At 38.4% G+C, this 72,089-nt stretch overlaps 1 protein-coding gene across 1 annotated transcript; it reads right to left on the bottom strand.

Moving 5' to 3' along the window:
- Nucleotides 1–39,134: 39,134 nt before the first annotated feature.
- Nucleotides 39,135–65,339, bottom strand: RWDD3 (RWD domain containing 3). Its single transcript, XM_070939369.1, has 4 exons — nucleotides 65,255–65,339; nucleotides 44,206–44,693; nucleotides 40,185–40,300; nucleotides 39,135–40,082 (listed from the first exon to the last, which is right to left on the bottom strand). Exons 1-4 carry the CDS (start codon nucleotides 65,337–65,339, stop codon nucleotides 39,962–39,964), a joined length of 810 nt encoding a protein of 269 aa, XP_070795470.1. The 3' UTR covers nucleotides 39,135–39,961.
- Nucleotides 65,340–72,089: the final 6,750 nt, after the last annotated feature.

Here is a 72,089-nt window from a genome sequence, read left to right as displayed (position 1 = left end):
CAAATAATATCAGTTGAGGTGGGGGGGAACCCCTGATCATTACAGGCATCAAAATAATGCATGCAGATGAATATAAGTCTTCAGCCAGATTTGGAAATGTCCTGCAGTTGGGGGGGAAAAAATCAGACTTGGCTTAGATAAAACAGTTGCTCTGCACCCAAAACAAAACCCATTTCAGTTTCTCTTCCATAATATAGCAAGAGAGAAAGAGCTTTGTTTCACCCACAATACCTGGATGCTGATAATTATTAGTGCCCTTTTCCCATTTGCTGATTATATTTGGATCTGTGAAATCCTGTATCCTAAATGCAGTGATGTGTTTAATATTACATCTGATCTAAGCTTGAATGGTTAGGGAAAATCTACACATTTCATGGATTAAATACTATCCCATGATTAGAAGCTAATAACCAGGAAAGCAAAAGACAATGTGAATTTTAATAGTGGGAGGAGAGGGGGGGGGAAATGACGTGATGAATCGTGAAGGAGTCAGAAAAGGAAGAAGCAATGGCTGATAGAGAAGGGTTAAAAAAAGGACCAAATGTTGGGCCACCAGGACTATCCTGTCCACATATGCCAGCTTTCATTGCTGATTCTCTTGCCCATAATTACAGCAATAGCACTAATCTTAACTCCTTTTTTCCTTTGCAGTAAGGAAGGAAGAGTGCTAGAACCAATAATATCATAAGTACTAGTCAGTAGTGTTGGGAAGTTGCCAGCTAGGCTGGAAAGAGGAGTTAAGGAAGGGTCTAGCTTGGAATCCTTGCACAGCCAAAAGTGGCATATGCTTGACCTGCCCCAAGATCCATGAAGCTTTATCTGGTCATTCTCAGCGGAAGGCAAGCAACCTGGGGAGATTCTTGTAATTTAGGTGGTAGACATTAAAGTTATTGACTTTTATTATTCATAGGTGGCTTTGGTTGCTTGCATCTGACAGATAGGCAGACAGAAACCTAGGCCAAGTTGGGGTGACAATGGGGTCAACTATTCTTATCTTCTTCAGATGATTTATTGAAGATGTTTTTCCCCCCACGCTATAAAAAAATCATAATGGTAAAGATCCTATAGATTTTATTCAAGTTATTCTTAGAGCGATATCATTTGCTGACAATTTCTCCAAGGGTAAAGAACAGTATAATCTAAGAAAATGCTCTTCTGGTTTAGTGTTTTTGAAAGTATTACGTAAATTATATGTAAGTCATTGGATAATTATGAACTTTCTTCTCCTTTATATTTATATGGAATATTTATTGAATTGCATGCTGTGCTTTTACAGTAAAATGCCTTTTACCTTGGTTCCTTTGTTCAGCTCCCCCAAAACCTGACAGTTATCCTTTTATAAGCTATTCTAAGAACATTTTCGCTTCTTTGAAACTGATTGATGCACTCCTCTAAATGTTCCCGCAAATATCTTTTGAATTTAAGTTCCTGCATAATGTAGTAAGATAAAAGAATTCTATACCTCAACAAGAGACATTACAAAGCAACTGAAGACATTATCAAGGACATTAACATGTTCCTAATAGCAATAAAACCTTTTAACTGTCTGATGTTGAACATGTTCTTACCAAACCACCACATATTATGGTAATTGGTTCCAATTTCCAAATCTTTCATTGCAAAGTTACAAGATAGGTAGGGGCTGAGAAGTGAAACTAAAAACCCAGCTTGGCTGGTTTATCACTTCTACCTTTTTGAAGCACGCAGCTTTATAACCTTATTACATATGTAGTCGGCATTCATCTATCATGAAACTACAATGGTTTTGCCCTAATAAGAGCTGATGGGAGAAATCTACCTTCCTTTTTTCTGTGTATATTGTTAAAATAGTTCATATTTTTCTCATCAAAATCTAACATTTCTATTCCAATTGGTGTCTATTCCTTCTCTCCATCACAAATTGCATGGAGATAAAAGAGGGGCTTTAGCTTTCTTTCTTTCTTTCTTTTTTTTCTAACCAAATATAGTTCCAAGTTTGAGGCTTTGCTAAATACCCAAATTACAAGATTGAAGTTGCTGTATGAAATATGAAAAATACTTTTCTAGGATACATGTATTCTAATGTGTAAATGGGTATGTGTCTTACAGCAGAACATATTGCATGTTGTATTCGAGTTGGCATGATATTTTGGGTGACTCATTGACACAGGCCCATGCACACACAGAGACACAAACACAAATACATGCATGCACACAGGCTGACAAGTGTTCAGCCCTCAGCAAACTCAAAGACTATGCAAGTGCAAATCAAACATTTGCCAAACTGATGTGTTAAGAAATAGCAAACATTCTATATGGAAGAACTGTTTATATTTGCAGAGCTGCAATCAAGATGCATCCTAATGAAAGTAGACTATATCTTGTTAACATGTTAAAAGCAGGAAACACACATGCTCTTGTAAGGAAATTGATGTTCTACAGACCAGATCATATTCTGTTGCAAGCTCATGTCCAACTTCCATGATTAATGTACAGAATCAACAGGAGAAATGGATTTAGCTACTTCTTTCTTTCTTTCTTTCTTTCTTTCTTTCTTTCTTTCTTTCTTTCTTTCTTTCTTTCTTTCTTTCTTTCTTTCTTTCTTTTGAAACAGACAGTGCGGGACTTATACATTTTCCCTCACCAGGAGCATAGTTTTCTTCTCTTTATTTTGAGGGAAGACTGTCTGCTTCCTGAATTACTTCAAGCTAGAAAATCAGCACTTCAGTCACTTTCTACTTCACGCTAAGATTATAATTTGATCCATGAATGGATGGGGCATTCTGTATGGTACTTGGTATAACAGTTAATCAAATATTATGACAAAGAAAATATAAGGACTTCTTTCTCCAAAAAAAAAAAAATTACATATTTTCAGAATGAAACTCCCAGTTTGCTACAGATCCACCAAACAAAAAGGAATCATAATGAATAATGGGAAAATTTTGTGCGTTTTATGATTCCAAATAACATCAGCATCTTTCTGCAAACTGAAACAAACTTCTAATATGGCTATTTTCAAAGATAACTTGATGACATATTTCATTGTTCTCAGTTTGTTGATTGTGACAGACTCAAATAGTTATGGCTCCATTCCCATTCCCCAAACTTTCCAAAGCAGTTTGAAGCAGGGGTGAAATCTAAAATTTGTTACTACTGGTTCTATGGGCGTGGCTTGGTGGTGGTGGGGGGGTAATGTGACTGGGTGAGCGTGGCCAACAATTTTTTCTTTTTACTTTTAAAAACATTTTTTCTATAACCTCTTCGGCCGAAGAGGTTGCAGAAAAAAATGCTTTTAGAAGCCTCTGACGATCAGGCAACTCAGCTGGGATCACCAGAAACTTTTAAAGGCATTTTTTTTTCTACAGCATCTTCGCCCGAAGAGGTTGTAGAAAAAATGCTTTTAAAAGCCTCTGATGATCCCAGCTGAGCCGCGCAATCATCAGAGGCTTTTTTTTTTACTTTTAATAGCATTTTTTCGGCTGAAAAGGTTGTAGAAAAAACGCTTTTAAAAGTAAAAAAAAAACAGCCTCTGATGATCATGCGGCTCAGCTGGCATGTGGGGGAGTGCACAGGGATTTTTGCTACCGGTTCTCCGAACCACCCACCGCCATCGCTACCAGATCGGATGATCCAGTCCAAACCAGGAGCATTTAACCCCTGGTTTGAAGTGGATTTACTTATTTTCTTAAGTTTTCCCAACCTTGGGGAACTGAGAACATGTTCAATCTGTTGGAGCATCCAAAATCTCCCTCCCTACTTCACACAAAAGGAGGGGAAAAAAGCAAATAAAACCTCAAATAACCTCATGTTTTGCGTATGGGTAGTCCTCAACTTAGAACCATTCATTTAGCAACCATTAAAAGGGCCGCTGAAAAAAGTGACTTATGACCAGTCCTCATACTTACAACCATCATAGCATCCCCACAGTCATATGATCAAAATTCAGGTGCCACAACTGTTTACGATGGTTGCAGTATCTTGAGGTCACCTGATTGCCATTTGCCACCTTCCAAGTCAGCTTCCAACAAGCAAGGTCAACAGGGGAAGACAGATTTGCTTAATGACCACGTGATTCGGTTGACAACTGCAGTGATTCACTTAACGACCATGGCAAAAGAGGTAATAAGATCAGACATGACTTACTTAACAACTGCTTTGCTTGGCAACAGAAATTCCAGTCGTGATGGTGGTCATGAATCAAGGACTATTTAAACTGGCTCTTGCCCTGCCAAAAGACAAGTAAAAAATAGAATTCATGTCAATGTCACTGCTATTAAGTCCAGCCAACATTCATCTAAAACGGGTGTCAAGCTGGTGGCCCATGGGCCTGATCTGTCACGTGCAGGCCACGCCCACCGCAACTTCACAAAGTGAAAAAAGTCATGATACGTCACGTGACGGCAATGTGACGCCTTGAATTTGACACCCGTGATCTAAAAGGTCCTGTAAGAATCCCGAAGCACAGAAGCTTCGAAAGAGATGAAGCAAATCTTAAAGTTAGGAATGAGATAATATCGCCGCTGTTCTTGACATGGGTCTATGACAATTCACCATGGCCAACTTGCCATGGGAAAACTCGCTGTGGGACAGGAGTTACACTAATATTGAAGAAACAGTGGAATAGAATCATGAAAGAAATAATGCCAAAGGAGAGACAAAAATGAAATGTGAATGACAAAAATTAAAATAATTTTTAACTATCTTAAATAATTAAATTGAATTGTTGAATTGTCACACAACGTTGTCCTATGGCAAGTTGACCGTAGTAAGCTGTCCTGTGGTGAGTTGGCTGTGGCGAATTGGCCATGGCGAGTTGACCTTGGCAAGTTGGCGGTGGCGAGTTATCTCATTCCACCTTGAAGTGCATCAGCCCAGTTATTGACCATAGAGGACTGGAAATGTTTTGACATGGCTCTAAATCTTCATGTAGAACACGGGTGTCAAACTCGATTGCATCACGGGCCGGATCGTGACATATCATGACATTTTTTGCCTTTGCGGAACCAGAGTGGGCTTGGCCTGCGCATGACGTATCAGGTTCATGGGCCGCCAGTTTGACAGGCCTGATGTAGAAGGTTCTATTGGAATTCTTTCAACCACTCCTATGTACTCTTCAAGCAGAAGGACATGGCCAGTGGAAGCCGAAATCAAATTGTTTATTATTAGAAAATTTATTTTACACCGCCATATTAGAAAGAGCATTTTTTTTAAAAAAAAATGATAATTATGGCTTTGTCTTCTACTGCATAAAATGCTCCATCGAATTGCTGTAAGTTAATTTTTCAATAATCATTTGATTTAAATATGTGAAATGTCTGCCTTGCTGGTTTCAGTCTTAGCCCAATCAGAAATCAGATTCTTAAAACACCATAGCATAGCAGTTACTAAACAGTAATTATTGGGCTTTAAAGAAACTGAGGCTTCAAACATCATTGCGTTTTATACCAGGTTAATAGCCATTTCGCTTACATATTCAAGCCTTTTTCAATATTATTTTAATTTTCCTTGTGTTATTTTGAAAGCTCGAATTTAAAATTAAAAACCCTCATGCCCATTGCACCAGCAAGGACACAAAAATCCACAAAATAGAAGGCAATCCTTAATATATCCCCAGATTAAATCACACTGAGGTAAAGCTTTGGGAGGAGCGGGGGGGGGGGGGGAAGGAAAATGAAAAAAAAGAAAAAAGACTGATGTTATTTGTCTCCTGTAAACACAATAAGGTACAGATTAAAGATAAATCTGAACACCAGCTAAGCTTTCAAAACAGCTTGTCGGCTTTATCATGCAAGTTTAAATCATGGTATTATTATATTAGACTTTTTAAAAAGACGTCATGGGAGGCACTTTGAAATTAATTAAAATCCTGCATTCATTTGTTTGGGAAAGATACATTTTATCCATGGAGACAATACAACACATCCAAACACCCAGATATAATTTTTAAGCAAAAAAAGACACTGCCAGTAATATTTCAGAATTACTCCTCTTCGGGCATGACACTCAGCCAATTGTGGCATGATTTCTGAAACAATTATTTGTACCTGAGGTGGTTAGAAGAAAAGCTCTGTTGACGCCAGAATGATCTGATCTGTCAATTGTTCCTCCTATTATTGTTATTAGTAGTATTAATATTAGTATTATTATTGCTGCTCGGGCCTTTTTCTTTGGAAGTTCAACAGCAGCCCCTAGTGGACATGGGGGAGCACTGCAGGAGCCAATGGCAACTGTGAATCCAAGCACTTTAGAGAGGTTTCATTAAAAGGGGAAATTCTGCTTATTTTCCCTCCACCCCTACGAACTGCAGCTCCTAACTTGTTACAATCAGAAAGAGACCTGCAGGACACCGAAAGCATCAGCCTTTGTCATGGTAATCAATGGGAAATTCAGTTGCTGTTGCTCTAAGGCGGAAAGAAAGATATGCAGGCGACAATATACATCTCTCTTGTTTTGTCACCTTCGTTTTATGCAGGAAGACTAATAATTACTGCCTGAATAGTATGGCAGGGGGTGCCTTTCTGACTAATATTCAGTATCACTCAAATCAAAGCAAGAGCTTGCATAAGGGAGCAAGCACCTATTATGAACGAGCACCTATTATTAAGATGGGTCGTAGGTTAGAAGTTCTTCAGATATCAAAACACAAAAGAACCTTTGTGCAGGAGGAAAACTCTCCCTCCCCTCAAGGAAAGGAACATCACCTAGTTCAAATGTATTCCGAGGGAATCAAGAAACAAACAAGTAACTTGCAGAGGTTACCGTTATTTTCCTTTGGAGCTTAAGGCTATAGCAATGGGGATGGGAGGGTGTGAGAGACTTCTTCAGATATATGAATAGCCAGACCAGAATTCAGCATTTTTCATGAAGATGTTAAAGAAAATGATACTCACCATTATGTGCAGGTGGAATCTTAAAGGTTGAGACTTTCTGAGCAGAGCAGGAGAAGGGGGGGGCGGTGAAAAATTGCAAATGACTCTATCCAGATTTCCAATAAAAGGGATGCAAAGAGGAAAGAAAGTCTGGAATATTTTTTTTCTTGTCAAAGCCTCATCTACTAGCATTATGTTTCTCCCGAAACCTCAGAAGAGCCATTGAATTTAGCCCGTGGAAAGCCATTTTCTGTCATAAACCAAGCAATGCAGTTCTTAATGAGCAATCTTAGTTTCCAACCCAGGTTATTGTATTTGTGGCAGCAGGGGCTGAATAGTTCAGGGTTTGTTATCAACTCTTCCGGTAAATCTTAAGTTGGAGACTGCTGAGATAAGCTTGCAAAGCTCTCAGAGGATAAAATCACTCACTCTCCATTGCCAGCTTGAAGGCAGCTTTTAGTACAAAATCTGTTGAGGCATCCAATGTACCAAGGGGCCTGATTGTATGGGAATCGGATTTTAAGATTCTGGACTTTAATCAGCTGCTTCTATCTGTGCTTCCTTTGTCTACCACGTATTCTTTCAGTCCTTGCTCATCCCGGCTTATTTACACATTCTGAATGGAGTCAAACAATGTCTCCAGAGAAGTAGCTGGTATGGTCCTAGCTCACACAAACGGTTGTAAGTTGAGGACTACCTGTATTGTTGATTGCAATGCAGGTAGTCCTCGACTTACAATCATTTGTTTAGTTGACTCTTCCAAGTTGAAACGGCACTGAGAAAAAATGACTTATGACTGGTCTTTGCACTTACAACCATCGCAGCCTTCCCACAGTCACATGATCAAAGTCGGGTGCTTGGCAACCAGCATGTATGTATTTACAACAGTTGCAATGTCCCAGGTGTCAGCCTTGGAAGCCATATTAGGCCGGAAGCTCCAATGCTGCCGTCTTCTCGTGTGTGGGAAACTAGGGAAACATTTGATCATCGTTTGCCATTGACTTTCAACAAGCAGATTCAATGGGGGAAGCTGGATTTGATTAACAATCATGTGATTCACTTAACAAATGCGGTGATTTGCTTAACAACCATGGCAAAAAGAAAAGATCATAAAATTGGGGGTGACTCACTTAACAAATGCCTTGCTTAGCAACGGAAATTCTGGTCATAAGTTGTGGAGTACCTGTAGTTTGAAGAAGACGGAGTCAATTCCTCAATTCTTTTAAGAGTGGTCATCCCACTTAGTTATCTCTGTTCATTTCATAGGTCCCATGGAGCCATGACTGTTCTAGAAATACATTTTGGGTTTTCTCCAGTGGCTCAGAAAATTTTGGACAGTCTCTACATCAGAATTGAAAGAATAAAACTGGTAAAAGAATTGTTCTGGTCAACTGATTATTGCTCTGAGCTATTGCTGCTATAAACATACTGTATCTATATCTTAGATGCTAGATCGTCTCTTTGAAGCTAAGCTTGAACTTTCATGAATACTAGTAACAGCTATCCATGGTCAAGCCCACCCTAGTTTGTGCTCTTAATGCACAACTTTGGCACAGTTCCCACTGTTGATATACATTGTCTGCAAAGCCATTGATTGATTGATTGATTGATTGATTGATTGATTGATTGATTGATTTGGCACTTACACTCATTTGGAGGTCTGTCTTTTGATGAGCAGATTTAAATGTCTTAAACATTTCCATTGTGTAATGTTTATACTACATCAATGCTTTAAATATGTTGAATGCTGACTCTGTACTATGCAATGTTGAACTTTTTTTTTGGTTGATTTAGGATTTGATTAAATAAACGCACAAACAGCTACCTTAGTTGTAGCACATTTCATGCTGCGTTCTGGGATGCCATTAAGGCTCCCTGACAGCACGATATTAAAAAGAATGCTCCTTGAAGGAAGTTAACATTGTGTGTTCCCTTGAATACATACATTTGATTGGCATTATCAGCACAGATTTTTGTTCAAAAATGCCTAATTTCCCTATGCATTCAGTATGAAAGAAATACACAAGAAAGCAAAAATGCTATGAAAGATGACTCAATGGAATTCTGTATCAGAAGTTATAAATGTCTGGGTAGAGCTGCTACCTCAGCACCGAGGGAGGGAATGCTAACTAGATTGGGGCACTCCTAATAACGCCTTCTAAAGCTGGTATACCTGGGGATTAGATGAATGAGAGGGGAAAGGGAATTGCTGAACACAAGCTAAATAGATTTGACTAAAAAGACTAAGTTCCGTCCTTAGAATTTCAAACAGCTCTATTTAGCCAACTAAAAAAAAAAATAACATTGTTAAGCCTGACTTGGTATCACAGCATCTAAAATGGACGCTTTGAAGCCAAAGTGTTATTTGTGATCTCCCATTCATTCCTGTTCTTCTTTCTCCTTCTGCTCTTTGAATACTTCTTGCTCTGGCTCAAATACAATAAAACTCCCAGCAGGGAAGCCCCTATCTCAAATCCTGGTTTATCAATTACTGGGATCACCTCACTCGAGCCTCGGCGTAATTTGTCCTACAGAAAGAGAAAGGCTTCATAGGGCCAGAAGCGATAAGTGAAAATCAGGCAGTTTTTTGGGTTTTTTTTATAAAAATATAAATTTAACCTATTTACTACATTTGAATGTTTATTTTAAAATATTGCTCTGCTGTGGTGGGTGATTAGCTCTGCACGTCCAGAGCTAAACACCGACTTCTTGAATGATTGCCCATTATAATCCAAGACAAAATATGGATAAAACAAAAGGAAGTTTCAAAAAAACAAAAGGAAGTTTCAAAACAAAACAAAAGGAAGTTTCAAGAATACAGGTAGTCCTCAAATTATGACAATTAAGTACAAAAAATCTGTTGTTAAGTGAGACATTTGTTTTAAGTGAGTTTTGCCCCATTTGACGACATTTCTTGCCACAGTTGTTAAGTGAATCACTGGAGTTGATAAATTAGTAATCTGGTTGTTATGTGAATCTGACTTCCCCATTGACTTTGCTTGTCAGAAGGGGATCGCATAACACAGCAACAGTTATAAATATGAACATGGGGATGCTGCAAAGGTCGTAACTGTGAAAAATGGTCATAAGTCATATTTTTTAGTCCCGTTGTAACTTTGAACGGTCACTAAACAAATTGTTGTAAGTTGAGGACTACCTGTAATATAATATTTAATGATAAAACTTTCACTGTTGCATCTGATGTAGCTTTCAGGATCTCATCTCATTTAAAGTATTGGACAAAAGAGTTTTTAACCTAGAGTTTCATCTCCACTGTTCTAACTCCAGATCCCAGAAGTGCGTTCTAGCAACTCCCACACACAGAAGTATCAATGCTACCCATAAATACTTGTCACAAAATTTCCTTCTCCTGCAAAGCAATATTTGCACACAGATGGAAGGAACTTTGGAGGGGGGGGGTTAGAAAATGAAACCCTCTGTGCTTTCACTTGTCTTCTTTGATATTATGCCTCATCTTGGTGAATTTGATAGATGTACTGATTTATGACATCACTCTATGACTCATGTCAGTCTTAGTAAATATTATTGTCAAGTTTTAATCTCATCCATTTCCAACAGGCTTGTTATTCTCCATGACAGAAATTTAATACAGGGGAAAAAAATCAGAAATAGATCTTCAGAGAACTACAATTTAGGATTTAGAATTTATCATAGGTATCTGGCAAAACAGCAGCAGAATTTAGTAAAATTTTAGTAATTGCAATACTCTCAATGAACATATTCAATTCATTGTGTAGAATTTACAATATAAATTACAATATCTAGTGAGATCTGCTACTCTGAATGCTGCCAAAGCTAAGCATAAATTAGTTGGCTTCTTAGAAGAAAATTAACTAAGAAGAAAATTAAAGTTATATGATATAATTGCATGGAAATTTTGCACAAGTCATATGAGAGTCAACTGTGACTTTTACCTTGCACTTAAAAAACTCTTGGACTACTGGAAGATAAATGATCAAGCAGATAATTTGCTCATCACAATGGATTTTCTCCAGCAATGTACAGATGCACAAAATGAGTGTCTAAGAAATGAGAAATTAAGTAGCAGTAAATGGAATCTTGATTTAGAATATGAAAAAGAAAGGTGAAAGAAGAATGCAACAAGTTGAAATCATACCAACCGTAGCTATTCCAAGGCTCAGTTTGGGCCACCACATTGTCTTTGTCCCAACCAAATGTCCTCCAGATGTTTTGGACATAACACACCATCTTTATCCCAACTTGTTCTCCAGATGTTTTGGACCATAATTCCCAACACTGTCTTTACCCCAACCAGATGTCCTCCAGATATTTTGGATCATAATTCCACTTCCACCCTGTACATTCTTGCTCCCTTCCTCTCCATCATTGATGATTTTAGTCGATTTTAATGTTAATATTTATTATTTTAATATTTTAGTATTTTATCTTGCTGTTTTTACTTGGTTGTTAGCCGCTTAGAGTCGCTCCTTGGCTAAATAAGCAGCATATGAATTTAATAAATAAATAAATAAAAATAACCCCCAATGGTGTCTTTACAACAAAAAATGACATCCAGATGTTTCGGACCTTAATTACCAATATATTCAAACTGTAAATCAGGAGAAGCATCTCCTAGGTTGTAAATTTTTTGCTTGAAGTTACCCCTTTTATCAGTTGTTCCTGGTCTAAAGACAAGTTGGTGTATCTGTTTCATTCAATGTAATGTAATACACCAACAATGTAATGTAATACACCAATCTGGTGGCTCAGCAGACTAATTAACATCCACTTACATCTGCTGCCTGCAATTACTGCAAGTTCAAATCTCACCAGGCTCAAGGTTGACTCAGCCTTCCATCCTTTCTAAGGTAGGTAAAATGAGGACCCGGATTATGGGGGCAATAAACTGACTTTGTATAAATCTACAAAAGTATGAAGGCTATTGCTTAATGCATTGTAAGCCACCCTGAGTCTCCGGAGAAGGGCGGCATATAAATCAAATTTAAAAAACAAAACAAAACTGCAACTTAACTTTCTTTACATGAAACTCCTGTCCATTTGCAGCCAAAGTGCACCACAGGTCAACCGTCAGTGTTGGAATAAAGATATATTTTATATGTATGTTTCTTTCTTCTCAACTGACAGGCCCTTGTCTCTGGAGCATTTGCATTAATAACTACAAGCACTGATAGAGCCTTTCAGAGTATTAGACCCAACTTATAAATGAACGTATTGGTTCATCACAATTCATTAATCAAGACTGTGCTGAATTTAACAGGCAGCAGATTATTAGACACCAAATTATACAAACTGGAAAAGGGTGGGGGGTAGGAATCATTTCCCTAGGGTCAGAGGCAACACAAATGGTTTTGCACAGAACCATAAACCTCTATTAAATTAAAGGCACACAAAAATTATGTTCACTGCTTATCTAAAGTAATTTTTTAAGGATGTTACACTAATTTACTTCTTAACTGGTCCTGGTTACACAGTAAAAGACTAAAGGTTAAATGCAATGGTTCCTTTGATGCTTGGTTAAGCAACTCATACTAACATATCTTTAGAGAGGTGAAGAAATTAATGAAATTACTACCATAATTCATTGCTAATGGAAAACCGTCAATGCATTCAGCCAAGAGTTCAAAGAAATTCTGAATGGACCCGGAGACCTAACCCTCTGACTCACATGATTAGACTCGCAACTCTTGTTTCAACTTCTCTCAAGAGACGGATTTGTCATGTAACTCCGTAAACTTTGCAAATTGCTGACCTTGACAGCTGAGGTCTTCCTACATGGCACAAATTAAAAAATGATCTTTCTTTTTTTTAATTTCCATTAACTATGAGCTTTTGGTTTGCTTTATTCCTTTAAATTATATTTTAAAAAAGGTAAAAGGTGGACTGTTCCGCTCAGAAAGTAGTCAACACAAAGAATATTTTAATTTGGCAATTAAAATCTTGAAAAGAAATATAATGTAAATCATGAATTGCACAAAATCTGGATCTTCATAATGGAAAGTGTTCCTTTTTATTACTGTCCAAGTGGTGGGGGAGTCCATTTCTGATTGAAGCAGCATGAAAGACTGAGTAATAAAATGAAATTTAAAACGGTTACTTTGTACAGATTATATCTGGATCCTTTAAAAAGTGCTAATATATTATTGTGAATGTGCATCACATAATTCATAACCAATGAAGTTGCTAGAGCCCTGGAAAAAAAGAAATGCAAAACTGGAGTAGTTCACCTGCATATTTAAGATCTTTCTAGACAACAGCATTACTTAACTAAGAACGACATGATGATAACCTAAATCTAAGCCTATTTCACTATACATTTGTTTCATGGTACCACTCAATAATACATTTATTAAAAAAACCTCCACAATGCATAAAACATTCTCTCTCTAAACTTCTTGTATTTTCCCCATGGCCTATAATTAGCAGGGCATTGATGAAGTAGATTGTATTTCAGATATGTTTATGTGTTAGCAAAACATGTTCATCTTTGCAAGTGCTATAAGGTTGTGTAAAAGTACAAGTAATTGAGACTGTAACTATCTAACTCAGAGTTCTTCAAACTTGGCAGCTTTAAGACTTGTGGACTTCAACTCCCAGAATGGCTGATCTAACTATTATAGTTGGGTAATAAAATGTCTGCAAGAGAACAGCCAAGCTCAGAGAGCACCAAGGATCCCACAGGTTTACCCTGAGCTACAAATATTCTTTTCTATTGATACTGAAAGGAAAGGGAAGATCAAAAGTCATTATATTACATAACTGTAGCTTGTTTCTTTTCTTGCATTTTTTCCTTTTTTCTTTCTTTTTGTTTAGATTTCTCTTTTACTTAATGTAAAATCCTTACATAAATAAAAAAGAAAATAACACGTAGTCCTTGATTAACAACAGGAATTGGGACCAGCAACTCTACTAAGTAATGCCGTCATAAAGCGTGGCATCTTATGACCATGCCAACTATGATAATAGTTGTGGAGATTCCAGTTGCAGTCAATGAGCAAATCCCACACAGCTGTTAATACAGTGTCATATGGTTACCATTTGCTTGCTGGAAATGAAAACTGCAAATGGCGATCATGTGACCATGCGATGCTGCAGCCGTTGTAATTGTAAGCTAGTTGTCAAGCACCTGAATTGTGATCATGTGATCACAGGGATGCAGGGATGCTGTGACAATCACAACAGTGAGAACCAGTCATAAGTCCCCTTGCTCAATGTGACTGCATTGCATGTCATTGCAATTTCAAATGGTCATTGAATGAGTGGTCATTAAGCCAGGACTATCTGTAATCTATTTCCCATTTCAAAAGGAGAAGATCCTGAAGAAACTGTAAGAATGCCTTTAAAATACTGAAATGCTCAATGGAAATATGTTGCTTCTTCCAACACTATTTCAGGTGTATACGAGAGTCCAAGAATCTGCATGTTTAAATCCTTACAAATATCAAGTAAAGAAAATTCTAGTTTCTACAGGTAGACTTTGGTTAACAACTGCCAAGTTCACAACAATGTTAAAAAAGTAACCTTACAACCCAGTCCTCACTTTTATGACCTTCACAATGTCCACATAGTCACATGATCAATATTCAGGAGTTCTGCAACTGGCAGGCATTTATGATTACTGCAGTATCCTGTGATCATATGATCAACATTTATGCACTTCACAGCTGGCTTCCAACAAGCAGAATCAATGGAGAAGCCAGCAGAGAAATCACAAATTGGGGATCTTTAATATCTTGCTTAATGATCAGATGGGAAGTGACATTGTGAATGTCTATGGAGATTCTCAGTCATCCAGGTGATGGTTGTCCCAAAAGTGCTTTTTCAAAAGGCAATTGGACTTTCTTGGTTTTTTTCTTGAAGACGTTTCACTTCTCAACCAAGAAGCTTTTTCAGTTCTTCAGTCAGAACTGAAGAAGCTTCTTGGATGAGAAGCAAAATATCTTCAACGAAAAACAAAGAAAGTCCTGTTGCCTTTTGAAGAAGCACCTTTCTCACATCATGAATCCATTGCAGTCACATGATGTTTTGCTAAGCAACCACATAAGTTAGGAATGAAGTTGCCAGTCCCACTTGTGATTACTTATGGAAGCTATTATCATAACTTTGCTATATGCTGATCCCCAAAATCTATCTAATTTCTGGTGATGTCCAGATGGCGAGTGCCATAGAATGCAGTGATGTACAGAACCCTAAACAAGTTACACACTTGGCCAATGGACAACGCAACTCCCATTCTAAATGGATGATTAAAAAGCTAACTGAGACTTATATCAATTCTGGCAATGAAATAATTAGAGATGGAGATGTTTCATCTTACAAAGATATCTTCTCTCACCTACGCTAAGCTTTATGGACTCAGATTTTTCATCTATTATTATTCTCCAAGTCTGAAAAATTACTTCTGTTTAAAGTTAGGACTATTTTAACACTACAATTTAGTTCCCTTCCACTATTAAAATTATTAATGTTAAGGCTTACTTGTCCCTTAATTATATAAAACTCTACAAGGAATAACAACCTGTACATTTACTATGCAAATGCAGTTAATTTATGACAGATTGCTACTTCAAATACAAGTATTAAGTCACTATTAGATTTGTTTAGGTAATGTACTAATATGCCTCACTAAAGTCTTAAATTTCTAAGTAGCAATAGTGTTTGTTAGATGCAAATAAGGATTATCTTAATTAAAACACCATCCCCGACATCTCAGAAGATTTAGTCCAAATCTTTATATAGAGCAGATTCATTATCTTTCTGCAGTTAATAAAAATACAGCCTTCTTTGGTTACATTTTAGAATTTAACATTGATTATATTTTGTTACCAGAAATAAGATACTAATGACTTTTAATGCAAGCCAAAAGCAATTTTGTCAACTCAATTAAAATACTATTTAATAGCCACTCAAAGAACTTTAATTTTTATATAATTATATACTAGATAAATGTTTGGGGAAAAGTTTTGTTTCAAAAAATCGGCAGGCTGTGCAGTAAAAAGCAAAGGCCATTGTACTTCTAATATCGGGCAGCTGTGCCACAACCATTTTCACAGAAAATCACAAGGATGCAAAAATAATGTGTGTATGATGACATCATCACTAATGCCACTATGTACTTGCATCCTGCTAGCTGGTGCAAGCATGTAAGATGGCATTTGTATGATGACGCTATCAGACATACAATCATTTACTCTATCCTTGTGGAGGTACTCTTCACTTAGCGACCACAATCGGGAGCCCACAATTCCACTTGTAAGGGATGCAGTCACTAAGTTGTTGGGCAAGGTACTGTGGTTGTTAAGCAAAATGCAGCGTGTCCACAACTGACAATTTCATTTCTGCTTTCTCCATTAACTTTTATTGTTGCGAAGTACACAAATGGTGTTCATGTGTCAATGGGATGCTGCGACGATTGTAAATGTGCACTGGTTGTGAATCATGTTCACATTAACGTGGCATTCTGCACCAGTTGTAAATGTGAGGTTTGGTCACAAAGGGTTTTTTTTTTACACTGTTGTCATTTCAAAAGGTCATTAACAAGGCAGTTGGTAAGCAAGGAGTGTGTGTGTGTGTGTGTGTGTGTGTGTGTGTGTGTGTGTGTCCGTGTTTATGGGAATTACTGTGGCATGTTCAACAAACTGCACCTAAAAAGTCTTGGCTTGGGATTATTGCAATATACCAAAAGGATGAAACAAGGGCAGGGTGAATTTAGCTGGCTAAGACAAAGAGCCAAGCAAGAACCAAAATCCTGTTTTTTTTAGTAAAGCTATACATGCAGATGGGATTATCACTAATAATACCAGAGCTTCTCTGAACAAGAAACCAGAAATAATTAGGGAAGAATGGTTTCTACCCTTCCTCATGTAAAGTCAAATATGGAATGGTCTTTCTTGCCAACTTCTTCATTCAGTGGTTCTGTTTGTATCACACTGAACTTACAAACTAACCACAGAGACTGCCTTGTGCAATCCACAAAACTAGAGGGGTTCAATATATGACGGAAGTGTAGTTATTGCTGCCAATATCCAGTATGGACATCTCAATGCCTCTGGATTTTGCTGATGTTTTCCAGGGCAACATTAAAGGCTTCTTTCACTGCAGGGAAGCAGGACAGAAAAAGTGAACAGAGGGTGACAAAAATGGTGGAAAATGGGAATCCAGGAAATCTGTGGACACCTCCCCCTTTCCCTTCATCTTATTTTAAGCCCCCTTCCCACCTCAGGACATATTTGGATGAGAACAGATAAGAAAGGTAAGAAACCTTTTATAAGAAAGAAAATATGAGGCACTTCCTATAAATTAAGATGTATGGAAAGCCAGCATTTGTCAAGTAAATTCAGTTATCCCAGAACTGACTGAAGACATAAGCCAACTTTTGTAAAATGTGGGTACAAGTATAAAATCACAGGCTTGAAACAGTGGGAAAATGTTTCCAGGGTAATCTTACAAAAGACAGCAAATAGTCTTGGTGAAATTTATTCATTTTAATTGCAATTGTTTATCTGTCCTGGTTCTTTTTTCCTTTTGGTCTCTGCTTTACTAAGAAATCATGGTGGTGATGGTTATGATTTAAACAGAGACAGGATGCTCATTTTTGAGGGATGCTATAGGAGTCAATTCCCAAAGGATTTCGACAGAAGATATTACAAAGTTATTCCCAATTATTACATCCTGTAATAATTGATACTCTGATTTCTTCAATTTTAGCCATAGCAATAGCACTCATATACCATTTCATAGTGCTTTTACAGCCTTCTCTAAGCAGTTTACAGAGTCAGCATATTGCCCCCAACAATCTGGGTCCTCATTTTACCAACCTCAGAAGGATGGAAGGCTGAGTCAACCTTGAGCCGGTGAAATTGAATTGCTGAACTGCAGCTAGCAGTCAGCTAAAGTAGCCTGCAGTACTGTACTCTAACCACTGCACTACCTTGGCTCTAATTTTAGACAGAAAAACATTACAACCTGGAAACTTTTCCTTTTCCATTACATTAACAGGAAGAAAAGAAGAGGAGTATAATTGTTGGCTATGCTAGCTTCTTTAATACTCAGTATGTCATTCATTGGCATCCTTCAGTCTCAAGAGACTATGGTATCGTGCTCTGGAAAGAGGTCCTAAAACAGCATCTAGTGTGACTAAAAAGGCCAATTCGAGAGTGGCAATCCCTTCCACACTGAGGGCAGATACATTCTGTCCCCTGCCCAGCCACCAGATTTTGCTGGTTCCGGGACTTCCATTTTGCCTCAGCCTGCCGAACAAATGTCTCTTCGAATTGGAGAAGGCCATGCTGCGTCTTTAGCCTCCAAGCTGAATGATCGGAGATCAAGGTTTCCCAGTTGTTAATGTCCATTCCCAGGGCCTTTAGGTCCCTCTTGCAGACATCCTTATATCGCAGCTGTGGTCTCCCTCTGAGGCGCTTTCCCTGCACTAATTCTCCATACAGGAGATCTTTCGGAATCCGACCATCAGCCATTCTTACGACATGCCCCAGCCAGCATAGACATTGCTGTTTCAATAGTGTATACATGCTAGAAATTCCAGCACGTTCCAGGACTGCGCTATTTAATACTCAATATGTACTGATCACTCAATAAAGTTTTGGCCAACTGCAAAGGGTTAAGAGTTGTCTTAAGACATGTAGCCTTCTTCCACTCTGCCTGATAAAAGCTGTTGGAAATATCAGGAATAAACATGGGATTTTCCTTCTCTTTATTACGATGTCAGTTTATTGCAAAACCCAGGATGTTAACTATCATGCCTTTAACTATCAAGGAAGTGTATTTTATACTAGCAACTTTGGTGTTTCCTTCTAAAGAATCCCAACATGTTTGGTATTGTCTCTCCAAGTTGGAATCCCAAAAGTGATAGAACTGAAGCATGTGTTTTGGGGTTCCTTTTTTAATATTTTTGATCCACAGATCAAACATATATTTTAGATAGGAAAGGCTTACATGTCTCCAATCCATAAATACTTTTTTTTAAAAAAAAAATTAAGAATGATAGTACAAAGGACATGCTGCCCAGGCACACATCATAAACAACAGTTGACTTATGTCTGTTTATATATTACAAAAATTCCTCCGCTATCCTCAGTTAAAAGTCTTTCAGCACATGGATAACTGTATGCATAAATAAAAACAACTTCAATGCCCTGGCTCTGGCTTTTCCCCCTGTCTCCCAAGGTTATTTTCACATACCATTACAAGAGGATAGCCAGGCACTTCTGGAGTAAATTGTTGTAAGTTGTGGTTGCTTTAAGATTTTGCCAGTAGGCTAATTTTCAGGATACGGTCAGTGACCACAATGGTATGATCTATCAGATTCTATCTGATCACATATCACATATAAAAAAACCATGCAGAACTTCATTTGCAGGATTATGGTCTCTACCATACCTTTTTTTACCATACCCTGAAACTTTTACTCAGAGTTGGAACTGACTGGTCCCACCACAAGAAGTCCTTTGGCTCAGGGACTACATTCCTGAACCTGAAACCCCTAATTTTCTACAGTAAGACAAAATACTTTACAAGGCTAAAAAAAGCTGCAAAAATCCATCTTGAGCAATCTTTTAGCATTGTCTGGATGCTAAAACGTTTAGCGACTAGGTGATTTTCATAAAACACTGTCTGTGATTAGAAACAGAAGCAGTTATGTAAAACGTGTTTGACAGATAAAAACCACATTAAAACTCTCCCCTTGATCATGTTGGCAAATAGATTTGTCCTCTTTAAATACACAGCAGACATTCAATTAATAATTCACTTTGCAAACATTTTGTAATATTCTGCAAATAAACTAATGAAACTAAAGAATCATACTTTGTGAAAACAATACAGAACCAAACACTTTATTCTGGGCGCACTAATAATGCTTGTTTAGAAAACAACCATTACTGGATTTAATTCAGATACGTCAACTCTAGTTAAAAATTATTACTGTTTTCATTTCTCTGAAAAGAAGCAGGAAGCTCAAGCATCCTGCTGTTTTGAAACACAATATTTATGGCAATCTACTAACAGTTATTTATCCATATATATCACTAGAGTACTCACAGCAAGTGGAAATTCCCAGTTTAATTAAAGACAATGGATATCATCTTCCTATAGATCTTTAGTACTATTAATGATGTCTTCCCAAACTGCAGGGAGCAGACTTCATCAAAGCAACCACCAAATTCCTGGAGATCCACTTGGGAAGCTAGAAACAGGTCCTAGCAAGAGATAAAAGAGATATACATGGAGACATGCCTGTCCCACTATCCCCTTTCAAGGTAAACAATGTTACACAAAGATTAGAGGAAGGGGAAGAAGTGGAGAGAAAGAAAGAAAGAAAGAAAGAAAGAAAGAAAGAAAGAGAGAGAGAGAGAGAGAGAGAGAGAGAGAGAGAGAGAGGGAGGGAGGGAGGGAGGGAGGGAGGGAGGGAGGGAGGGAATCAATAAAATATATACCAAACCTCATTCACTAGTCCTCCTCTCCACAACTCAGAAAAAAAGGTACTTGCCATCTGTGAGATAGCATAAAAACTACAGCGGCATAGACACTTCTGACCCTAATGCAAATCACAATCGCCTCCAGATTGTAGCTGAAGGAGATGTCCTCATTTCCATTGTAAGGCCCCCAGAAGGTGAGCAAACTATCTACCAAACTTAGTACTGTTGTGACCAGTGGTATTTTTGACAAATGACAAGACCCACAGGTTTAGACATCTGTCAGAACTACCCCTCTGCGCCACATCTCTCGGGGATCTACTGCCAGGATTGGGAGTGGGGACAAAGAAAGGGTTGTGAATCACCCAATCTCCAAGGCAATACTAAATAGTAATGCAACTTTCTGCCAAACACAGCACAATAGTCAGCTGTGTTAGAGCCACTTCTGAACCCAGGTTTGGTTCTCTTCAGAACAACAGTGAACTCACATTTGAAAAACACCACGCCGCTCTTCAAAAACAAGCTGAACAACAATTGATGGGCAGGGAGGGGAATACAGAGCTGGTCTCTCTTTGCTGCTTAGCTGCACAATGCCACCTCCTGCCTGCCAACTGTTGTTTGAGCACTTCTTAAACATGATTTTAGTGCATATTTGTACCCTAGATAAATGCAAGTAGGGACAAGCTCTCAATATAGTTCTGCCTTGTAAATCAACTGTGGTAGAATCTAGTCTGTTATCACAAGAGGGAGGGGCTGCTTCAGGGGTAAAATCCTACCAGTTTGGACCGGTTCTCCTGAACTGGTAAATAAAAAATGCTACTGGTTCGGGCAAAGCGGTATTTCCGATGATCAGCTGGGTGACGATCAGCTGTGATGTGCAATTGATATAAGCTAGAATCGTCGGATTTCCTGCTTTCTAGTTAATCTAAATCCTGTGGCACAGCGGATTCCCCCCCACTCGCTGTTCTACTTACCTTTGGAGACTCAGAAGGCTTCAAAATTTTCCTTTTTTAGCACTGCGTGAGCACGCCCCATGTGCACATGTGTGCGCAAAGCACGTGCTCAGTAGCAGACTCACAGAACCGGTAGCAGACTTCAGAGGATTTCACCGCTGGGCTGCTTCCCAGAAGACAAAGGGTCAGCGAAGCTTGGAATGTCTGGTAGGCAAGAAGAGGGCAAAAATGAACCTTCCTTAGCAGTTCACAGAGTATATCTGTACTCATTCAGATAGTTGCTTTAGTCTGGCAAGATTCTGTTTGCAAGCAAACAACAATAAAGAAATTACTCAGAAGTAACTCTATGTGTCATTCTTGGCTCTTGGAGCCTGACATCAACCTTGCTTCTATCATGTCTGTCTGTCTGTCTGTCTGTCTGTCTGTCTGTCTGTCTGTCTGTCTGTCTGTCTATCTATCTTGTTCAAGGTCTAATCTACTCCATCCAATCACATCTTCCCCTTCCTCCTGGTCATTCACTCTTCCTTCATATATTTGTTTTATGCTTAGATTCTTATTCATCTTTTCTATATAATCAAACTTCTGTATTGGTCACCCATTTTGCATTCAATCGACATGGATTCAGTACCAATTCATTTTTAACTTATCTTTTACCACACAGGCTTCTTAAGTATTCCATACAACTTATGCTGACACACTCAGCACTTCCATATAACGAAGTGGGTGAAATCATGCTTTGATATACAATCACTTTCACTTCTTTTGACAAAGAAAATTTCTTTTTTTTTTTTGTAGCAAATCACATAAACCTTTATTCCAAGATTTGCATCTTGTAATATTTCTGCATTTGTTTTCCCATTCATGCTGAACATTGTACCAAAGTACTTCATCTACTTGCTATATTTCATCATCCATACAAAACTTGCAAACACTTAGTTCATTGTCTCTGTCAAACCTGACCATTTTTGTCTTTGATAATTGTTAAATCTATGGTCCTTGTTGCTTTTCATAATATACTGTATCTATAATATAATTTAACAACTGGTTCTTTGCCCTAATGATTTCTTCCAACAACCAGTTTGCCAAACTGCTCAGAAAGTTAACAACCGGTTCTCCCGAAGTGGTGCGAACCGGCTGAATCCCACCACTGCTTATATAGAAAAATATAAACACATTATACTAAATGCAATATTAATATAATAGTAAATTAAAATATGAACTGGAAATACAATTCAAATTATAAGTTGTATAGCTGTATTTTGTATTATGGAAGTACACATTTGCCCACCCGACTACATCCAGGATGTCGTTCTCTTAGGCTAATAATGCAATAAACATAAGCATTTCTTACTATTGTAAAGATCCCAGGATTAAATTGGTTATTTCTAAAAGTCATAAATTTTGGCTTGGGTTTTTTAAAAGTTATATCACATCTGTCAAAGAAGTGCCATTACTCAGATATATCAATGCCACTCATTTATCTCCCTGCAATGCACAAATCCTTACTTTATTTTACAAAGGCATACTACAGATATTTGCTGTAAATGATCTGCAGCTTTAAGGCTATTATTACTCTTGTAAAGATATTTATTTTTCATAAGGAAGTCTGAAAACTAATGTTGGATGACTGATATATTAATGAAAAAAATATCATAGTTGCTTTAAATCTAGACAGATCTTTCTATAATTTAAGCACCCTGTCCCAACAGGATATACTAAATGCTTCTGACATTTCTCTCTCTTCTTCCCGATATTCACAAAAAAGTATGTGAAAAGTCCTTCCATATTATTTCAAGATAGACTGTTTGAATACTTTCAGGGGTTTTTTTATCACATAACTTGCTTTTCATCTTTTATCACTTTTCGGAGAAATATATTTTCTCATAGCTCTTAATGGAATTCTGTATTTGCTACTCACTTTCTCATAAGATAGCATTCCCATCTGAACTTTGATCAAAATAAGGCAATCTTATTTGATATTGCAGCGCAAACTACTTACCTCTTGAGTATGATATTCAATAAATACAACCTAAATGTACTTTATATTTGAATCCTTCACACCTGTCACATCCATTTTGCCAGACTTGAAGTTGTTGTTGTTTGCTTAGCTTTTCGTTTCATTTTCACTTTATCTGGCCCTAATACAAAGATCAATAGTTTTGATCCCAGCTTCCATGAATGGAAGAAAAGTTCATATTTATGGAAAAGGGATTTCTTGCTTCCCCTATGTGTCTTTTTCTGGAATGATTGAGAGAATATAAGAATGGAGATGGAGAGATGGAGCAAGAGAAGTTGGTTTTTTCTCTTGGGGAAAAAAACACCAGAAAGAATGTGGGATGCAAACCAACGCAATTAGTTCCATAGATGAGAGCTTCTGGTTTTAATTATCTTCAATGCTGCTACCATAATGGAAAAAGCTACTTGTGATGTGGCACAGAAAAGAATGGATAGGTTTCCTATTTTGAAAAATTATATAATACATCTGATGAATACTTGCAATATTTAGGCAAACTGAAATTAGGTCTTTTTAGACCTTGCTTTTACTGTACCTCTTACATGTTATAGATTTCACATCTTAACTTCACTCAATTTAAGATAGCACATTTCACACTTCACTCTTCAAGCACTTGGCCCTAAATTTAGCCTGGACAGAATGTAAATCTAAATGACCAATTCTATGATAATATATCACAAGGATTGGGAAATTCCTTGTTAAGTGAAAGCTGGCACTCTCGTTAAAACTTCTGCAGTACAATTTGATTCTCCATCAGCTCTCGTATGTACTTACCGTATACCATTTCTGCATCTATACTATCTTCTGCAATTTCATAAAGCTATAACCTTTATTTGTGTGTGTGTGTGTGTGTGTGTGTGTGTGTGTGTGACGTAGTGGCTCAGTGGCTAAGACGCTGAGCTTGTTGATCAAAAGGTCGGCGGTTCAGCGGTTCGAATCCCTAATGCCACGTAACGGGGTGAGCTCCTGTTACTTGTCCCAGCTTCTGCCAACCTAGCAGTTCGAAAGCACATAAAAAATGCAAGTAGAAAAATAGGAACCACCTTTGGTGGGAAGGTAACAGCGTTCCGTGCACCTTTGGCGTTTAGTCATGCCAGCCACATGACCCCAGAGATGTCTTTGGACAGTGTTGGCTCTTCGGCTTTGAAACGGAGATGAGCACCACCGCTTAGAGTTGGGAACGACTAGCACATATGTGCGAAGGGAACCTTTTACGTTTACTTTATGTCAAGTCAGTGTTGACTCTTGGCAACTGCCTGGGCAAATCATGGTCATTTAGCTGTCTTGTGCCTAAGGCAGAACTAGGAGTTACAGTCTTCTGGTTTGTAACCTGGTGCCTTAACCATTACACCAAGCTCTCCCATTCCCTGCTTATTATCACAGAAAAAAGGTTAATCTCTATAAGACCTTTCTTCAGAGGGTCAGCAAAGTTGAAACTTTGTCTCTTTACACAAAGAAATGACCAAGTCCTCCAGAGGTGGGTTTCAAAACCCGTTGCTACCGGTTTGCTTGTGGGTACGCAACACTTCTGCACATGCGCAGAAGCATCCGGGCAGGTGGGCAGAGCCTCCCGCCGCTACCGGTTCGCCCAATCTGGGGCGAACCGGTAGCAACCCACCACTGAAGTCCTCCCTTCCTATAGTTTAACAAAATAATGACTAGAATGCACCTTGCTCCATAGTTATAATTTATAATAAACAACTTTGGTTGTTTGAGAAAGAAAAACCCTAACATGACCTTCACAGCTGATGGAGGATGACTCATCAAAGAACAATAGAATCAAAGCTGCAGTAGAAACTTTATCCCATTCACAGAGTTTGGGGAAGCTTGCTCTGAAAAGCATTATGAAAAAGATCTGCAGTGGTTCTGCTGCAACCAGTGATTTAATTAAAGAATAAAAAGAGATTCATTGAATCGGAAACCAAAATCACATCTTCCTATCTGACAGAAGGCAAGTTTTTGCTAAAGACAAGGGAATTTGCAAAATTGCAGCAAACTGGAAAGGGGAAATAACTGCTGATTTAAAATATCCTAATGCAGTTTGGTGCTGGTAAAATATGCCCCGGAAGGAAGATATGAAATACAATTGAAAAGAAAGCACAATTTTGTACAGATGGAGATGTGTTACTTATGAAAAGGATCTCTCAAAGACAGGGGCCTATTTGAAGTGAACTCTGCAGATGGAAAATAATACCCACAAAAGAACCATTTCAAATCATAGCTGAATAAGTGACTAGGTCATAGAAACCTGAATGCAATGTCTCAGTTAAAAAAGAGGTATTTAAGAAGAAGTCTGAAGAAAGAATTGTGCAAAGTAAAATCTAAATATATAATACTGTGTAATGACAAAGGGAATCAGACCTATTTTTCTTCAGAGTAAAAGAGAAACGCTAGTCTCTAGAGATAATTCACTGTTATATTTGTGGACTTATGAAGGCTAAAAACCCCATCAGGGAACAAATACCTATTAATATTTATTGATGACTTCTCCAGATATAGATTTTCTTACTTGATTGCTAAGGAAATGCTAGAGGAATTTAAAGAGGTTGTTGAAACACTCAGCAATAAATTCTTGAGAAAAAATGGAATACTTGGTAAGTGATGTAACAAGATACATGAGAAAAGGGAATAGTAAGTACCACAGAAGAATACCTTTGAGCAAAGGGAACTAGCAGTCAAAAGTTAATTTGCTAATGGATCTTATTCATAGGTCTGAGAAATACTCATGACTTACAACTATCCTGGATTACTAAGCAAGGAGATATAAATAATGTCATCCAATATGGGCCAAATTGGAGTGGCTGGATCCAAAGTATGTGTACAGTACCGTATTTTTCGGAGTATAAGACGCACCGGAGTATAAGATGCACCTTAGTTTTTGGGGAGGAAAATAAGAAAAAAGCTGATTGGTAGGTGGATCGGCCTCTGGAATACCCCCAATCAGCTGTTCCCAGTGGTGAATTTTAGCAACAGGTTCGTTGGTTGTGAGCTCTGTGCCTTGCTTTTGTTTCTGCCTCTGAAACTTCTGAAACTCTGTTTCAGAAAACAAAAATCTGCCTCTGAAAGCCTCCAAAACAGAGCTTCAGAAAAAAAGGCTTTTTTTCTGAAGCTTCTTTCAGATGCTTTTATTCTGAAGGACTCTCTGTACTCTGTTCAATCTCCTTTCTTTGGTATTGGTATGTAGATTAACCTCTTCTGATCTGTTGGTTATTGTATCATTCTTCAGATTTGTTAACATAGTTTGGTTAGAACCTTTATTGATTCTTCTTTTGTTGCTTGCCATATTATTTTAGATAAAAGCCTTTCAGAGGCTTTTTTCCTGAAACTTCTTTCAGAGGCTTCTTTCAGCCTCTGAAATCTCAGTTTGGGAGGCTGGGTGGGGCAACATTTGGAGTATAAGACGCACCCAGATTTTCACCCTCTATTTTGTTGGAAAAAGGTACATCTTATACTCTGAAAAATACAGTATATCTACCAAAACATACGAAGGGTCAAAGTGAGCCCCGGAGGTAAAGGACCGCTCGTTAAATACGCACACGGTTGTAAGGATTTAGACTCCTGGAAGTTGCCACAGAAGCAATCAAGATACCTTTTACCTTAAACTGTCTACGGTGGACTTTTCATGTTTCTTAAGAGGTCCCTAAGGGGGCGTGCATAGGTGCACCAGCGTGCCTACCATCCCTGTCCTACTGTCCCCATTTATATGTAATCATTCTGTGTTTATGGCTATGTTTTGCCTATTTATATCCTTTTATTTGTGCCAATTTTTTTTTTTAATTTGATTTATTTGCCGCCCTTCTCCGGAGACTCAGGGCGGCTTACAATGTGTTAAGCAATAGCCTTCATGTGTTCATGTCTATGTCTATACTGTTACTTGTTCCCTTGTACTTGTTGAAAAATAAATAAATAATAAATAAGATATACACTATAATGTGACATACTTTAATATCAAGGATAAAGGAAATGCAAATAAAGTACCTGACAATGGACCAAGCATCCATATACTGCTAAGTATAAGTTAAGGCAGCTGTAGTGGTCAAGGCAGGAATTCATGGTAAGAGTTGTAGAAACCAAAGCTGACATGAAATACTCAACAGAAAAATGTTATTCTAAAGGCTGTCTTACACTGCCCAGTAGAAGACACAGGAGCCTTCCATTTGCCAAGGTGAATTTTTACTGTCGTTTTTATCCCACTGCCTACAAAAGCAATAAATAGCTCCTTCCTTTTTTTCCCTGTTTGCCCACCATTAGCACAGTGGTACTCGCTGGGGCATGTCACTTCCTTCATAAACTTGATTCTTCTACTGAATTTAAGTAGCTGACTCCAGCTATTCTTAATGGGCTTGATTATACTCCTATTTTGCTAAATGTCTTAGCAGTAGATCAAACTCAAGGCCCACAGGCCAGATCTGGCCCGCAGGGTGCTTAGATCTGGCTGTGGGGCCACGCTGGAAACAGCGAAGGACCGGCCTGCAGTGCCTCTGCCAGCAAAAATGGAGCTCGGGAGGGCTGTGCACTCGGGCCACCACAGGCACCCCCAACACGAGTGATGTCGAGCTCACCACACCCATCCTAACAACACCCACCCTGGCCATGCCCCCCCACTTCCCTTCCCGATGGAGTAGATGGAGAATTGAAACCAGAGTTATCTCACCATTTTGCCTGAAGATTGCATGTTGGGAAAGATTATTCATTTTGCGGGGCAGATTCTCAGGCACCTAGTAGGTCCACTTATTTATTTGTTGTTCATTGATTTATATCCCACCTTTCTGTCATTTAAAATGTAGAAGGAAAAACCCCCACTAAAGACAACAAAGAAAATGGAGGCATGTACCAACCCTTTGGATGACTCAGGTGTATCAGATTAGACATTGCACATCATTGTTTCTTCAGACTAGGAAAAGGAAGACTAATTCAGATTTTGATCACAGACATTTGCTACACTCTCACCCATCCCCAGTCCAGTCACACCAACTCTCATGAATATTAATAGTTGGTCTATTCTTAAAGTTCCAATCATTAAGGAAATGATTTTTATACTAATCAGTATAGGAGGCAAGAAAATTTAACTTTGGATTAAAAAAAAAAACAGAGTAATATCTATCTCGGTATTTGATAGGAATGGAATGGATGGAACAACTGCTATTGCAACTTCAGAGCACATTAAACTCAACCCTACAATTTATCTTGATCTTGAGCTCCAAATTAGAAATACTTACAAATCAAGGTTGCAGAACTGATCACTAGAACAGTAATATAACATATGTTTGCATTAAATGATGTTCAAAAATTACAAACAAGACAAAGGCAAAAATGAAAGCTTTATTCTCTTATCTTAAGGTTAAGCTTAATGAATATATAACTATTCCATACCTAAAAGAATGTTATTCTTATGTTATATTATTCAAAGAACATCATAATTTAATATCAACACTGCTTTTAAAAAGAAATAATTTCTTTCTCTTTATTTTTTCTCTCTTCAAAAAGGGGTAACACTAACTGAAATAAAAGTCTTTATTAGAAATATGACCATGAACAAGGCTAGACAAGCAAAATATTGATTCAAAAGCACATAACTCACAAAACAACAATAACTTTAAAATGTAATTACCATATTTTTCATTGAAGCTTCAATTTATGTTTATAAATATTGTAATTAAATTACATAATAGGTATTTCTTGCAGAAGATAACATAGAATTAAGCATAAACTCCAAGAAGGCAAGAATGCTATTCACACAAAACATTAAAAAGACATAAAATCCATTGCAATTCTACCAAATATATGAGATTATTCCAATCATTACAGTTTATTGTCATGAAATCAATTACTGGCCTAAATTCACAAACACAGGCCTTACAACCAATCAGTCTTGGAAACAACATCTTTGTATTATTTTAATTTTGAAAGCAGTATTAATCTTATTAAGTAGTAATTAAGTAGTATGGTTGTATTTTAGATTGGGCCAGATTTTGCTTTTTTGGCCTTTGCACTTTCTTCTTCAATTGTTTTTCCCCTAAACCTGCATATGCATAGCTTCGAAATGTGACTTCTCCAAATATTAGAAAACCCAAGGAATTATTGCCAATTTGTCAGATTTTAATATAGAAAGTAATTTAAGAGCAATTATTTGGTTCTACTAATTTCTTCTACTAGAAATATTTGGGTTGAAATGGCCCACTAAACAATGGATAAGACCTTAGATTCTTATATATTCAATTAAAATTCAACACCGTCATTCCAGACACTCTTCTAACTAAGCTAAACCAGCTAGCGGTACCTGAACACACTTGTAAGGCTTCCTAACATAAGCTTCCTAACAGACAGGAAGCAGCAGGTGAAACTATGCAGAATCACATCAGATACCTGTACAATTAGCACAGGGAGCCCCCAAGGCTGTGTGCTCTCTCCACTTCTCTCTATATACCAATGACTGCATCTCAAACGATCCATCTGTTAAACTACTGAAGTTCGCAGATGACACAACAGTGTTCGGTCTCATTCGAGACAATGATGAATCCACATACAGACAGGAGGTTGAACAACTAGCCTCGTGATGCGACCAGAACAATCTGGAACTGAACACACTCAAAACCATAGAAATGGTGATAGACTTTAGGAGAAACCCTCCCATACTACCACCTCTTACAATACTAGACAACACAGTATCAACAGTAGAAACCTTCAAATTTCTAGGTTCTACCATATCTCAAGACCTAAAATGGACACCTAACATCAAAAACGAAATCAAAAAAGCACAACAAAGAATGTTCTTTCTGCGCCAACTCAGAAAGCTTAAACTGCCCAAGGAGTTGCTGATACAGTTCTACAGAGGAATTATTGAGTCTGTCATCTGCACCTCCATAACTGTCTGGTTTGGTTCTGCAACCCAACAAGACAGACACAGACTTCAGAGGATAATTAGAACTGCAGAAAAAACAATTACTACCAACCTGCCTTACATTGAGGACCTGTATACTGCACAAGTCAAAAAGAGGGCTGTGAAAATATTTAGACCTCTCGCATCCTGGACATAAACTATTTCAACTCCTACCCTCAAAACGATGCTATAGAGCACTGCGCACTCAGAACAACTAGACACAAGAACAGTTTTTTCCCAAACGCCATCACTCTGCTAAACAAATAATTCCCTCAACGCTGTCAAACTATTTACTAAGTCTGCACTACTATTAATCTTGTCATCATTCCTATCACCCATCTCCTCCCACTTAATGACTGTATGACTGTAACCTTGTTGCTGGTATCCTTACGATTTATATTGATTGTTTCCTAATATAATTTGATTGCTTATTTGTACCCTATGACTATCATTAAGTGTTGTACCTTATGATTCTTGATGAATGTATCTTTTCTTTTATGTACACTGAGAGCATATGCACCAAGACAAATTCCTTGTGTGTCCAATCACACTTGGCCAATAAAGAATTCTATTCTATTCTATTCTATTCTAAAAACAAAAACCAGAGCTCTGCCACATTTTTCCTTGGTTTCTGTGTAAAATGGCTTTTCTTCTGCGTGCTTGGTATGGTATAGTAGTTAAGTTGTAACTCTTAAACAGACATCCATAACTTTTCCTCCATATAATGGTCATTTTCTCATGCATTTTTGCTCAAAAATGCCATCCCTTTCTTCTTTGCCAAGGCCAGTTATTTAGCAGCAAGGGCCAGACAATGAGCTGGTACTGATAAGTATTAGGCAAGAAGTATAAATTATACATGTAAATAATTAGGAGAATGAGTAATTTCAACCTAATACGAGCTTTCAGAAACTTATCTGGGGTATGTATTATCTGAAGAACATTGATAGCTACAAAAGACAGGTGCAATTTTGTCCTGTATTTACACTCCTCCATGTAAAATTGCAATGTCTCCTTTTATTGTCTTATCTAAGGATCTGCTTCCCATCTAGATTATGTTTTGCATAAATTCTTTTACTATTGTTTTGCTTTCAGCTTTTATCTGCGTGTTTATTGCTTTCAATTCCACAAAACCTCTGCCCACATTTTAATGTGCTGAATTGGTTTCTGTTGCATTTTTTTTACTGTATGTACTGGTAAAATCACTCTATGTTGGTGATACTATCACTCAGGGCCGGATTTTCCTATAGGCTAACTAGGCTTCAGCCTAGGGCCTCAAGATCAAGAGGGGCCTACATTCAAATTGTTAGCAAAATTAAAATTACACTTTCACTATAGATGAAAGGGCCTTATAAGTGGACTAGCCTAGGGCCTCTTTCCATCTAAATCCGGCCCTGCTATCACTTCAGGACCAGGTTTTAGCACTACATCTGCATTTTTGAGGTCTCTCAAGAAATTTAACAATGCCATGGAGTCATGTTTGACTCTTGATGGCTTCATTCTTTTTGACTTCCCAGACTGTATTTTATAGCCTTAATATCTTTTAATAATCCAAGTACTAACCAGCCCTAAGCTTGGATATAATTTACCAGGTACCACTATTTTCTATCAGTTTTTACTTTGTCTGTATAAAAACTTAAATTGCCCAGTTTGCCTGCCATCTCTTTACCTTCTCCTTTCTGAGCTATTCAGGAAAAAAAAGAGAGACTAACATTCAAGTACTTATTTGTTTTTCATATTGAAGAGATGGGTTTCTTTTTATCTTTTACTTTTTATGATTTTTTAGTGTTACATTTTCAAGAAGTATTGCATTAAAAAAAAAAACCTCAGACTCCCTAAATTCAACATGTAATCTGCATAAATCAAGTGTTAAGAAATGTTATCCCTACTAGGTGGCCTCAGTAATCGAATGGATCAATAGAATAGAATCCAAGAAACATAACTGAGAAAGGAGAGTTGCAATAAAACATTACATGTTCAGATTTGGCCATCCTGGCTACAAAACAGAAAGGGACGCTACCTCTAAGAGTTATTATGGCTTGTGTAAAAACCAGGCATTTACTTTCTTTTTAATGTTGACAGAAGATAAATGGAAAGCAAAGACATTTGCTAGGACAAAACTGGGTTGACCTCTACTTTGATGTTTTCCTACAGATGTCTGAGCAACATCATGTACCCTTAAAGTATTTCAAATTAAGCAGAAAAACTCAAGTCATTTCTTATGCTGAATGGATCTGTCGATTTAGGCTATTTAACAATAGTGAGTAACAAATTAAGCAGGTGATAGAAGATCAATGGACAAAGCATCTGTTATTATCTGTGGGCTTGACAGATAATCAGACTTCTTGCCTAGTAAGTAGAAAGATGCTTTATGGGGGTTGCAACAAGTCCCAGAATTTTTGCATCGTGGATCATTTATAAGTGCCGCATCCCATATACTAACCATCTTTCATTGGTTTTCTGGCTCCAGTCAGGAGACAAGGGCAAGTTGTCACAAATGCCATCCACTTTGGCTACTGCCATTTATACAACAGGATGTGAACAGGAATGAGATTTTAAAGTGATCTGTGTGACTCCCATAAGATTAGTTTTCCAAATGATGGTTGTATTTAAATTTGCAGCCTTAATTCAAAGAAGTTGTCATGACTTGACCACAGTTACCTTTTCAGAGAAGACTGGACTCTTCTGAGGAGCACATCAAACAGTTAGGGCAGGATACAAAGAGTTATTTTCTGTTTAGCATTGTTATTCTGAATATTAGTTAACATGAATTCTTCTTTCTTGTCATAGAATCTCAGTTGGACTAGCGGAAGGTGCTAAGAGAGGGCTGAATTTAGAGTCCTTCCATTGCAGAAAGCAACACAGGTCTGACCGCCCCCAGAATCCCTGAAGCCTAATCTGACCATTCCTGAGGGAACGTAGTCAGTCTGGTGAGATTCTTGTAACATAGGTGATTAACAATAAAGCTTCTGTTTCAGACTATTCATGAGTGGTTCTGGTTGCTTGCACCTGACATTCTTGTTGTCTACAAGATAGATAATTTGTAGTGCAGATGGTTCTGAAACAAAAAAGTACAGCATGCACATGCATGTATCCTCCAATATCAATGTATGTCGAGAAGCTTTTTGCCAGTAAGTAATGAGAGATTGTATTTCAGATGCATACACTACAAAGCTAGAGGTTTACTCATTTTGAGGTTTTCCAAAACTATTCTGAGAAACATAATAGGGCATCTGCCACTCAAGACAACAGTACCATTCTGGGAAAAGCCAAAATATCAATCAGAAGTTGGGCAAATGTATGAGTCAGCCCTATATTTCTTTAAAGTGGTTGACGTGAATAATTGTGCATGACAAAATGAATAGAGAGGTAGTGAAAAACCTGAGAGCACACCTGAGCTCATATGATTAGGTACAAAGTTTTGACACTTTACATCAACAAATCTACCCACAGGAACTGAGGATGTATCCTTCCCCAATCAAAATTACAGATGATCTTACGTTTAAAGGTTGAAATTAGAGAGACTTTCAAATCGGTGGTTTTAATGATCCATACAAAGAATTAAGTAATGGTTACTTTAGTCATAATGAAGAGAGAGAGAAAAATAGCACAAAGTGGAATAATCTACCTAATAACATTTATCATGGAACCAACCAGAAGAGAGATGACTTTGCTCTTAATTCTGAATGATGATCAGGACCTACTGTAACATCTATTGGAGGTTTTAATATATTTGTATGTTAACTTTTCCTGACATGAGCCAACCCTGTCACATTTATCTTTTAACAAAAAAACAAATCTTCAAAGGACAGTACTGTAGGAAAAACAAACTGATCTTAACCATCTGTTAATTGTACCATGCCCTAAAGGTCAATTTATCTATCGGAAGATTATAAAATAGATAATGTACAGGCCAATTGAGAAAAAAAAAAGAATCCAGAGGAATTCAGGATATTATAGGCTAGTTGGTTTAACAGCTATTCCACTCAAATTGGTAGAAAATGTTATTAAAGATTGATTGATAAGCACATATAGGGTGACAAGCCTTGCTGAAGAACCAGCAATATTCCTTTCAAGATAAGGCTTCTTTTTAAGCGTTCTTGAGTATCAACATGGGTGCGGACAGTGGTTTGTTTAGGCTTTTAAGGAGCTTTGATGACATCTCTCTGAAAACAAATTTAGCAGAATGAGATAAAAGGTGAGGCGCTCTTGTATTTTTAATAACTAGTTAAAGATCAGAATCCTATTCTCACGACGGAATACAAACATTGTAATATATCAGCACCACTTGTTTATAAATAAGTTACGAGGGCACCAGTAGTTAGCAGAAAACTTAGCTAGGCGGCTGGCAAACTAAATTATTTTGTATGTTTTATCGTATGGACAAAAAAAACGGCTGAAGGAACATTCCAGGAAGACTGACAAGCAAGCACATAAACACAGGGCAGGAATCTTAATCTCATATGTACGCTGTTGGGATCTGAATTGACAGTAGCTAATCAAGAAAGGAGTCTTGAGGCTAGTGGTAAGCAACCCAGTAAAAAAAAAAAAGGCTATATGTGCCCATTGCTGTTTAAAAGAAGAAAGAAATTCCATGTTGGACATCAGTAGAACATAGATTTCTCAAAAATAAAAAAGAGAAAAATATTTGTTTTTACACAAATCCACAGAGAAGTGGCCATACTTGGAACACCATCCACCACTTCTGAAAAATGAAATAAAATTTGGCAGCATTTAAAAATGGTTCATATCTTGTAAGTCCTCAGCTTTAAAAAAGGCAAATAGAAAACTTCATAGAGATATATAAAGCTATCCATGAAGAGGTGAGCCTTTTTCATGATGCCAAAATCTGGGTATTCCAATAAAATTAAGTGGTGGTGAACTGGGACAGACAAAATCTAGGTAACTTTTTTAAAACAGAAAAATTTAAGAAAGATAGTTAATCATGATATCAGAGACACCTATTGCTGAGTGACAGTAAAAATTCTGTAATGCTCAGGATCTGCTTGAGAACTTTCCCGAAGTATCCAGTTAAGCATATATAAGCATTTGGTGTATTAATATAAGATTATCTTGATGTTCTTATATCCCTTTTTCTAATAGATAATGAAGACACTATATTCATATATTGGATTTCACAATGAGCTGTCAATGTTGAGTATAAACTGACTACTAGTTACTACTCCCAGTAGGTATTAAGAGACAGTAACAACAATATCTGGATAAATCATACTGATCATATTGATTAATTTATAAAATTTTATGATGTCCATCTCCCCTATAATGCAATTCTGGATAGTTACAGATTATAAAAGACAAGTAGGAAAATAATAAAAGGGACGCGGTGGCTCAGTGGCTAAGACGCTGAGCTTGTCGATCAAAAGGTCGGCAGTTCAGCAGTTTGAATCCCTAATGCCGCGTAACGGGGTGAGCTCCTGTTACTTGTCCCAGTTTCTGTCAATCTAGCAGTTCGAAAGCACGTAAAAAATGCAAGTAGAAAAATAGAAAAACCTTTGATGGGAAGGTAACAGCGTTCCGTGTGCCTTTGGCATTTAGTCATGCCAGCCACATGACCATGGAGACGTCTTCGGACAGCGCTGACTCTTCAGCTTTGAAACTGAGATGAGCACCACCCCCTAGAGTTGGGAACAACTAGCACATATGTATGAGGGACCCTTTACCTAAGAAAATAATTAAAATATTAAAACTAATAAATTAGCTGATTATTATTAATAAGGATTCATATCAACACCTATTATCAGAGATTACAGGATTTAGAGACATGTTTCCTTAAAGAGTATATCATGAAAAGCATAGTGTTTTCCATGACAATTTTTCCTTTCTTTTGTTTAAGGGTGTCCATCCACAAGGCAAACAGGGACCCAAAATCCTAACCTAGCAAGCTTGAAGTGAAGCAGTTGCCTAAAGATATAATCTCACGTACCACAGAACACTGTCCATTCTTTTCCCATAGTATTTTTGTACAGAATGAAGACACAGTGTTATTTTTCAGGCATGAAACTATTGGATATGTTCATCTTGTACAGGTTTTGACAATGTGCTCTAGATCAGGTAACAACAATGACATTCTGGGATACCTTCTGAAGTCTAATATGACCATGTCAACTATTTGAAGTGACATAATTTGCCCCATATGGCAAATGTTTTGAAGAAACTATTACACCTTGATTTGACTGATGTATCCTCATTTACGATAGCAAGCACGAACTCTTTCGTTTACAGATATTTTTTTTTACAACTGTTTCTTCTTACATGACATAAAGGCAGATGTTGCCATCCAAAATATACAAGTACAAATTGGATGCAGAAAGTAGTTTTTAAAAAACTCATACACTTCGGTTGACAAAATGCCAAAGCGCACAAAGTTTACTGTCATCTCATGATATTACCAAGTGTGTATTGAAATGACAGCTATGTTGTTTTTAGCGGGAGGGTATAAAAAGGAGCTCATTAAAACTGAATGTACTCCACATAAGTTTGGCTATGCTTTGCACTACAGAGGAGAATGGGTCCTCCAGTTTGGAAATACCCACTAACAAAATGAAAGATTTCAATGCACAAGGTACCAGGGATCATCTCTCCTGTTTGTCCTACTAAGTCACATAGGGTGAGTGTGCTCCAAGTTGCCACCTGATGGGAGTACAGAGGCCTGCCTTCTTGGAGACCAACCCAGTCCTTTGGAACAACCTCCCATCTGAGATCATGAAGACCGGGCTCTTCCCCCAAGCACCGGGCCAAGATGGGGTTGAGCTGCAAGGATGCTTGATCTGGAACCTGCAGGGAAGGATTCTGTTGTTTTTAACCATATTTTTAGGGATTGTTGTGAGCCATCTAGAGTCATTATATGGGACCATATTTATTTATTTTATTTTTATTTATTTTATTTCGAATTTATATACCGCACCTTCTCCCGAGGGACTCAGTGCGGTGTACAGCCAGATAAAAACATGCAATACAAACATTAAAACCAATTAAAAGGATATATATTAATTTGGCCCCAATTTAAGATAACACACAAATTAAAAATTTAAAAAATATGTTAAAAAATATGTTAAGCCAGCCCGGCTTGCTGAAAAAAGAAAGTTTTAAGGGCACGGCGGAAGGCACCGAGGTCTTGGATTCTCCTTATCTCTGGGGGCAGCTGATTCCAGAGGGTAGGTGCCCCCACAGAGAAGGCCCTCCCCCTGGGGGTCACCAGCCTACATTGTTTGGCTGATGGCACCCCGAGGAGGCCCTCTCTGTGGGAGTGCACAGGTCGGTGGGAGGTCGTCGGTAGCAGCAAGTGGTCTCGAAGATGTTCCTCCAAGGACAGCTGCGTATCCAGGAGGACTCCCAGATTGCGCGCCCTCTCCGCAGGGGCCAAAGACTCACCCCCGATTGTCAGTGATGGAGTCAACTGACTATATCAGGATGCCAGGAGCCACAGCCACTCAATCTTGGAAGAGTTGAGCTTGAGCCTGTTCCTCCCCATCCAGATCCGCACAGCCTCCAGGCACTGGGACATCACTTCAAGGGCATCGTTGGGGTAGCCTGGGGTGGAGATGTACAGCTGGGTGTCATCAGCGTACTGATGGTACTTCACCCCAAAGCCACGGATGATCTCACCCAGCGGCTTCACATAAATGTTGAACAGAAGGGGCGAGAGGACCGACCCCTGAGGCACTCCACAAATGAGAGGCCTCGAGGTCGACCTCTGCCCCCCTGCCAACACGAACTGCGAATGGTCTGAGAGAAAGGAGGAGAACCACCATAACACGGTGCCCCCCATCCCCAACTCTTCCAACTGGTGCAGCATGATACCATGGTCGATGGTATCAAAAGCCGCTGAGAGATCTAACAGGGCCAGAACGGAGGAGCAATCCCTGTCCCGAGCCCTCCAGAGATCATCTACCAACACGACCAATGCCGTTTCCGTGCTGTGCCCAGACCTGAAACCCGACTGGAACGGATCTAGATAAGATGTTTCCTCCAGGAATTGTGGAAACTGTCGCGCGACCACACTCTCAACAACCTTCTCCACAAAGCGAAGGTTGGAGACAGGACAATAGTTGGCTAATACTGCCGGGTCCAGGGAAGGCTTCTTGAGGAGAGGCCTTACCACCGCCTCTTTCAAGGCAGCGGGGAAGTTAAGTAAGTAAGTAAGTAAGTAAGTAAGTAAGTAAGTAAATAAATAAATAAATAAATAGGCAGGTAGCAGGCAAGTACTGGGGAACACGACAAGCACTTTTAACCCATTAAGCCCATAGGGTCCTTATTAAAGCGGAGGTCATGCAAGTAACTGTGACCCAAAATCTACCCCTCTAGTAAGGAAGCCCAAAAAGGACATTTGGCGATATTTCTCAATAAACTCACTTCCCTCATTCATTGGATGCCAACCCGGCAGAAAGAAGCTTGACAAGGATAGACAAAAATCTTCTAGCTTTGATGCACTTACCTAATAAATGGTAGCACGAGACTTCTAGAGTAAATTGTTCCAATCAACTTATTCTATCCAAGTTTGGTAAATAAGAGTAATAATTATAGTGTAAAAAAGAGCAAGTATACCAGGCCTAAAGATGGAACCCAGAATAAAGCTTGACTCCTGAACAGCGGAGTTTGGTATTTTCTTTTGTTAAATATTATACATTAAAGTAGAAAACCCTACATTAAAGGGATCAATTCTTCATTTCCATTGTCAACAAGTTGAAAATATAAAACAAGGATGCAGAGTTTTTTCAAATCTTGCTGAAGAACAAATCCCAGTAGCCTCACCCAGTATGCTGGAAGTTGTTATTCAGTAACATCTAGAGAAGTACAAGTTACTCAACCCTATCTTTAGGAGAATGATATTCTTCCCAATTTCCACAGTATTGAGAAAGTTACTACCATCCTCATTAATAGGAACTGAAAAAAAATAGATTCCTAATCAAAGGTATGGCATCTTTTTCAGACATCTCTACAATGATTATATATACAAAACTCAACAGACAAACCGCTAAAAACAAATAATTTTGGTGAAAGGCAACGCGGCTTTTATTCAGTTTAAGAAACCTGCAGGATATTTATAAGCCAGTAAGCAGATATTATACTGGAGCAATGGTCAAATAGAAAAAAATAGAAGTGGTTGTGTGAGTCTACCACATTCACATTTTTAAAAGAACCTTTTGAATTTTATTATCTTATATTTTATATATATTAATCAGTTTTTGACTGTATTGTGTGTATTGTAGTAGCCACTCAAACTAGCTTCTGAAGTAAGGTGAATTTTAAATCCAATTTATAAGTAGAAGGTGAAACTCTACTTTTATGAAAGGGCAAAACTGATCTCTGGGAAATAATGCTACAGTTATTTTACTTCACTTTCCTAAAATTAAAAAAAAAGAGAGCAAAGTTTAAAATTATGTCTCATCACTTACATTCTTCAATTAATAAATTAAAACACAAGCTCTTTAGACCATATAAGCATTACTTTTTGAAAATATGATGCAAACATTTTTTTGAATAGCCAGAAAATATACATATATATCAAAATGCAAAATTAGGTTTCCAAGTCCCAAGGACAACAGCAATCCCTTCACACCTGACCTACAGTTCTTAAATATCAACTGTTGAAACTTTCAACAGTTACTAGCAAACTGCTGTCAGGGCACACAGCGAAGTAACATCTGTTCTACTGTGAAAAGTGCCTTGTGCTTTCTGTAAGGAGATGGCTTTTTTTGTGACAGTTTGCTTCAGAAAACCTTTAGGACCTGTTCATCACCAAACCTTCCGCGTTATCTTCCTCTTCCATTTGATATATTTAGTGACAGTTTAAGTCATAGTCATGTGGGCTTGCTTCAAATTTTCTTTAACTGAGCCGACACAAACTCACTGAACAATTTGGCAAGTCCTGCGGCCTCAAATTCATGTTGTAGCTCATCCAACGTTGAATATTCTTTGACTTCAAATGCCTGAAACCTATATTATACCAAAGAGACTTTGTGAATATGCCAACTTCTTTGTCAGAATATAATTATCAATTCAAAGCTGGTTTTCTAGCTGAATGCAACTAAATCATACCTTCTGTGTTCAGCCTGTACTTTTGTTTCAAAGAGTACGCTCATCATTTTCTCTTTACACTTCTTTCCGCTGGAATCCACATCCACTTTACTAGTTTTTTGGAAAATAAGGTATTCCTAAATCAGAAAAAAAAAGAAGAAGAATTCAACAACGTTAATATAATATCATCCATAATAGCCCAAGGACAAATATTATTGACAGGAAAAAAAATATTTCCTGAAAGGATTTCTAAATAGACTTTGGCTGAAACCTGTAAATCAACTCTTTACGTTTTATTAATGGCAGGATTACTCTTGCTAGTAAATAACCCTACCAGTGCAAAGTATGGTGACATTGCACTTACGTTTTCATGTGACGTGCGAAAGGCATACACTTGAGTTGTACAAATTTATGAACAACTGCACCAAGCTTTCCAAAACAGCTTCCCTGAGCATCTTTATCACTCTTACAAAAAGCAGAATTACACCTGATGCCGTTCTCTTCCAATTTTTCCTAGTTCATACGTTAACTCACCAGAAAAATAAACAGATTTAATATTTAAAAATAAAGAGAAGGAATGGGAGGATAAAAGTTAAGAGTAAAAAGTCGATGTAGAAAGTTGTTACATTGTATATATCTGTTGTTAGTATTGTATTTTAACATCTGATGTGTGTGTGTTTTTGTTTCTGTTTTGTCTCTTGACTTCTTTTGCTATTGTGGGTTTAAAATGTAAAATACTCAATAAAAATTATTTCAAAAAGAAAAAAGAAAAATAAACAAATTTATGCAACTAATTTCTGAGTTACACTCCCCAGTCGGCTGCAGTGATATTTAAAATGTCTCTTCACTCAGCCACAGATGTAATTCTTATACCATCTCCCAGAACAAGGATAGGTAACTTTGTGTAAACACACACAAATTTTTTCCCAATACACATTTTCCCCTAGTACACCTAAGTGGGTGTAGTAGTGATGTCATCTTAGTTTTTTCTGCTTCAAGTGTTTGTTTGCTTCCTACATGAATTAAATCTACTTGAATACTACACACTGGGTTTTTTCCTTTGTGTTTTGTTAAAGATTAGATCTAGGGCCTGGAGAAAAGATGAGTGGTTTATTTTGCCATGACATGAAAGCTCTTCCCACTCATCTGTTCTAATAACGCAAGGCCCTTTCATTTAATACTCGGTGCAAACCATGTTGCATGATTTGGCCACGTGATTTCATCTTTTTCACAAACAAGACTAACAAAAAGGCAACAAAGCTCTTCTACCAAGTCCTTCAGCTCAGAGCTGCTATATTCAATTCTGAAAGAGTGAAGAGCCCAGGATGACTTTAATTTATTATCGAACAACAAAGTCCTTCCAAATTATAGATCTCACACACACACAAATTCAAATCTTGCCAAAGTTTTTAGGATGGGGGACCATTTAGTGAGTGTTGGTTTTGCAGCCTCAAAACAGAAACAGGTCACAATAATAGCAAAAAACCCCTACAAATAAAATAAATTTTCACCACTATAAATGTATAGAAATTAAAAATCAAGCATGTTTATATGTAGTCCTCGATTTACGGTCTGTGCTTAATGTTCATTTGAAGTTCCATTGGACCCTCCCCAAAAGGCATTTATCATCCAGTACTGAACTTTTAACAACTGGGCCAATGACTGCTCAACAACCAGCCTGCACTTAATAGTCATTGGCAGCATCCTGCAGTCATATATTTCTGTTGAAAACCAGGGTTTACTTCCATTTTTTGGTAAAAATGCCCCATAGCTTAACAACCAGAGAATTTGCTTAATGAGTGTGGATTCACTTAACGACTATGGTGATTGACAAAAAGACATAAAATAAGGTCATAAAGTCACGGTCGTAAATCAAGGACTACTTGTTACCAAGTAGTAAACTGAGACTACACATGTCACTAAGGGTATTTTAAAACATTTGTTTTAGTATTGTTTGTTTTGTACCCTATGTTTTAACTATATTATTTAGTCTGTGTAATTTGCAGAGAATCTTCGTGATTGCAGCAGGATAGAAATAATACATATATATATGGGAAAAGGGAGGGAGGGAGGAAGGGAGGGAAGAAGGAAGGAAGGAAGGAAGGAAGGAAGGAAGGAAGGTAGGTTTATTTGAAGTCAAGTTCAGCTCCTGATGATTTAATCAATACATCCATGCATTAAATTGTGGCAACCAAAGATGAAAAGTATAAGCATAATCTGCTCTCTTTCAAGCCAAATTCAGCTCTTGGTGATTTTATAGATACTTCTGTGCAATTTTCTTGGAAATACAATAATCTGGAACAGGTTTACCACTGGCTTGTTTTTGTTTTGTTTTTTATTTGACTTTCCAGCCTACAATAGAGTAATCTGTAATTCTCTAAAAATCTGCTAAAATTACAGATAAAGACTACATAACCAATACAGACTTCTTCATGTTTACTTAGGAGGCAGGTCCAGGAGGTTTAAAACAGCCTTACTTCATTTTAAGTAAAACAGGATTGCATCCTCATTTCCTGACAGCGATGACAATCAACCAGTGGAACAGCTTCCCTTCGGAAGTTGTGGATGCTCCATCACTTCTCTGAAATGGTATAAGGCCTCCTGCTTGAGCAGGAGCTAGAAGACCTCCAAGGTCCCTTGGAGCTAGAAGACCTCCAAGGTCCCTTCCAACTTTGATATTCTATTCTATTCATGTATTATGTAGTGATCAGATTAATAAGACTTGAGCGGTGCAAATTTATACCCGGCTAAGAAAGCATAAAAAAAGAACAATGGCATCCATTCTCATTAAGATTTGCCATGAGGACTGAGTATACTACAGAGTTGACTGGAGAACAAAATAGTGAAACCAAAACTGCGGTAACTGAAGGCTTTTGTGAATGCAAATTGCTCACAAAATGGCATTAAACTAAAAAACAGAAAGTTCCACTTTGACATTTAGGAATAATTCACATTTAGGAGTTGTTCAATTTTCCCATCTGTCAGTTCGCATATATATTTCCATATAAAATTCCAACCGACTCATAGGACTGTAATTATTATCCAGATCTAAATAATATAATCCATTTCTGAACACAAAATTTCTACCAGTTACATTTCATTGGCCATGAAGGCATGACAGAATACTAAATTTGTCATGATTCATCCATAATTCCATACATCACAATGGAAGATATGTGTTGGCCTATGTATAATCATCCATTCTTGGTTACAGGAATAGCATCCATTAGTTCGAGTGAAGCAGCTGCCTATGGTAACACAAATGGGGTGTCATAAAAGGGCAGCAACTTTTTCATGATTAATTAATGCATTAGTATTTAGTTTACTGCTAGAAAGTGTGAAGGGCACTTGGGTGGTGAGGCTGCCGTATTAACTGGAAAAAAAGCCCATTTACCACTGTGTCTCAAATAGCCACTGTCTTGACCCAATGTTTCTCAATCTTGGCAGCTGGAAGATGTGTGGTCTTTCACATATCTAGGCCATCTAAATCCATTTCTTGATTTTAGCAACTTGAAGATGTGTGGACTTCAACTCTCATGCTGCTGGGGAATTCTGGGCATTGAAGTCCACATATCATCAAGCTGCCAAGTTTGAGAACTAATCTAGACTCCCCATAGAGTGGACAGGCACAGAGGTAAACTCAAATTTCTCTTATCACGTATCTGCTCACCCTCATGTGAAGGTAATATAAGCAAGAGGAGAGCATTCTGTCTAATCTGCTGTGACTGCTCATATTGGAGTTCTTCACCAGAGCAGAAGGGACAGTGATGAAGTTGGTGATTGCTGTCCCCTTTCTCGGTGCAAACTCTGGCTGGACTTGCAAACCCAATATTAAACATTGCTGTGGATGTAACTTTTATGGAGGGGGAACCCAGGGGACAGAGGGAGAAAACAACCAGAGGAAAGTTGAGTTTTGTGTGGAAATCAGCAACCAACCAGGGTATCTCTGATGGTTAATGCTACCGAGCAAAATTCTCAAATATTCATTCTTGTTCAATGGTCTGCCAGCCACATAACCAACCACAAAGAGCAAAGCCTGCACCTTAATGTTCCGCCTGTCTCCTTGAAGTAGTATGAGAATCATCTTGCCCATAAACATCAGTCTTCCCGCCAAGTCAAGATCTCTACACCATTTTTCAACCATTTTGATATATTTTCCTTTGGCTCTCATATGGTCTAAATGCAAAAGGACAGTCCAGATGTCATCATCCTCGGGTGTTTTCACTGACGGAATACTTTGCCCACCGCAGGCTGGAATTTCAGCTTCTTCAATAACAGATTGAAAATTCTGCTCTATCCAGAGAACCAACTCATGTACAAGTGGCTGAGACAAATGACTTGCTGCTTCTTTGAGCAATCTTGCTCTCACAGCCAGACACTGTGTCTTTGTAAGTTGTTCAGAATTAAGAGAAATGTTTGGCAAGCTTGATGGGTAACTGAGCGGTAGATGAAACAACAACTTTAACAATATGTCTGTGCCCGAAGGTCCTTTGACACTGGTCTGGATCCTGAATGAGATTCCATTTGTTTCTGAAAAGAATTCAAAAGCAGTAATCAATTGAGGACCAAACGAAATATTCTCAACGATTTGTTAGTTATCTGCCGTTAGGAAAACTCAAATAGTAATCAATACTTTATGCAATTATGGATTCTTTTGTGCAGGGCCGTGTTTTATTTCAGATTTGGGGATTCGGGGGTAATGATGCATAAAAATTAATGCATCGTAGCTAAATGATGCATAATAATAGCTAAAGCTTATATAAAAATACAGATAGTCCTTGACTTACAACCGATTGCTTTGCAACTATTCAAAATTCCGATGGACGGAATTTACCTAGAGGGTACTTACAACCCGGTTTTGAAGTTCTGATGGTCAGTCCACTCGCCATGGTCATGTGACTGCACTTCGGGTGCTTAGCAACCAGGCACATTTATGGCCATTTGCAATATCCCACGACCATGTGATTGCATTTTACAACTTTTTGTCATAACCCAGCATTTAATTCCAATTTTTAGCAAAACTAACTCATAGCAAACCATGAATTCATTTAATAACCCCAGCATTCATTTAATGCCACTTTGCGACTGTGGCATTCACTTAACAACCACCACAAAAAAGATTGTAAAATCAGGTCAGTCATGTGATTGATCTGCTTCATGACTGTCATGAATTACAACCATGATAGGCAAGCTCCATTACAGTCGCAAGTCAAGGACTTGCCTGTAAGCCCTCTGAATTCAGTGAGTCTTGTCTCTGAGTAAACTTAAATAGATAACATAAAATTCTTGGCCTACTTATGGCAAGTACCAAACCAGGCAATAATACTAAAGTACCCAAGTATTTGTTGGGAAGGCAGTGGAATAAAATTACTGGTTGCCAACTGGTTTCTGGGCATAACTCAATCAGCCTTTTTGGTCTTAACTCTGAAATTTTAATTAGTTTAAAACTTGGTTTCAGACAACCTGCTTGTATTCATGTGAACTTACTCAAGAGACAGAAACAGCTGTGTGAACCTGTATCAAATAGTCTATCTTCCATTAGGAGTCACACTTGGTTCACACACTTTCCACCATTAAAAATCAAAATTTCTTCTTCATCCAAGCTTTATTGAGTTGGATTAAGAATTCTTTAATTGTTTTGTTCTTTTTTTAAAAAAAAAATTAACTTCCCCAAATACCATATCACCCACTTTGGGTAGAAATAATAAAGCAATATAAATATAGAAAACTGCAAGTTGCATTGCATCTAACAATGATTAATTTATGTCTCCGCATTTTCAAATGTCTATTTTAAGTAACAACCAAGGAGCCAACTACTGTATGTGTTAAAAATAATAAACAGTGTGAGATTAAATAAGGCTCACTTGAACAACTCTTGGTGTTTTATTATACTTAGATGTACTCGTGTTTTTATCAACTGTTTTTTTTTAGTAGTCAGACATCAACAAACAGTCAGACCCACTTTGTATTTTTATTTTAAAGATGGTAAGGAGTTAGGAAAATAAATAAGTATAGATTACTAAACATCTAAAGTAATACAGAAGTCCTATAGTTGCACAGAGACCAACAGTGGGAATATGCAGGGATGGGTAGCTGTGAAGAAACAATTAATTTTGTTCATACTTTGAAAATGATTGTGCAGAAAAATGTTGATAAGTATTCATAGTATGAATCCCACTCAAAATGTTAGAACCTGACATCATCCAGTGAAACTGACTGACACATTCCTGACAGATAAAATAAGTGTACCTTCACACAACATATACATGCAAATGCTGTCATCAAACAGAGTGAAGGTTTCAAAGGACAATCAGACAACGTCATGGAGATCAATCTAGCAATGATTAATAGTCATGTCAAAGTTAAGAAAAAGGATGGGAACTTTCCAGGTGCGGTATGCATGCACCCACACACAAACACACATTGTTCTTCTCCAAATTACAATGTTCCTGAAGTAAAGACAATGTTTCTGAAGTAAATATTTTTATTTCTCTTAGATAGAGTGGCTTGAGCTTAACCACTCATTTGCTATCTACATACAGATATTTCTCAATGAAGCATTTTATGGTTTCTTAATCGCCTCAATCCCTCAGTCTTCCATCTTTGTCAAGATGTCCTTTCTGACATCTGGGCCTCTTTCCAAACCAGCTGTTTCTTCCACCTGCTATTCCATGCCACAGATCCCTCTTTCTCATCCTGCATGCTCCTGCTGGGTGCTCAGCTCCTCCTCCAACCATGTCTGGATTTATATAGTGCCCCCAATCTACAGTACACAGCAGAAATACGACATCCACAGCGTCCAGCAACTTCCTCCACTGCCTAACCAATTCGCTTTTTATACAGTTCTCACCAATAGGCAGAAATGCCTATTCTCCAGAGTCTTAATTAGTGGTGGCGCAGTGGTTGGAATGAAGTACTGCAGGCTACTTCTGCTGACTGCCAGCTGCCTGCAGTTTAGCAATTCGAATCTAACCAGGCTCAAGGTTGATTCAGCCTTCCATCCTTCTGAGGTCAGTAAAATGAGGACCTAGATTGTTGGGAGCAATATGCTGATTCTGCAAACCGCTTAGAGAGGGATGTAAGGCACTGTGACGCAGTATATAAGTCTAAGTGCTATTGCTGTCTACATGACACTTAAAACAGAGGCCAATTTTATACTCAGCCACAGTCATGGTATCTCATCCAGCCATAGTCAGTTAAATGGAAATTCCGTATATACGGATAGGAATAACCCTCATTTTTTGTACAAGGAGATATACTAGAGGGAAGAGTTGGTGCTTGTCCTGTTACATGAAGAATGGTCTCAGATGGGGCAATAGATAATGAAATAGAAAAATGGGATTTTTACACTGCCTGGTCTAGAGATACTATTATATATGAGTTTTTTCTACAACAATAAATAGCTTGTCAAAATAACAGCCATGATTCTAATACAAGACTTATTTCTTATTATTAGTTTGCTAGGCTTATTCCACTTTTTCTCCAGGAATTTAAAGTGGCATTTATTTATTTATTTATTTATTTATTTATTTATTTATTTATTATTTATTTATTTATTTATTGGTTTGATTTATATGCCGCCCTTCTCCGGAGACTCAGGGCGGCTTACAATGTGTTAAGCAATAGCCTTCATACTTTTGTATATACCTGCTTAGTAGGGCTTTCGGGGGCCCCCAAGCGGTGTTCTTTTTATACAAAGTCAGCTTATTGCCCCCACAATCCAGGTCCTCATTTTACCTACCTCGAAAGGATGGAAGGCTGAGTCAACCTTGAGCCTGGTGAAATTTGAACTTGCAGTAATTGCAGGCAGCTGGCAGCACTTTAACAGCACTTTAGCGGCTGCGCCACCAAGGCTCATTATGTGAGAATTTCCATTCGTTTTTATCCTCAGATCAGCAGTCTTGTGAGGTAAGTTAAGTTGAGAGAAAATACATGTAGTCCTCGACTTACAACAGTTCAGTTAGTGACCATTCAAAGTTACAACAGCACTGAAAAGTGTGACTTATGACCATTTTTCATAGTTATGAACTTTAGAGCCTCCCCATGGTCAAAATTCAGATGTTTAACAACCGGTTCATATTTATGACCTTTGCTGTGCCCCGGGGTCACGTGATCCCCTTTTGCAACCGTCTGACAAGCGAAGTCAATGGGGAAGCCAGATTCACTTAATAACCGGGTTACTAACTTATCAACTGCAGTGATTCACTTAACAACTATGGGAAGAAAAGTTGTAAAATGGGGCAAAGCTCACTTAACAAATGTCTCACTTAACAACAGAAATTTTGGGCTTAATTATGGCCGTAGGTCAAAGACTACCTGTATAGGCTACAAAATTAAGCAGAACCTTCCATGCTAGGAGCATATTTGAATTAGGTCACATATTAGCTGTAGTAAATAGGTTGCCCAGATCACACTTCCATGAGAGTTTGCTGCAACTAAAAAAACTAAGTACTATACAGTTAATTCCTGACTTATGATCCCAACTGAGCCCAAATTTATGTTGCTAAGCAAGGCAGTTGTTAAGTGAATTTTGCCCCATTACGACTTTTCTTGCCACAGTTGTTAAGTGAGTCACTGTAGTTATTAAGCTGTACCATGGTTGCAGTTTGTAACACAGTTGTTAAATGAATCTGGCTTCCCCATTAACTTGGCTTGTCATTCTGGGGTGATCACAGGACCCCAAAACACTGCAACCGTCATAAATATGAGTCGGTTGCCAAGCATCTGAATTTTGATCATGTGACTATGGAGATACTACAATAGTTGTAATGTGAAAAACAGTCATAAGTCACTTTTTTTCAGTGTAGCAATAGCACTTAGACCAGTAGTTCCCAATATGGGGCCCACGCCCCACAGGGGGGCAATTTGATTTTTAATGGATGCAATTGGAACCTTGTTTAAACCAAGTTAATGGCCTTTTAGGCTTCCTCTATGTGAGTAGGAGTTCACTTTTTTAATAGTAAGAATTATATATCACAGGGGAAGCAACAGGATTTTAGAGATGCTTAGGTGGGGCATGGCTAAAAAAAGGTTGGGAACCACTGAGTTAGACTTATATACGGCTTCACAGTGCTTTACAGCCCTCTCTAAGCTGTTTACAGGGTCAGCATATCGCCCCCAACAATCTGGGTCCTCATTTTACCGATCTCGGAAGGATGAAAGGCTGAGTCAACCTTGAGCCGGTTAGGATCGAACTGCTGGCAGTCAATAGAATTAGCCTGCAATACTGCATTCTAACCACTGCACCACCCAAGGCTTTTAAAGCACTATAAATAAATGAATAAAAATGCCAAATCCAATCTAAACATCTGGCTAATTATTCCACAAAATATAATGGATTCATATGAGAGAGAGAGACAGGGAGGGAGGGAGAGGAGAGAGAGAGAGAGAGAGAGAGAGAGAGGGAGGGAGGGAGAGGGAGGGAGAGAATTACACTTCCAATTTTACGCGGGAGAAAACCCGAATAACCAAACACCTACATACAAACACCCGCGAAAACCTCAGAAAACAGATAGATATATGTATATATGTATGTATGTATGTATGTATGTATTTCTCTTTAGCCAGGTTCTTCCTACGTAAACCAAGATTTTTATGCAGCCCTAGTTCAGTGAAATCCCAATCCACTAGTTTCTAAGCTTTTTTTCCAGCAGCCAGCAAGCTATAATTATATATATATAATTTGTTGTAATATGCAATGAACCAAGGATAGTCCTATTGACCCTTGGGGTCCATATTGACTACTTTAGAGAAACCTGTGGGGATATTTAAAAATGACTTTAAAAGTAGACAACAATCAGAGAAATCCATATAAGCAAGAGACAACTTTTTAAAAGCAGATCACAGTACATGATTTGTAATGTACCGTTTCCTGACAGGGATGTAGCTAACGTAAAACAATACCGTTAAGAATCCTTTTGTGAAATTAAAAGAGGACAAGGGACCTCATGTGCGTCTGACTAAAAGAGAAAAATAATTAGGGAGCAAGATGAAAGATGCTCTTTTTTCAGATCCTTGCTGTTTTTCGCTCTTTGATGTGTTTCAACTACTTCACCCCATTTCTTCAAAAAGTTGCTAAAATGTCAAGTTGATTCATTCTTCGGGGAGAAGACAGATTTGAAAGATTCAGTGGAGCTGTCCCAAGCTTCAGATGAGTTCTTTTGAAGTGGCTTGTCTCTGCCCTACCTCCCAAGTTTTATCCTTTTTCCACTGATCTCAGCCCCTCCACCCCCCAGCTTCACAACCTTCAGTGACCTCTATAAAACAACAGACAAAGCTATTTAATGAGTGACACAAACTGAAATGATTTAGGCAGCTTTGAGAATGACTAATGGGAGGCAAGGCAACATTTTCAAAGAGCCTTCACAGGCATACCTTTATATATTATATAGGGATACGATACCGCCAATGGAAAAATGTCCACTGATCTATCAACCAGTCTTCCTTGTCTTCATACGCTACAGATATCTTTCAACAACCAGCCTCCACATCTCCACCCAACCTGCAGAAGACTGCTTCAAGCACTATGGTAGAAGCATATTCATCTTAGATACTTGGTTTGTACAAAGGGACTGAGTCAACTAACTTTCGACTATCTTTCAATGCCCCATAAGAACAGGATCTAACTCACCAGGAGGTCCATTTTCAGTTCTACACCAGGTAGTAGGGATGCCCTGACTGCATCTACACAGTGATGTAGCCATAGACCTGATCTTTAGTAAGGCAAGATGGGGTTCACAGGCTTGGATCTGGAAGGAAGCTGTCCTCTGTCCATATTCGCTCCTTCTAATTATATACAGGTCTAGTAATATAGAGAATTGGAAACAACTTTGCTGATTTGCTTTTCAGAAATGGTATCAAGATTGCCTTTTTCACAGCAGCAAGGTTGTCCCACTATAGTTTATCACACAATGTAGTATTAAAATGCAGTATTTTGCAGAGAGGGGAGCTCACCCTGTCCTACGAAGCTGGACTCAAACCACCGGAGTGCTGGCAATTGCTCAGCACAGCCAACATCATTAAATTTTTGTGCCATCACGTCCCTGGGAAACCAAATAATCCTATGGCCTTTAAGAAATCAAGGTGACCAGCTGTGCCTATGAAATTGTTCTTTTTTCTTTTCTTTTTACCAATGATGATAGTACCACAATCCCATTACTGTATGCAGCAAATAAATTAAGGGAAGCTAAGAAGTCATTACAGTCAAATTATAGTGTTTAAGGCACCGGACTAGAAACCTGGAGACTATGAGTTCTAGTCCCACCTTGGTGCAAAGCCAGCTGAGTAACCTGAGGCCAGTCAATTTCTGTCAACCCTAGGAAGGAGGCAATGACAAACTACTTCTGAATAACCTTGCCAATAAAAAAGTTCAGGAAAGATAGAGGGAGGGAGGGAAGGAGAGAGAAAGGGAGATTAGAAGACATTACAGCAACAATACCTACTGAAATTATGACGGCCCAAAATGGAAAAAAAATAACAAAAATGCCATTGCACCTTAAAAACTAAAATTTAATGATATAAGCATTTGTTAAGTGCCTTGGAGGACATAATCGCTAATCTATGTGGGGATATTATTTTGGCCATCTTTAAGATGATACAAGATGTTTCCATGTTCTTATCACAACACATTAGTTTATTTTTCCCTTGCAAACATGAACAACTATTGCATTTTAAGATGGATCCATATTAGTAATATTTAAGATTCTAAGAAAAAAATATTGCTTCCTTTTAAGTGTTCTGTAGTTTTGTATTTCTTTGTCACTGAATGTTATCAGACTTTTACAGTATGTGCATTTTACAGGTACAATAAGCAGAGTCTGATTGAAGAAATAATACCAAAGCATTGTGCTTGTTTTACTTATTTCATAAACAAAGTCATTCAACACATATTATTATTGTGATGATCTATTAAAACACCTTGACTCCTGCTTGATTCCTGCTTGACCTTGACAACTGAATTTATTATTCTTAGTTCTCTTTGTCCCAAAAGTGCTTTTTCAAAAGGCAACAGGACTTTGGGGTTTTTTTTCCTTGAAGACATTTCGCTTCTCATCCAAGAAGCTTCTTCAGCTCAGGGGGTGAAGACAACCCCTCCCTAATAGTTCACCAACTATATTGTAGATGTAAAGGCCTCAGTCTGGCAAGATCTTGTCTATAAATGTGAAAACAATAAAGAACTCAGCTTGGAAGTGTCATTCTTGGTTTTGGACCTGACAGAAATGTATTTCACTTTAATAACACATTATATTGGCCTGCTCTGTCAGCAGAAGTGCTATCTGAGATGAAGAGCAGTATATTATCATACTGTTGACATTTACAGTGCTAATAAGCTGAATTCTTGCACACACTTTCACACTGCTGCAAACGCATGCTTATCCCAGCAAATAGTGCCTGCACACTTAAAATTGTTTCCCGTGTTTAGTGTCGGCTTCTGATTCCACATCTGCAAACTTTCTGCGTCATATATTCATTCTGCATTGCTCAGAGTTATCTACAGAAATCCAAGTTTTGATGAACATTTACATATATGACAAGCTGGATGAGCAAACCCTAGCAGAGAAGAGAACAGATTAATAAGTAAATTATGTCATTCTATCTGCAACATTAATCTTGGGGACTAGGCAAATAAAGAAAAACAAGCCTTCGTTAATTAGCTTATTTAAATTCATACAGACATCATTTTCAATAAATCTTCTTCTGAATGTTAACCATGTAATTTCAAGCTTTGAGAAATTCTTGTTTTTATATACCACGAGTGGAAGGGGAAAAGCCCCTCAAATCCCCTCCCAAGTCAACAGTCCTCAAGACGTCTGTCCTCTGGTCTTCTAAGGTCTCTTTATTTAACTCAGCCATCTTTTAGAAAAGTATCTCCCAAACATAAGCTGACTTTTAAATAAAAAAGATTTTCAAGATACCAAGTTCAGGGTAGTTGGTGATATGGGGACCTAAAGAGATTAGAACAGAGATCCCTTGATAGCTAAGGGAAGTCAATTTCCATTTCTCATTTTGCACATATGAACATTTTAATCTACTTGGCTGGTCATAAAATAACCTTTTTACCAGCAGGAAAATGAAAGAAGTTACTCTCTACCATCCTCTTTAGCTTCTGGAATGTTCTCTCTCATTTTGGAGGGTGGGGTGGGGGTGCGGCAGTTTTGAGCTAGTGGACACAGCACCAAGCTACACCACCAGTATTTTAGTTTCTAAGAAGGTCTATGATCCCAAAGCGCTATTAAAACATGAATAAGTGGAAAGGTGGGCTATGCTTAAGACCGCTCCTTAGCAATATGCTGTCTTCCCACTCGTTCATGTTTTAATTTAATGCTTTAATTACACAGACCTTTAAAAATCTAGTGGGGGCAGGAAACCTGGAGAGCTTCAAGAAAAGTATCAGCAGTACACAGGCACCTAAATAGCCAAAGTGCAAGCTGTGTGGGAGACCCACCATTACTGTTCTACCATCTCCCTCCCTCTCAATGTAGCCCAGCAAATTGCCAAATTGGTTCAGACAATACTGGAGGCAGACGCTCTTTGGGTATCAACTCCTTATGAAATTTCTTACTTATTCATGAGGTCCTTGGTGCTCCCTGAGTTCAGTTGTTTTCTTGCAGATGTTTCATTATCCAACTAGATAACATCATCAGTGCTAGAAGGATATTACATTGTTGGTAATGAAACGTCTGAAAGAAAACAACCAAGCTCAGGGAGCACCTGTTCTGACCTAGGCTTCCTGATATAGCAAAAAGCACACAATTAGTCCCACCCACCCCTTTTTTTTTTATTTTAATGGCTGTGAATTCCTTTCATTCACAGCACATGCTGAATCACCAAGAGTTTATAAATAGTCCAACAGAAGTCTGCCACAGTCCTTCGGATAAGGCTGGTAAACACCCACCTTTATCTTCTTTGACACTTTGCCGAAGACCTAATTGGCAATTATATTGGCAAGGCCACACGGAGAAACAGAGTAAAAAATGGAGCTTCAAAGTACAAACCGACACCATCCACAATGTTGCTTCCTGCAAAGGCCCACGTGCCTTTGCTCTTCCTTCATGTCTTATGGGAGGGGCCAATCATCTCCAAGCCTTACTCCCGAGTCGTCCCTTTTGTTTTAACTGTTCTTGCCTTCTGGCAGCTCTGCGCATGCGTGCACTAGGAACAGGCTCCCCCTGTTCCTCTGCCTCTCTGATGTCTGACTCTGGAGGATCTGGAGTCAGCACATAACTCCCAGATGGCCCTGGCCCCATCTCTGCCTCCGACGCAGAGCCCTCGTCAGAGCCTTCCCCAGACTCCAGGACTGGCCCATGTTCTTCCCCAGTCTCCTCACTATCCGACTCTTCTGCCAGCTCCGCAGGCTGCTGGGGGACCACAGCAGCACCAAGGACTCCACAGTTCAACCCTGAGCTATAAATATTCTGTTCTATCTCCCTTTTTATGACTTTCTAATCCCTTAATTTCGGGGTAGAGTTGGGGTGACTGGATGGAGTGGATGCCCTTCCTGATGCCATTGTGTCCTTAAGTATCTATATATCTCTATTTCTATATCTACCTATCCATCCATCCATCCATCCACCCATAAATACACACACCCAAATTAGCTAACTATTTCTTATTTGGAGGAATGAGTTATATTTTCCTCTGCATGTCACAACAACTTGAAGTGGAAGGACAATTTGAACAGCCTGAGAGAGATGACTAAATATACTGTACTGCTGCTTTAAGAAGATTAACAGCTCCTTTCACCTGCACACCAATTTAAAATATAATTTCTAAGAAAACAATCAAATTGCCCATATAATCTCCAATTTACAGTCATCAGGTCCAAAACGCATATGTAGTTCTTGCACCCAAATTAAATTGGTTGGAATGTGCTTCATGTTTCTAGATCTCATGACTGGGCTCTATAGCAGAAAGATTTTAACTCTTCCATCAGTGATTCCTAAACTGGCAATAATTAACTCCAAGGGAATAATCTAGGTATGCCCTAGTGGGCATAATATTTAGAAACAGGACAAATGCAATAGATTTTAGGTTTCTAAATGTACAGGTATTTGTGATTTTTTTTCCAGACCTAAACATGGATGAACATTGTTCCAACTAAATTGCATTTTAAGAGAAAGCCGTTTCATAAATTATTCACATCTAATTGAGATGCTACAAAGATGCTTCTGGGATCTACAGCTACAAAATTATTGTTTTGCAAACCTGAAATATATATCATAATTGCATATTTGCAATATTTGAATCTGCTTCCACAAACTTGTTTATGCACTGAAACGTACCTCATAACTCGATTTGTAGCACTTGGGAGCACACAGTTGGATATTCAATATCCTGATAGCGAAAGACAGAGGTAAACAACTTTTTGGGTGGTTGGGCATTTTGAGAGGACATCATTAAGTGCTTTCAGAACATGATTGCCATGGTGAGCATGATTATTCATAAAACACTTTCTACAAGCTCTTTATTGTATTCATTTATTTATTTATTTTATTTTATTAAATTTGTATATCGCTCTTCTCCTGCTGGACTCAGGGCGGTGCACAGCCAAAAATAAAAAACGTTCCAATACAAAATTTAATTTTTTTAAAAAAGAATTACACAACTTTGGCTCCAAAATTTAAAACATCCCAACTAAAACTCATAGACAATTAAAAATCTAACATCTCAAAAGTGGCGGGGGGGGGGGGGGTTTACGCCAGCCCTGCTTGGTGGAAAATAAAAGTTTTTAGGGCACGGCGAAAAGCCCGGAGATCTGGTATCATGCGTATCTCTGGGGGCAAATCGTTCCAGAGGGCAGGTGCTGCCACAGAGAAGGCCCTCCCCCTGGGGGTCAGCAGCCGACATGCCTGGCTGACGGCACCCTGAGGAGTCCCTCTCTGTGGGAGCGTACTGGCCGGTGGGAGGCTATCGGCGGCAGAAGGCGGTTCCGCAAATATGTCAAATGCTCATTTTATATTTTTCAGAGTTATCCAGAGAAATCCAAGTTCGACGGATATTTAGAGACAGTCCTCAACTTATGACTACAACTGAGCTCAAAACTTCTGTGGCTAGGTGATATTTTACGACCTTTCTTGCCACAATTGCTAAGTGAAACCCTTCAGTTGTTAAATTAGCAACACGGTTGTTAAGTGAAGCTAGTTTCCCCACTGCTTGTCAGAAGGCCACATAAAGTGATCACATGACCCCATGACACTACAACCGTTTCTGGAAATAGAGGGCTTTTGTATCCTCTGTTTTGTTGGAACTGAGCTGAGCATATTTCTTCCCATTAACCTAACACTTTCCAGGCACCAAAACAGAACCCCAACCTTGTCAACCATCTGAAATGAAGACACATGGATGATTATCATTGGTGCTACTTGATTCCACTGTGGTGAATGACCTTCCCAAGTAACTTCATGCAAATTGTTGTGGCCTGCCAGCAGCCAGCAGAGCTGGCAGCAGATTCGGACAGTGAGGAGGTTGGGGAGGAACGTGGGCCAGTCCTGGAGTCTGGGGAAGGATCGGATGAGGGCTCTGCGTCGGAGGCAGACAGGGAGCCAGGGCCATCTGGTAGTTATGTGCTGCCTCTGGAATCTGACATCAGTGAGGCAGAAGAACAGTGTGAGCCTGTTCCCAGTGTGCGCATGCGCAGGGCTGCCAGAAGGCAAGAACAATTAAGAAAAAAAGGGCGACTTGGGAGTAAAGCTTGGAGATGATTGGCCCCTCCCATAAGACATAAAAGAGGAGCAAACGGACGTGAGTCTTTGCAGGAAGCCATTAGTTCATATAGTCAATTCAAGCTCTGAGAAATCCGTTTGACTCTGTGCTCCGTTTGGCCTTGCAAAACTAATTGACAATTAGGTCTCTGGCAGCGTTTCAAGGGAGATAAAGGTGGGTGCTTATCAACATTACCCTGAAAGACTGTGTCAACTCAAGCAGACATCTGTCAGACTCTTCACAGACTGTTAGTGAATCATTACGGGCTGTGAATGACCATAATTCACAGCCGTCTCAATAGAAGAGGTTTTTGGGACAAAGATTGTGATTTATACTTTCTCAGGAAGCCTAGGTCAGAACACAAATGTTATATAATAAAAGAGAGAATACTGGCTTTTGTGGCACCCCAGAACTACAGCAACACAGTTCCCCCATTCCCACTATTATAGGTAGTTCAGAAGAAGGTCATTGAGAGATCAAACATGACAGGAGGGTCACATTACCCATATCCCAATCCACCATAAGGATTAATGTGGGTTTAGTCTACAATATGGATTCAGGGTTGAAGTCCACAAATCTGGAGGAACCCCAGGTTGGCAAACACTACTTTTAAGTCCTCTTCCATTATACAGGTAGTCCTTGACTTACAACCATTTATTTGGTGACCGTTCGAAGTTACAACAGCACTGAAAAAGGGATTTATGACTGTTCGTCACACTTATATGAGCTATGGTGGCGCACTGGTTGGAGTGCGGTACTGCAGGCTACTTCTGCTGACTGCCGGCTGCCTGCAATTTGGCAGTTCGAGTATCACCAGGCTCAAGGTTGACTCAGCCTTCCATCCTTCCGAGGTCAGTAAAATGAGGACCCAGATTGTTGGGGGCAATATGCTGACTCTGTAAACCACTTAAGAGAGGATTGTAAAAGCACTGTTAAGCAGTATATACTGTAAGTCTAAGTGCTATTGCGATTGCTATAACTGTCACAGCAGCCCCATGGCCGCATGATCAAAAGTCAGGTACTTGATAACTGGTATGTATTTACAATAGTTACAGTGTCCCCGGAGTCAAGTGAATGCCATTTACAACCTTTCCAGCTGGCTTCTGACAAGCAAGTCCATGGGGGAAATCAGATTTGCTTAACAACTGTGTAAGTCACTTAATGACCATGATTAAAAAGGTCCTAAAATGGGGCATGATTCACTTAACTGCCTTGCTTAGCAACTTTAATTTTGGGCCCAATTGTGGTTGTAGGTTGAGGACTACCTGTAAACAGGATATACAGTAAATGAACAGTCACATCATGTACATGCCAAAAATAGAGATGCTGGGTTGGGAGAATCAACAGCACTGCAGTAATTTCTCCCAGCTACCATCTTAGTAAAAAATTAGGTACCAGTTTAAAGTGTTTGCTTGGAAGGAAAAAGGTAACTACCGTATTTTTCGCAGTATAAAACGCACCTTTTTCCCCCCTAAAAGGGGGTGAAAATTTAGGTGCGCCTTATACACCAAATGTAGCCCCGCCCACCCATTGGCCCCCACCTCGCAGCAGTTACCTTCTTGCAAGGAAACAGCAAGAAAAAACAGCTCCTTTCAGCTTCAGCACAGCCTAAGTAGCACAAGTTGATTGGATCAGCCTCCCGACTCTCAGCTGATTTGCTCTCAGCTGTTTTGTGCAGGGCTTTGCTGCTTGCTGCAAAGAGGTAAATTGCTGGAGCAGATTTTTTTTTTCCTTGTGCTAATCAAGGTACACTGAAAACGAAAATGAAAGTAAAGCAGGCTGTTTGCTGTAATGAGGCAAAATTGCTCAGAGGCAGAGGAAGATTAATAAATTATTAATAAATTAATAATTAAATATATATTTCTCTAAGTGACATGATTGCTCACCAGATGGTTAGTATCACATGGAGCTAGACTCTAACAACGCAAAGGACCATTTACAAAATGTGTTTTGACAAGCTAAGAAATATGAGACACAATCAATATAAAGTAACGCCTCATTTTAATAATCAAATCGCCAGGGTAAGAGATGAATGCTATATTATTACTTATTCTTTCTTTTTCAATCTTTAGAACTTATGCTTGGAAGAAAGAATTACTATTGCAGATATCCAGGTCTCTTTTAGCAAGCCAGTTCTTCTGACTAGCATCATTCATTCATTCACCCATCATAATTCCCCATCTTCAGTTGAAGAAGTTTAAAAAAACAGTGCCAGAAATATGACACCCATTAGAATCTGCTGTGTCAAAAGCTGCCAACGGTAAAGATGTAGGACTTTCTAAAACTGTCAGGAAAAAGATGCTGAATGGAACTTGCCCCTGCTAATACAAATGCAAACAGAATAAAATTAAATACTCAGAATAACTGGTGAGGAGTATGTGAGTGCGTGCAATACAGAGAGGCATACCTAGATAAACTGTCACAATATGTTGCACATCAGTGGTTTTCAAACTGTTTTAAGGGACAGTTTTCCTACAAGTACGAAATTCATTCTCTACACCACTGCATCAATTAACCCATTCAGTGGAGCCCTTTCAACAATAAAAGATTTATTTTAACTAAACCTCAAGAGAGAGGCATCAGAAGAGTTTGGAACTTTCCATGCTTAATTTGTTAGGCTCTTTGATAAATTCACTCATATTTGCTGACAGTGGTATCAACATTAAGAGTGGCTTCTACCGAAGCATCCAAAAATGCTTCCTGATCCAGTTGCATGAGATTATCTTTAATAAATAAAGCTTGAGGAGTTAGACAGGATACTTAAGGGCTGTTGTTCTACTCCAGCACGCTTGGATGAAACCAATTTTTCTGGGTCTATTGCAATATAATGTTGGCACCAAAATATCCTTGGTTGATCTGATTCAATAGCTTCTGTCAGAAAAGAGATGTTAGAATAAAGCTGGTGGCGTTTAAGCCTCCTCTGAAGATTTGACACAAATCAATTCTCTATTTTAGTAGCTTAAAGAGAACATCTGAAGAAGTTTACATTCCTTATCTGTGGGTCGTTTTCAACTTATAGCATTGGGGGATTTCAGGCCAAGTACAAATGCCTAGAGATCCCAGAGATCATTTTCTCATGTTCTTCATTATCCATTCAAAACCACAATGGAGAACTTTCTTTCTTTTTTTTTTAAAATATACTTTATTAAATTTTTCCATTATAAAAGAAAGATATACAATCTCCACCTCCTTCAGAGGCACAGTGTTTATACATATTAAGAAATCATACATCAAATATACTTCATCCTTAGCTGTTCAAAATTATATACAGTATAGCTCGTCTTTCAAATGCATACCTAATCATATCCTAAGATCATGTTTTTGTCTTGTTCTTCAACCAATTATACCAATTTCCCCATACTTCGTAATATTTAGATTTCTCATTATTTATCTCACTCGTCAATTTTGCCATTTCTGCGCACTCTAGGATTTTATTTATCAACATTTCTTCTGGTGGTATGATTTTATTTTTCCAGTATTTCGCGAAGGCTAGTCTAGCCGCTGTTGTTATCTGGATTATAAATTGAGTTTTGTTGTTGTTAAAGCCGTCTCCGATTATACCCAAAAGGAAAATTTCTGGAGATAAGACTATCTGCTGTCCCATTATTTCACATAGCCAATATCGAATTTTGGACCAGAATCTTTTTGTCTCTGGACAGGTCCACCATAAATGATAGAAGGTACCGACCACTTTTCCACATTTCCAACACATGGCTGAGAGATTTGGAAACATTTTCGCTAATCTAGCTGGTGCTAAATACCACCTGTGTAGCATTTTATAATGATTTTCTCTGAATGTTGCCGATTTCGTCATTTTATAATTCCTATTCCAGGCCACCTCCCAGTCATTGAAATTTAATCTGTATCCCAATTTTTTTTCCCAGATATTTAGCTGGTTTTTTGCTATAATCTCTGCCCTATCCTCATCTAATAAGAAGTTATATATTTTTGCTAGCATTTTCTTATCTACTCCCCAAATAATTTTATCAAAATTTCCATACTTAGATTCTATACCATATTGGTACACAATGGAGAGCTTTCACTTCCTGCAAAGCATCAAACCTAATTCTGCTAAGGTCTCAAATAGAGAAAATACTCTCAAGAATATAAAATATCCTTCAAGTCAAATTTGACTTCTAGAGGTTTTATGAATGAATCCATTCAGTCATCTTAGCAGCAGGGTGGAGGTGGTTTTATCATTGCTGCCTTCTGAATTAGTTTTTGATATTCAGAGCTAACCTACAGCTCTGGTAAGTACCTGGTTGCCTCCTATCCAAATACTAATCAAAGATCCTGCTTAGCTTCAAAATCCAGACATCAACCAGCCACTGCCATTTGCTGAGGCCAGTGTGGCAATGATCACTTTTTCTCACTCTCCCCTAGAAATTAAGCTACTTTTATTTTTTATTTTATTTTATTTTATCTCGAATTTATATATCGCACCTTCTCCTGAGGGACTCAGTGCGGTGTACAGCCAGATAAAAAATATACAATATAAACATTAAAAACAGTTAAAAGGATATATATTAATTTGGCCCCAATTTAAGATAACAATTAAAAATTAAAAAATATTAAAAAATATGTTAAGCCAGCCCAGCTTGCTGGAAAAAGAAAGTTTTAAGGGCACGGCGGAAGGCACCGAGGTCTTGGATTCTCCCTCTCTCTGGGGGCAGCTGATTCCAGAGGGTAGGTGCCCCCACAGAGAAGACCCTCCCCCTGGGGGTCACCAGCCTACGGTGGGAGGTCGTCGGTAGCAGCAGGCGGCCTCGAAGATAACTAGGTCCTATGCCATGGAGCACTTTAAAGGTGGTAACCAACACCTTGAAGCTCACCCGGAAGACCACTGGGAGTGGTCTTTTATGATCCTGTTGTTACTTTAAAAAGTTTATTTATCTACTACTTTCACTGGAACCTACAACAGGCCTTAGACCTCCAGTTCCCACAAATGTATTTTAAAACCACTGCACCATGCAAACAAAATTCTGACAGAAAGTATACGCCAACAGCATCCCAGACTAGAGAAGCTAAAGTGTTTTGTTTTGTTTTCTTGCAACATACCAGAATGCATATTTAATGGGCATTAGTGATATTTAGCAGTCTGATGGTAAACTCTTGTAGAGCAGTCTTGGGGTTTGCATTGGCTACTGGCAGCAAAGGAGACTGTTTGGTTCAGCTTACCAGCAGGTGTTGACAGATAGACAGGGTGGAAGGGCAATGCTTACAAGAGGAAAGGGAATGCGATGGGAACATTTTACATGTTTACGGACGCTTGAGCTGAGAGCAGGGGAAATAAATAAATAAAGTTTACATCGAGTAATTTATCCCCATGCCAAGGAGAGAGGGGGGAAAACGGTGAGAAAACACATCTCAGAGGAAACTGGTATTACCTCTTGCTTGACATAAAAGATGCATGCTTCGGAGGATATAAAAAGTCCTCACACCCCTGTTAAAATTCCAGGGTTTTGAGATAAAAAAAAATCAGACTAAAATGAATCACTTCAGAATTCTTTTCCTCCTTTATTATAACATATAAGCTGTACAATTCAATTAAAAAACACACTGAAATCTTTGAGGAAAAAATGAATAAAAAAATTAGAATCATGTTACATTTCAAAAACCTGGCATTTTAACAGGGGTGTGTAGACTTTTTATATCCCCTGTATATAGCTAGTGGGGAAACAAAAACAAAAACAAAAAATGAAGGAGCTGGCAGTTATTTCCAAAATACGTTTCGAAACTTAGCCTCCTGATCAAAGACTTAGCTGGTCTAAAACGGCTAAATGAAGTTTTACAATGCCAGTCATTCCTCATAAAATATAATACTGTACAGATTATGTATCTCTTACGCTGTAACTCTAAGAGCACCACCACCATAAATATTTTAAAAACACAAATAAGGTGTGTTTATTGATCATCTTGTTTAGCAACTGTTTGCCATTACAACTGTGATGAAAAAGTAACTTGTGCAACTCATCCTCACATTGTGACCTTCACAGGTCTGTACAGAAAACTGAAGTAAGATCATAACTATAGTCACACTTTCACTTAGAGACCTCTTTGCTTAACGACTGAGTTACTGGTCCCATCCTTTCTAAGGTAGGGGAAATGAGGACCCAGTTTGTGGGGGCAATAAGCTGACTTTGTATAAAATATACAAAAGAATGAAGGCTATTGCTTAACGCATTGTAAGCCGCCCTGAGTCTCCGGAGAAGGGCGGCATATAAATCAAAAAAAAAAAAAAAAACTGTAGTCACTAAATAAGGGCAAAAATAGTTGTTCACACACAGTGTCTTTCCAATTTGCAGAAAACACTGCAAATCCATCAGTGGCAAACTGTAGCAACAATGGTTCCAATTTTAAAGAGCCATTGACTAAAAGGAAAGTGCAAGAGCAGATAAAACAGCTTTACTGCTTTTAAAAATCTCACTCTTTCCATCCCAGAAGGCAATCCTGCTATCCATGGATTGTAATTAAATTAAATTTAAATATAATTAAATTAAATTAAATTTTTACAGCCCTAATGCCAGATACAAACAAAATATTGAATAAAATAAAAAATAAAAGTAGTATGACATATAGAGATAGATAGATGGATGGATAGATGGATGGATGGATGGATGGATAGATAAATAGACAGACAAACAGACAAGAGAATATGTGTGTATGTGTAAAAGAAAAACAATACATATAATTGAGTCTAAAAATAATTAAGAGCATACAGTAGTTATTAAAATAAATCCAAATAAAATACTCTTATAAGAACTTCCAATCCTAAATAATGGTACTGCATATCGTACAAATGGTAGCCGAGAATTGGGAGACTTTAAGGTTATTTTCTAGTCCTTGTCTGATAATAGCACCATTAAATAGAAATCATTCTCTTTACCTGGGAATTCCTTCAGGACAGAGTATGTAAGGATTTGTCTAGAGCAGTGGTCCCCAACCCCCGGTCCGCGGACCGGTGCCGGGCCGTGGAGTACCTGGCACCGGGCCGCGCAGCGGCCGGGGGACATGAACGCTGCAGCGCAAAGGCTCCTGGGCCGTGCACAAAAGCTCCTGGGCCGTGCGCAAAAGCTCCTGGGCCGTGCACAAAGGCTCCAGGGAAGAGAGCCCCGCGCAGGTACGCACGTGTGGCCCAAAGCCCCCACCCCTGCGCGCGCTCAGCGGGCCATGGTAAAATTATCAAAGGCTGATTGGTCCGCGGCGATAAAAAGGTTGGGGACCACTGGTCTAGAGTCCTTGTATTAGGAGTGGTGTAATAGGATATGTCCTAGAGTTTCTATTGAACTCTTGCCTTCAGATGTTTAAGGTGCTTTATCACTGGAGGTTTTTTAAAAAAAAACTGGAGAGCCACCTATCTAAAATGGTACAGGGTCTCCTGCTTGAGCAAAGGGTTGGACTAGACAACCTCCAAGGTCCTTTCCAGCACTGTTCTGACTGAACCTATATAATTTAAACTCTTGCCTTTCTAAATGGGTGAGGGAGAGTCAGGTACAAGGCAAAGAACCTGGCTAAAAGGCCTAAATCTTCTCCCCTTTTTAAATGTAAATTTTAATTTGTTTTTAAATTATGGGGTATTTTAAATTTGTTCAGCCAAATTATTTAATTCGTTTTTATTTTATTTTAAATTTTTGTATTTATGTGTTTTATCTTGTGGCTGTTCACCGCCCTGAGTCCTTCGGAAGAAGGGCGGTATAGAAATTTATTAAAAATAATAAATAAATAAATAAATAAATAAATAAATAAATAAATAAATAAATAAATAAATAAATAAATAAATAAATAAATAAATAAATAAATAAAAACTGGAGCTCCTTCAGCTTCAAATCATTGATTCTTCAGAGGGAATTCAAATCACCCCACCATACAAAGAATCACATGCCAATTAGATTAATTAATTAATTAATTAATGTGGCTGACTAGGTGGCTCAGTGGCTAAGACACTGAGCTTGTCGATCAGAAAGGTGGGCAGTTTGGCGGTTCGAATCCCTAGTACAGCTCTCCTGCGTGAGCAGGGGGTTGGACTAGATGACCTCCAAGATCCCTTCCCACTCAGTTACAGTTACAGTTACTGTTACTGTTCTCCCTCTACTGGTGTGTGTTCTCCCTCTACTGGTGGGAGGAGCACGTTTGGGATTTAAAGAGAAAATAACTATATTTGTAAGTGCAAAACTGTTGGCTCTTGTGGGGAGGTTACCCTAACTGGACTTCCCAATATCCCCATTCCGAGTTGCAGATGGGGCAGGAATTATCAGCAGCCCCAGTATCTGGGAGGCCCCGATGGTGAGCCTTGTTTTAGGGGGGGAAACCCCTGGCTCCTTTTTCCCTCGAGACAAAAAGCATCTGGATTAGGATCCAGGTAAAGGCGGCGACCAGGGCAAAGCAATCACCTGACACTTCCAGCACCTCGCATTCTTCTCGCCCACAGTAAATAGCAGCAATGGCAGACAGCTCCTCCAAAGCTAACGCCGACATGGCAGCAAAGCGATTTTTCTCGCTGTCGCCCCGCTCCGACCGCCAAACCACCAGGCGAGGGCAGCGCTTCCACTTCCGCCCGCGGAAAAAACCAGAGCGGAGGGGAAATTAAATATATTCCCCACCAGGAGGCGCTGCGCTTGCTTTCTGAAGGGGGTGTTTCAAACGCCTTGCAGCTGAGGACCGAGTCCCACGTTGCAGAACAGCCGCAGATTGCAACTGGAACACGTTAATCCCCCACTGATGATGTCCCCAGGGAAGAGATGAGACGAATTGTGAATTATATGTTTTGCAGAAGTCTAGGGATCCTAAAGTTTTTGTCTAGCGGCACCACCAGGCAAGAGAGTGGGAGATTTGTGGTTTCAAGTTCTGGCTTAAACCGTGAAAGTGGGCAGGGTGATTTTTGGGCCAGCTCACAGAGCAGTGGTGAAATCCAATTTTTTTTTTTACTACCGGTTCTGTGGGCGTGACTTGGTGGGCATGGTGTGGCTTGGTGGATACTGCAAAATCTCCATTCCCACCCCACTCCAGGGGAAGGATTCTGCAAAATCCCCATTCCCTCCCCACTCCAGGGGAAGGATACTGCAAAATCCCCATTCCCTCCCCACTCCAGGGGAAGGATATTGCAAAATCTCCATTCCCACCCCACTCCTGGGGCCAGCCAGAGGTGGTATTTACCAGTTCTCCAAACTACTCAAAATTTCCACTACCGTTTCTCCAGAACCTGTCAGAACCTGCTAGATTTCACCCCTGTCACAGAGCTGTTATTGTTGTAGGGAAAATAGGAAGAGAAAGGAGTAGTGTGTGTGTTTTCCACCTTGAGTTATTTGTAAACGTAATAAAGGCAAGGTATAAATAAATGAATAATAAATAAGTAAAAAAGTTTTTAAAAGTTTGAGAAATACTGCTTTAGTGCATCAATATCAGTACAGGTAGTCCTCAACAGTTTGTGACCAAGTTACAAGGGTACTGAAAAATGACTTATGACCGTTTTTCACACTTACGACTTGCAACACCCTCACAGTCATGTGATCAAAATTCGGACGCTTGGCCACTGGTTCATATTTATGACGATTGCAGTGTCCTGAGGTCATGTGATCCCCTTTTGAGACCTTCCAACAAGCAGTCAATGGGGAAGCCAGATTCACTTAACAACCGTGTTACTAACTTAACAACTGCAGTGGTTTGCTTAACAACTATGGCAAGAAAGGTCGTAAAAAGGGGGGAAACTCCCTTAACAAATTTCTCACTTAACAACAAAAATTTTGGCCTCAATTGTGGTCATAAGTCGAGGAGTACCTGTATTCTTTATTTTAGCATCTCCCAACATGAGATCCTTGAGAGGTGTTGGACAACACTCCATAACATTTTGAAAGTCCAATGCAGCTGGATTATGGATATTGTAATCCTACCCATCTTTGGGGGAGGGGAGGCTGGAACAGTGCTTAGAATAATAGGATCAGTACATGAGATATGCTCAGATTTCAGCTATGCAAAGTAGGCGATCTTTCGTTAAAACCTGGCTTTCCCTGGTCCAAATCTACCTAACGGCTGTTGCTGAAAACTATCCTCATTCTTTTGGATGAAGAGGAAAAGAAGCAGGCTGAACCTAGAGCTACCTGTTGTTGAGAGGAGACTGGGAATTAAAAGGATAATGTTCATGAAGTGTTGTTCAAGTAAATAATTATCTGCATAAAGTCACTCTCTCTCAACCTAAACCACCTCACAGGGTTGTTGTGGGAAAAGTAGGATGAGGTAGAAGGATTATGTACCGGTATGTTTCTCACCTTGAGTTATTTATAAATAAATAGTCATATGAGGTATCTTGAAATATGCTAAAATAGTGCAATATTAACAATCCAAGTTATAAAGTTGATACATTAACAATCACTGCCTTATTTTATATTTCAAACTGTGTAAGAATCCTTGAACAATGTGTTGTGTTGTTGTTAAATTACTAATTGTTGGAAACAATCATAAAGATGTTCTCAGGACATCCTTCATCTTGGATAACTCAAGCGGGACAGTTAACAAAGATTGTGCTTGAAAAATATTTTCACAAACGTAGAACTCATCAATGAGATTGCCCAGAGACCACAAAAACCAAATTATTCCTTTTCTTTCATTCTGAAAGAAATGTATGTACCAGTAGCCCTCAACTCACAACCATTCAGTAGGTGACCATTCAAAATTATAATGGCACTGAAAAACGTGACTTAAGGTCCTTACACATACGACTTTCACAGCATCAACGTGGTCACGTGATTAAAATTCAGACAACTGGCATGTATTTACAACAGTGGTAGTATCCCCACCAATATGACATGATAGGCACCACTGAAACTTGGTGAAATGACGATCACGATTGGCACATAACACTGTAAAATTACAATTATTCAAAAGGAACAGGATGGGGGGGGTGTTGCATTGTATATAGGTAAAAATATTCAGGAACTGGAAAACTTAAATCCTGTTTAAAGGGTAAGAGTGATACATCAATATGGACTACTTGGGCAGGGAGAAGGTAGAGATAAAGATAGAAGTTCTTTCTATGTCAGATGAACAATTCAGAAGTTGATGTAAGAGTACATAGAATTAAGTTTGTAAAACAACAGGAAACACAAGCGGTAAAAGTATTCATCTTCTGTATAAAAAAGAATTGAAACTTTCACAACAAACTTTTTTTACTGTTGCATTCCTGCTTTTCCTTTCTGTCCTTTGGGGGTTTTTTTTTTTTAATACATTTCAATATTTTTTAAACCCAGCCAATGTAAATGTCTTTTAAACTGACACTATCTAAAAATACTGAGGTCCCCATGCGTAAGTTCCTGCACTATGACATTTGGAAGTCATCAAATGAGACAGCATAATGTCAGTTTGATATTTGTCACCCTATGCAAATATCAGCTTCGTGTCAAAGATTAAATCCCATCTAAATGTAATGCATTTTCTTGTAGTCACCAACTTGTGAAAATGTTAAATATTTAAATTTGAGATGAATATCTATTCTTGATCTTCATACTGAATTATTAGTAAGTAAGTCAAAATCCCTTTTCCATTAAAATAATAATAATAATAATTCCCCTAATATTATTAGCAGTTCAATTTGCTGGCCTGTCAGAATGGTATGTGCCCGGCTCACCAAATCCTATAATGCAAGGTATTGTTGTTTTTTATAATATACAGAAAGAGATATTTTCCTTTCAACCATCTTCACAGAAAAATGAGGGTCGTGTCAGCCCCAAATCCTCACTTTCTACATGTTTTTTTTAGAAAATATGAAATGGGGACCTTCCTGTGGGCTATTAATCCCATTGCATGGGATTCTAAAGTCATCACATAATGTTATCCAGAAGAAAATGGCTTATTCTATCTATGTTTCCTGAATTCAGTTTATTACAGGTAGCCTATTCACTTAGTGACCATTCAAAGTTATAATGGCTCCTTCCAAAAGAGACATAATAACCCTTTTTTGAAGTTCTGACATCAAACCTCCCGGTCATGTGACCAATTTTGGTTGCTCAGCAACCCCCCAGTGTTTACAGCTGTTTGAATACGTGGTCCTGTGAGCATGATTTATGACATTTTTGCCGGAACCAGCATTTACTTCCAATTTTTGGTAAAAACCTTCCCATAGCAAACAATGGGTTCACTTAACAACAGTTGATTTAAAAATTGCCACACAAAAAAAGACTAAAACTGGGTCTGGTCATGTGATGATCCAGTTATACGTTGAGAGCTATCTCTGTTGCTGAATTGGAGGTTGTAATCTTACAATGTAGGGATACTAGCCAAAATATTTTGAGATTTACCAGGATATACACAATAACCAATGCATAAGAGTGTATATATTTGTCACTGTAGACAACAGTACTTAACATAATAAAAGCTAAACAGAGTACAATGGGACCAGTTTAATACTGAAATGTGAATTCACAAGGAATTAGGTGATCTAGCGTTAGATGAGACTATATTAGAGCAGATAAGGGCAAACCATTTTGGTACTGTTACCAAGACAACTATATAAACATGCACATATAGTCGGGATCAATTCACAGAAGAATTTACTTTTTATCCATCATAATTCCATATTTTTGTTACTGAGCAAAACAGTCCAAAAAGACTTGCTATTTTATTTTAATATATCAAAAGCCAGAAGAATGTGACTGAGGATAGTTCCCTTATTTATAAAAAAAAAAAAAGTGTTGGTAAATATAATGGATTTTTAAAATATAGATATTAATCTCCATCTAAATATTTGGGTGTTTTGCAGGAGGAAATTAAAAAGCACATTGATTTGTGAATAGTAAAATGCAATTAGTATTTTAAAAACTAATAGAATGCTGCCCCTACCATTAAGTTGCCATAAGTAATACTTCATACAGTATTAATAATTTATGCTTCCATCTTATATATATTTATACTTGGGAATAAACTTCATTGCATCTTCTCCTCACTAGCCTTGCATCGGATTTTACTACTAATACACAGTGGGGTAATTTACTCATTACACTGCTGTTGTAAGTGCAGTTCTGGACAAGATTTAAAATTTGACTAGAAAAGTTTTAGAATACTATTTTATAGACCTATCCATAAGCATCCATTTTAATCAAATGTATGCTTATCAAATTAACTTTCTGTTACTGCAAACCCTAAAAAATTAATGGAGACTTCTCACTTGCTGCTGAAGACAATTTTAGAGAACATATGGTAAGCTTATACAGTGGTAACTTTATTTGCAACGTGAGTCTCATTACTTAATCATTCCTTTCAAAGAAAATATCATGATTTCCACACGGAGAAACTTTCAAATCCTGCTATCATTAAGATTAATACTGTTATTTCAGGGTAATCAGTTAAAATTTCCACAAGTAGATATTTTTAAAGTTTTTAATAGTAAACCTTACTAATACATCTAAGAAACGTACATAAGTTCATTACAGGGCTATTTTCACTTGTGTCAGTACCTGTATTTGATGTGTCAATAACAGGAAATTGGGCATAGAGGATTAACGGTGAAAAACAATATTTCCAGTCTTGCCCAGAAAATGTCTGGGAATCACCTCTTTCCCCATGGAAGTAATGCTGTTAACACCTTCCAGAGGTTGCTTATGTTATTTTATTCCCCCAGCAAGGCACTGTGATTAAATATATGATGCCAGATCAATAAATAAGGTATTGAGCAATCCAAATGCAACTTCAGTCATTCCCCTTTTATATACCTTTTATTTCTAAACATATAAAACATAGAATCTTAGGTACAAGCAACCAGAGCCACTCATAAATAGCTAAAGCAAGCAACTTTATTATCCTCCACTTAAATTATAAGAATCTTCCCAGACCTCTCCCTGGGAACAGCCTGATAAGGCTTCATGGATCTTGGGAGCAGTCAAGTTTATGCCTTTTGTGGCTGCACAAAAACTCCAAAAGGCCCTTGCTTGATTCCCCCACTTCCAGCATAGCTGGCTGTTTCCAAACATAAAAGTGAAGGTAAAAGGTTTTCCTTGTCCGGTCGAGTCCAACTCTAAGGCGGGTGCTCATCTCCATTTCTTAGCCGAAAGAGTCAGCATTGTCCAAAGATATTTCCGTGGTCATGTGGCCAGTATGACTATACATCAAAGAGCAGGAAACACTGTTATCTTCCCACCAAAGTGGTACCTATTTATCTACTTGCATTTACACGCTTTTGAATTGCTAGGTGGGCAGAAGCTGGGGCAAGTAACGGGAACTCACCCTGTCACACAGTGCTCGAGTCTTGACCCCGAGCTGTCCAGCTGACAAGCTCAGCATCTTTAACGACTGAGCCATCACGCCCCCTTCCCAACATACAGAGACTTAAACTGAGATATCTGTGATAAAGATAGCTTTATGGAAACTATAAAGCACAATTAACCTTTCTCACAAGCACAGTAATCATAATGATAAATACTAGTTCCTTTTCCTTCACCTATTCATCAATAATGCTTGCATCGCTACACTTTTGGGTAGCTAATGCAAAGCAGGTATGAGGTCAGATGAAAAAGATGAGCTTATGCACAAGCACACATAAATGGAGCTTTCGCTCTGATGGTCTGATGAATTCTTAAAGAGTTTATTTTCTGACTATATATAGTTTTTCCTGTTGGCAGCCTAAGAAGGACGGTTTATTGTGGAAAGCATTGTCTTTTGTTGTAAGAAATCCACTGTTGCTATTGTTGTCTGAGAGAAACCTTTCATTATAACAAATTTCCCTTTTTGATATGAGAGCAAACACTGTCTTCATTATTGTTTTTGTCATTCTCTTTTACAACATTCTGAAACCGTTCCTTCTTGTTGACATTCCTTGTTATCAGCTCCTTGTAATAATCTGAGACAGGTTTGTTGTTGACAATCCATTCTATCATTTTCCTTGCGTTGTTGACATCCTCTACTCATGTACTGACCCAGCCTTTTTCTTCTTCTTATTGCTATTTTTGGTATGTTTTCTGTAATCTGGCCAGCATTGCTTCAGCCATTTGAAGTGTTCCATGATTCCAATTAACCAGCATAATGGCTACCAATTATATCTATTTACAGGGGCTTTTTTTTAATCCAACCTTTTTTTCCCATATACAACTAAAGGTGATGAACATACCTAATACTCCTTCCTCCTCCTATTTTCCCATAATAACAACTCTGTGAGGTGAGTTGGGCTAAGAGAGAATGATTGGCTCAAAATCCTTCAATTGGCCTTCATGCCTAAGGCAGATTAGAGCTCACAGTCTCCTGACT

Source organism: Pituophis catenifer, unplaced genomic scaffold (assembly GCF_029215685.1).
Source record: "Pituophis catenifer annectens isolate HBS135680 unplaced genomic scaffold, rPitCat1.0.hap2 SCAF_3, whole genome shotgun sequence".
In the NCBI taxonomy this organism is placed as follows: domain Eukaryota; kingdom Metazoa; phylum Chordata; class Lepidosauria; order Squamata; family Colubridae; genus Pituophis; species Pituophis catenifer.
This window is presented reverse-complemented; position numbering and strand designations above follow the sequence as displayed.

What these genes read in the sequence shown, in the direction of transcription:
- RWDD3 (XM_070939369.1), bottom strand. Translation starts at nt 65,339, where the DNA reads ATGTCGGCGTTAGCTTTGGAGGAGCTGTCTGCCATTGCTGCTATTTAC. An exon ending in GAGACAGGCGGAACATTAAG is followed by an intron (nt 40,301 to 44,205) that starts GTGCAGGCTTTG and finishes TTTCTGATTTAG; the next exon opens with GAATACCTTATTTTCCAAAA. An exon ending in GTACAGGCTGAACACAGAAG is followed by an intron (nt 40,083 to 40,184) that starts GTATGATTTAGT and finishes GGTATAATATAG; the next exon opens with GTTTCAGGCATTTGAAGTCA.